The sequence below is a fragment of the Sturnira hondurensis genome, unplaced genomic scaffold, assembly GCF_014824575.4.
Source record: "Sturnira hondurensis isolate 20B ecotype Veracruz unplaced genomic scaffold, ASM1482457v3 Scaffold0004136, whole genome shotgun sequence".
NCBI lineage: Eukaryota > Metazoa > Chordata > Mammalia > Chiroptera > Phyllostomidae > Sturnira > Sturnira hondurensis.
The window spans coordinates 23,010,387-23,073,619 of NW_028076767.1; the positions used below are offsets into that span (position 1 = coordinate 23,010,387).

The 63,233-nt window shown below is 52.6% G+C and overlaps 1 protein-coding gene across 1 annotated transcript; it reads right to left on the reverse strand.

Annotated features, from left to right (window-relative positions):
- Positions 1 to 8,329: 8,329 nt before the first annotated feature.
- On the reverse strand, positions 8,330 to 41,606 carry KIAA1755 (KIAA1755 ortholog). Its single transcript, XM_037044042.1, has 14 exons — positions 41,369 to 41,606; positions 30,636 to 30,833; positions 26,563 to 27,913; positions 25,871 to 26,068; positions 24,373 to 24,496; positions 22,981 to 23,074; positions 22,005 to 22,091; positions 20,574 to 20,690; positions 18,794 to 18,892; positions 17,750 to 17,898; positions 15,529 to 15,667; positions 14,141 to 14,263; positions 13,411 to 13,632; positions 8,330 to 9,524 (listed from the first exon to the last, which is right to left on the reverse strand). The coding sequence occupies exons 1-14, from the start codon at positions 41,369 to 41,371 to the stop codon at positions 8,820 to 8,822; spliced, it is 3,609 nt and encodes a 1,202-aa protein (XP_036899937.1). The 5' UTR covers positions 41,372 to 41,606; the 3' UTR covers positions 8,330 to 8,819.
- Between the last annotated feature and the right edge of the window lie 21,627 nt (positions 41,607 to 63,233).

Genomic DNA, 63,233 nt, shown 5'->3' on the forward strand with positions numbered 1-63,233 from the left:
TGGAGAAACAAAAGTGAGCCAGCAGCTTTCCCCTGCAGACTTCAGCTGAGCAGAAAGTCCCCGAGACTCATCCTCGCATCCCAGAGGCCCTGAGGCTGCTCTGGCCTCAGCCCCCCTCCTGACCCTTGTTCCTCAACAGTGAGAAGGACTCCAGACCTGCCCATCCCCTCCCCCCACACCCAGGAAGACGCTGTTCTTCAGTGAAAGGCACCAGCTGGGCAGGGTGACCATGTAATTTATTGCCCAAGCTGAAACCGTTTGGGAAGCTTTTAATACTTATGTGGGATCATCAGGTGTTCGCTGAGACACCCCTAAGCAAATGGGGATGTCTGGTCACCCAACAATGGGTTGTTGCTTAACTCAAGTGCTCAGAAGGATGAATGTCAGACACTGAGCCAGCAGCCACAGACTAAGGCCAAGGAGTTCTGGGGAAGTAGGATGAGTACTTTTGAGAACTCCTCAAGCCATGGGCACCCCTGGGGGATTCAAATCAATGTGTAGGGGTTCGGAGCACAGACTCTGAAATGACACTGCCTGGGTTCACACCCTGGTTCTTCCTCCTACGGCTGTGTGAGCTCAGGCCTGTTACCTAACCTCTCTGTTTCTCAGTTTTCTCATTCATAAAACTGACAGACCCCTCTTAGGACTACCGTGAGGATGAAACGCAGTAACTCAGGTAAATTATCCACAACCATGCTGGCACAGAATACATGCTCAGTAAACAAGAGGTTGTTGTTATTTTGTGTTTGTTTTAATGTTATTAACTAATGATGCCACGTGCTGAGAGGGGCAGACCCGAAGACCTCACATACAGCCCTGCCCTTGGGTTGTACGCAGTCCTGTGGGAATAAAGGCCAGGTTAAGGGAGTGAGTGCTGGGCATGAAGGACACACCGAGGGCCGTGGAGCTCAAAGATGTAGAAGGGCTTTCTGTCTTAGTGGGTAGGAGGGGCATCAGGGCGGGCTTCTTGAAGGAGGTGGCCTATGGGCAGAGTTATCCAAGCCTTTGGAACATTAAGGTCATAGCTTGTGCTTCTAAAGAGCCTTCCCATGTCCCCTTTTCTGGGTACGAGTACCAAAAAGAAAGTCTAAAAAGTTTGGCTTTTTGTCTTTATGACCAACTTCCGTGTTCTCTTTGAGATGTCAAATACCAAATACTTTGCCCTCCAAAGTTCCTTTTGGGGTCTTTGAGCTCCTAATTCATCTGCCTAATGTTTTGTCCCAGCTGCTGGGAGCATAAGTCTCTAGAGCTTGCTGAAGCAGGAAAGGAGGAGACAGGGCCAGACGTGAGCAGGGCAGCCTGACCTGATGTGGGGGGTGGGGAGGGCGGCTGCTGCCTCTGGGCCTCTCAAGTCTGGCTGTGTGCCCATCAGCTTTAGTCCTTCCCTACCGAGGACTACTTTGGGGCTTTCTATGGACTCTGCACTTGAAGTTATACATGCTCAGCTCTGGAGCTGCCTAGCAACTCTGATTTGCAAACCCAAATCTGGAGAAAAGAATCTTATTGGTGAACTGGGGTCACATGTCCATGTCTTCATCCAACAGGCCTGTGACATAGCATAAGCAGAGAAATATTGGGTGGGGACCTTGGCCATTCCCTCTTGGCGAGGGAGAAGGCTTTCCAGGAGGGCGCAGCGTGGGCAAACGCTGAGAGGCGGGCAATCTGAGGCTTTGTGTGGAGAACCCTGAGTGGCTAAGTTTATGTCAACCCTCCTTTGGCTGCTTCAGGGGTACAGACACAGCCCACAAAAGGGGAGTCGCAAGTGAATCAGAAGAACCGGAGCCCAGACCCCCTTTTCTCTTCCAGCCCAGGCGTGAGTCTCTGCGCGTAGGAGGACTGGGGGTAGGGGAGCAGGGAGGATGAAACCAAGAAATAACAGCCTCCACAGAAGCCATAATGACATTTTAACTTGAAAACTGCAAGAAGACGGCTGTGGAGGCACATGCAAATTTCCATGCAGATGAGATGTAAATGAGCCTGCCTGCTCTCGCCTGGCACACCTGGATGTGGCTCAGTGGGAAATCCTAACGGGCCCTGCCAGGCTGTGTGATTGATTATCAAAGCCAGCTGGGATGACAACTGCGTGCCCCTCCTGGGAGTCGGGAGAGACGTGTCTGTCGCCAGAGCACCCTCTGACGGGAGGTCCTGAGGCATGGCTCTCTCTAGTTCAGGAATGGCAAGTTTGGGGCACATCTATTAGCTCTATCCCTGCTGGCTGCCATGGCAGACATGATTAATCAATCAGAATGTTTTCTTACTGAGTCAACCAGGTGCTCTAGGCAGTTCCTACATATCAATCAAAGTTGACATTCATTCATCCATTCATTCATCCATCCATTCATCTAACAAATTTTGCTGAGTTTCTTCCCTGTGCCAAGGATGCATCAAAACAGGCAGGTTCAATCCCTGCTCTTGAGAAACTCACAGCTTAGTAGGCGATAGAAGCATTAAAATACCACATAATGGCAACTGAGATCCATGCCACTGAAGTACGTGGTTTTTCTAAAAGGGAGCTTCGACTCATTCAGAGCGGCCAGGAAAGGCTGACCCGGTTACTGGAATCAGAAGGATAAGGAAGGAAAAGGGGGGAGGGGGAGAGAACATTCCAGGCCTTGAGACAATGAAGAGCTTGCAAGCAGACATTGGCAATGCTACACCCAAATTTCCCATGATAATTTTTTGTTTCTTTGTATCCCTACTCTGGCGTTAAAAAAAAAAAAGCTTTAATGGCAGAGTTCACGTCCCATACAATTCACCCACTTAAAGCGTACAGTTCCGTACTTTTTTAAAGTATTCGCAGATCCTTGTAACCGCCATAGTCACTTCTGACACATTTTCATGACCTGGGAAAGAAGTTCTCTACCCTCAAGGTATATATATACCCTCCCCCCCGCCCTCAGCTCTGAACAACTGCCAACCTGCTCTCCGTCCCCACGGTTAGCCTGTTCTGGACACTTTATATGAATGAAATCATATACTATGTAATCTTTCATGACTGGCTTCCTTCACTTAGCCTAAAGTGTACCTGGTTCATCCACATTGTGTATGTATCAGGACTTTAAAAAGATGTTTTATTGTGGTAAAATATACATAATATAAAAATTTCCATTTTAACTATTCTTAAGTGTGTCATTCAGTGCCATTAATTACATTCACAATGTGTAATCATCCTCACTATCTATTTCCTCGCTTTTTCATCACCCCAGAGAGACACTGTACCCATTAAACAATGATTCCCCATTCTGCCCTCCTCTCAGGTCCTGAGAACCTCTGGCCAATTTGATGTCTCTGTGAATTTGACTTCTGGATATTTCGTATAACAGAATCTTGCAATACTGATTGCTTTCGTCTGTCTTAATTCACTTAGCATCACATTTTTGAAAATCATTCATAACTGTAGCATGCATCAGAATCTCATTCCTTTTTGTGGAATATTACTCCATAAAAGGACTAATATTACATAAAATGGATACTATTCCATTTTATGTAAATACCACATTTAGTTATCCATTTACCTGCTTTTTATATCACTTTAATTAATTAATTAATTTCCTTTCAGAGAAGTGGGGAAGGGAGGGGGAAAAAAGAGGGAGAGAAACATCGATGTGTGAAAGACCCATTCATCGGTTGCCTGTCGCATGCCCCGCAGCTGGGGACATGGCCCACAACCCAGGCATGTTCCCTGACTGGGAATCAAACTGGCAACCCTTAGGTTCACAGGTAAGCGCTCAATCCACTGAGCCACACCAGCCAGGGCTAGTCATCCATTCATCTGTTGATGGGCGCTTGGGTTATCGCCGCCTTGCAGCTATTGTGAATGACGCTTCTATGAGAAACGGTGGGCCATGCTCCCTGCTTGCACTTCTCTGGGGTACGTGCCTAGGAGTGGAATTGTGGGTTCACTGTGTGTCGACCTCAAACAGTGACATGATTTTACATTCCCACCAACAACGTACAAGGCTTCCACCTTCTCTCTGTCCTCACCAACATTTGTTATCTTCTGCTTTTTTGGTTATAGCCACCCTAGTAGGTGGGAGGTGGTTCCTCGCTGTGGTTTGATTTGCATTTCCCGAATGAGTAATTACATGGAGCAGTTTTTCATGTGCTTGCTGGCCATTCGTATATCTTCTTTGGAGAAATGTCTATTCTCATTCTTTACCACTTTTTAATAGGGTGTTTCTCTTTTTGTTGTTGATTTGTAGGAGTTCCTTATATATTCTAGCTGCTGAACTCTTATCATATATATGGTTTGCAAATACTTCCTCCCATCCCGTAGGTTGTCTTTTTACTTTCCTGATAATTGTCCTATAAGGAACAAAAGTTTTTCCCGTTGATGAAGTTAATTGGCCAATTCGGACTTTTGCGGCGTGTGCGCTTGGTGCCACACTACGCGGTTTACGTTTTGCAGAGGCCCCTCTGGTTTCGGTGGGGAGGACAGGAGAGAGGGGCCCAGGGGGCTGCCGGAAGACCATCAAGGGTACTGTGGTCGCTGCCCAAAGAGGACGGAGGCTGGGATGACGTGAGGAAGGTGGAGGGGGAGAAAAATGGCAGATTAGAGAGAGATGGGGTGGGGCGGGGGAGTCGGTTTAGAGGCTCTGGGGGAATTCGGGGAGAATCTGCCAGTTTCTGGCCTGGGCCCTGAGAGAGATGGTCGGCGAACAGAGAGGGAGGCAGGAAGAGAAGCGCAGGTTAGGAGTTCCCCATGGAAGACACACACCAGTTTGCCATCCCTGGTCTGGCCCACGCTCTCCATTTCACAGATGGGGAAAGTGAGGTCCCGGGAAACACGGTGGTTCTCCCCAGGGTCACCCAACACGCCCAAGACTGAGGGCAGTGGCACTCTGGGAGCCCAGCCACCCAGCTGGGGCACTTACTCTCCATGGCCCCATGTGTTCTGGCCTCAAAGAGCTATTTTTCAGCTGAGAGAGGGTGGGGTTTCAGGCCAGATGAGACTGTCCTGGGCTGGCAGCCAGTTCACAGCCCCCAGAGAACAGAACAGCTCTGTTTCCTGAGGGCAGCCTGTGCCTTGACCCCAGCCAGCTGCCCTGTCTGGGTCTGGTGTGGGCAACTTGAGGGCAGAAGGGTGTGGGGTGCCCGCCTCTGAGTGGCTGACGGGAGGCTCCCCCACTCTGCTGGGTTTGACATGGACTAGGTCCAGGTTCTGGAGGTTTCCTTTCTTCTTGCCTTTTCTTGCCATGTAACCCTGGGCAAGTCTCCTCCCCTCTCCAGGCCTTGTCATCTTTAAAATGAGGACATCCTGGAGTATGACTTTTGTGCCTCTCAAAGCTGTAGTGAGTCTCAGGTGAGTGAATGGATGGACGAAAAAAGTGCTTCGAAAACTGTAAAGTGCTTAAATTTCTATTTGGGTCCAGGCCTGCTTGTGGCCCACGCCACTGCCTGGTGGACGCCTAAGGCCACCGTTCTGGAGAACAAAGGAGGCCGGGTACAGAGCTTGGGAACCCAGCACTCCTATTAACCTAGCCCAGCAGGCCTGACCAGCCCATTGGACAGAGGGGAAAACTGAGGAACAGCCATCTGCTCAGAGTTGTTAAGGCTGTTAAGCCTGGATTCAAAGGCAATGCTCTCTGAGTCCAAAGACGAAAAAGGTCCTCATCTGCCCCATGTCCCCATTGGGCAGACAGAGTCAGTTGCTGAGAGTGCCAGGGAAGGGAAGCAACATGCCTGCGATCACACAGGGGGTCAGCCACCAGGCAGAAGTGGCACTTGAGGTCCCTGACTCCCAGGCCATGCTGCTCCCACCACCCGTGCCCACCAGCTCCCAGACTTACACGGGGGCTCCCATCACAGTGGGATATTCGTTGTCACTGGCAGACTTGGGGTTCCTTGTCAGCCCATCTTCCCACCAGGACGGGCTGCAAACTTTCTCAAAAATTCCATGGAACTTTCTAAAAAAATCCACAGGCACTGCGCCTCCGCATCCTCAGGGCAGCCTCTCCCTGACAGCCGAGGCTTCACTGACGCAGAGCTGTGTTGACAATAGCGGGGAATCTTGGAGGCGGAGGACACCCCCACCCCTGATGTGGGTAGGTTGGGGCAAAAGTCAATAAATCAGGTCTCTGTGGCCTTCAGGAGACGCCCGGGGATCCAGAGAACAAATGAGGAGATCTACATGATTCGAAAACGGACAAACTCTCTGGAAATTTATTGGTGGCCTGTGGAAAAAATTTCTTCCTTGATTTGCCAGGTAATAGAAGCAGAGGCTGGCTGAACTGGTCCCCAGCTATAATACTAGATACCATTTATTGAGCACTTACTATGTTCCAGGCACCTTTTCAAGGGCTTTCCATATATTAACTCCTTTACTACTTACAGCAAAGCTTTGAGGTCTGATTATTCTCCTTTTCCAGCAAGGGAAGCAAGGCACAGAGAGGTAGCATAACTTGGCCACGCGTCACAGCTTGTGAGTGGTGGGAGCCCAATCCATCCAACTCCGGAGCCAAGTGACTGACCACTGGACCACACTGCCATGTGTGCTACAGGAGACTGGATATGAGTGCTGCCCAGAGGACAGAGCCCAGGCCAGCCAAGGCCCCTGGGTACAGGGCAGTGGCCAGCACAGCAGGACTGCTGAGGGGACAAAGCTTGTGGCCACTGCAGACCAGCACTCAGCCCAGGCTTGTCCCAGGGTGAGATAGAAGCATCCATGACATCAGGTCCCAGCTCTGCCGCTCCTGGTGCCAGGTGCTGCCAGACCTCTCTGAGTCTCCGTTTGTTCCTTATTAAAACAGGGAAAAACCGGCACTGGCTTCGGAGGACCGTGGTGAGAAATTCAGCGAGTGCTGTGAAGCTGTTAAAGGGCTTAGCAGCGAGCTAGGCACAAAGACAGTGCAGATAAATGTCAGCTATTAGTGTTATTATTATTCATTACTTTTGTTATGACTCACTACTGTATATCATGTTTGCACTTCCTCTGCCCCAGGGGATGCAGTGAGTAGACAACTTGTTCTTTTCGGAGACAGAGGGATGCACAAGATGGCTTTGGGGACCCCTCCCTGTCAGGGATTCTTGGATCACCCATCCCATTTCCTGCCCCCCACCCCACCCATTCCTGGCAGTAGCTACAGTCTCTCTGAAGTCAGTTTCCAGCTTTGAACCCCAGGTGCCCTGGCTCCCTGCCTGTGGTCCCCACTGGCTGGATGCTGTTGCTATAGCAACAGCATTTTAAGAGCCTTTGGCCCCCCTCTGAGGCGACAGGCGTAGATGGAGATGGGCTGATCCAATGTCTCCTACATTCCCAGACCTGTCTGGATGGAAGGCAGGAGAGTGGAATGTAAGAATCAGAGCTGGTTCGGGGTGGGGGGCTGGCCCAGCCCCCAGCCCCTCGAGTTTCCAGACAGCAGCCCCCACTGCATTGTGTCATGTGACAAAGAGCCCAGCAGTTGGTGGCAAATGCAGATTCCAGCCACCGATGGCCCCAAGAGTCTGATTTTAATGATCTGGGGTGGGACCCCCTAGGAAGCTGCCTTAGATCTACTCTGCTACTGGTTCTAAGGCAGGCAAGCCGCAAACCACACTTGACGAAATCTTGAGTCTTCGAAGATTCCAGAAGTCACTCTGAGCACTGAGGTTTGTGTGTGGCCCTCCCTGCTGAGAAAACTGCTGAGAGGCCCCGTGTGTCCTCCTGGGCCTGCTCCAGTCCTGCCTCCCTGTCCCTCCACAGCCTCATCTGGGGGAGGACGTGTGCCCCACCCTCCTCCAAGCCCGGAAAATTCCAGGGCTGGGCTGCCGGAAGGCCCATCTGGTAATGCCTCCTGGGACAGAGGCCAGCCCACGCTCCCTCAGGGCAATGACATTCAGGGGAGGCACTGGTGGGCGTGGGTGGGGGAGGAGGGTAGTGAACGACTATCTTTTACTCCAGGTCTGAGGTGTCAAGGCCCCGCCCTTTGTCCCCAGCCCACCAGCACCACCTGCTGGAGGGGATCTTGCTCCCACCCTTGTCCCTCCCTCACCACCGCAGAACCCATGATTCTGGGCACCAGAGGGTGTGCCTAAAAAAGGTGAAGCCTGGGGGCGGGGTGTCGGCTGAGAGCAGGGTCTGAGGAGACCTGGTGGGAGGGGAGAGGACGGAAGACATCAGGGGATTGAGGGTTCTCTCTGGAGTGCAAAGACCGGACTGGGGACCCGTGAATTTGAGAGGGGGTGCACGGCCCACGATGGGCAGGGTTGCCGAAGGGAGAGTAGAGCCGCGCAGACATTCCCTTCTCCTCCCACTACCCCCACTGCTGCTGCCCTTCCCTGGACACCAAGTGGCCTCCAGCAGGTGAGGGGTTCTCTTTGCCCAAGGCCAATGGCACAATGAATTTGCTTGACAACACCCCTTTTATTCCTTCCCCAGAATCACCCGCTGTGCTTCCCCCAGTGGTTCCCGGGATTACTGTCCAACACACGTGCACTGAGACCCTTGTCTCGGGGTCTGTTTCAATGGGGCCCTATGGCCAGAAGCCACTCCCGAAACCTCTGCTCATAGTTCTGTCCGTGGGCAGTAATGCTCCTTGTGTCCCAGGGCAAAGCTGTGTACCCCTGAACCCCAGCTGGGCGTGTGGCCTGCTTAAGGCTGAGCCCTCTGGATGGGTCTGTACTGAGGGGAGGGAGCCAACCCCACACTCCCCGCACCCTGTCCTTACTGCCTGACAGTCGCATCCTCCCAGAGTTTCTTGGTGCCCATTCTCGTCCCCTGAGCACAGGCCACGCCCATGGAGTGCGAGTCTCAGTGTCTCAGGAGACACACTCTGATGGGCTCAGTCCCTGTGACCCAGCCCAGCACCCCCGGAGCCTGGTGCAGGTGTGGGCGTTCCCCATTAGAGGGAGGCAGGGGGACTTGTCTGAGGTGAGTCCTCTAGAGATGTCTGTGAGTCTGTCCCCTCGGAGGAGGAGCTGCCACCAGTGGTATGCAGGATCTGACCCTGCCTGGGAAGCCGCTGCCAGGAGAAGAGGGGGGCAAGAAAACCCTCAGGGCCATGGTCCAGGGGCTCATGCGGGCCCTTGCCTTCTTCATCAGCCTCTCCGGCCTGGCCAGCATCCTGGGGCAGAGGGCCTGCCTGGAGGGTTCTGTTCTGCCCCTCGCTGGGGGCCCAAGGAGGCCAACGGGATTTCGGTGAATGCCCCAGGCCCAGGGAGTCCTGGGAGGGCAGGTCCTGCCTTCCCTTGGAAGTGACTTTTCCATTCACACCCTGGCCCTTGGCGGCTGTCCCCCGCAGTTCCAGGTGTGCCAAGTGGGCCGTGGGACCCAGCGGGCATGGGCAGTGGGCCAGGGCCTTCTTCAGGAGGGCCTGGATCTCCCCGTGTCTCACCCGGGCCTCCTCCCACAGGCCTCGGCCCAGGCCTTCCCTGCTCAGGGAGGCTGCCTGCAGCCCCATGGCCGAGAGCTTCTCTGCAGGGAACTCGGTCGACAGTCGCTGCAGGTAGCGGTGGAGGCGGCGCTGGTCCCCAGGGCTGGCCTTCTGGGCCTTGCCCAGCTTGAGCTGGGTCATCAGGTCCTGACAGTCCATGTGGAACCAGGTCATCTGGGAGACAAGAGGAGAAGGAGGTGGGGTTCAAGCCAGGAGAGGCACCTGGGCGCTCCGTGAGGACAAGGTGGGTTTCTCTGCGCCAAGAGAGAGCTCGGAGAATAAGCATTGCTGGGCTAAACTAACAATTTGCCGCCAGCCTGTGAGGGCTGTGATTTTCTCCGGGGACAGTGATGACAGAGGTTTCCCCCTCTTTCCCCAGGTATGCACACCTGCCACCGGGAAACGGCCCCCAGCACCCTCGGGCACCTCGGGCGTGATCTAGCTCACCTGAGCCAGCAGGGACTTCTGCCTAACTGGGGCTCATGTCCCCTTCTGTGAAATAGGAAGTTGTACAAGGTGATCACAAAGCATTTTTGAGAGCTAAATATTCGGATTCTTGGACTGCGTGAACCCTTTCTGGGGAGCACTGAGGGAGGAGTCTGCTCCAGCTCCATGTGTCTCATGTCTGCTCACACTCAGCTTCACTGACCACCCATTTGACAGAGGAAGAAACTGAGGCTCAGAAAAGTGAAATCACGTGAGCAGGTCACGCTTCAGGTCAGGGACGAGCTGGGATTTGAACCCAGAGAGTACCTTCCACGCATCTCCTTGTGCAGGAGGAAAGGGCCCAGGCAGGGCCAGAGAGGCCATCAGCCAGTTCAGGCCCCGCTGCCGCCTCATGCCAGCCCCTCCGCCCCGTGTTGGGGCTCTTCCAGTCCCCACTTCACCCCCCAAATGTCTGCAGGCTGCAAAGGAGCCAACACATTCCCAGCGGCTTGTGAAAAACATAATCTTTCTCTCCATTAATTTAGAAGCCGACAGCGAGCTGTTAGGCTGTGGGGATTGGAGAACCATTTTCTCCGAAGAAACCATCTTTCCGTGGATTAAGGGAACTTGTCTTTAGATAAATGGCTTCATATTCGCGGAAGCACACGGAGCTCATGGCCGGGAAAGGGCCCCATAAATCTCCGTGAGCGGCTCGGTCACATTATTATTATTTAGTGCCAAGGCTGCCGCACACCAGCTCTCCACCCAGGGCTGGCCCCGCACTGGGCTGTCCTGTCTGTCTGTCTGTCTGTCTAGGACTCCATCTTTGAGGCTGAGCTGGACAGAGATGGGCAACACCTCAGAAATCATCTTGTCCCAACAACCTTTGTTGCGAAGGTTAAAATTCGGGGCCAGACAGCGAGAGGTGGCCTCGGTAGGACTCCAGGTCAGGTGGCCGCCACCCGTACGATTCCAAGTCCTGGGTCAGATCCACATCCCCACGCGCACCCACAGCCTCCCTCCCTCCCTCCCTCCCTCCAGCCGCCATCTGCAGTGTTCCCCAGGCCCCTCTGGGCGCTGGCCTTGTGCCAAACACTGTGGACAGGACCAGGATGCAGTCAGACCCACTACTGCCTCGGGAGGTCACCTCACAGGTGACAGACAGGAGATAAGCAGGTGAGGAAGCAGCAGGGTACGTTCATATCCCAGGGGCCCCAGGAAGCAATACCCACAGGGCAATGACAGAGAAAGGGGGGCTAGGTGGTCAGGAAGGGCCCCTGTGAGGAGGGGACATGTGAGCTGAGCACTGAAGAAAGAGGAGAGGCCAGTCGGCTGTGGGGAAGAGATTCCCGGCTGAGGGAACAGCCAGTGCAAAGCCTCAGAGCTGCAGCAATGTTGGTTTCTCCAGGGCAAGTCAATGGGGTCAACATCGGCTAAAATTGCCGAGCAAGGGAGAAGCTTCCAGAGCTCCTTAATCCATGAGGCTACTAATGATAACACTAATATTGGTGTGAAAAATCATAATTCCAAATTTCAGCAAAGCCCAGGGTGGGGGTTACTTACATTTAATTCTCTTGGCAATTTAATTCTACCTGGCAAGTATGGCACTAGAGTAGAATCACCTGGGTTTGAATCTCAGCTCTGCCACTTCCTGGCTGTGTGACCCTGGGTGAGTTCTCTGACCTCTCTGTGCTTCCTATGCACCCAACCGGCATAATCTTAGTACCTGCTTCGTAGGGTTAGTGTGACAGTAAAACGAGGTGTAAAATGACTGGAACAGGGCACATAATCAGAACTACCGCAGCACTGGTTATTATTGTCATCATCATCGTCACCATTGACAAGGAGCAGAGTGGGGAGACCGTCTTTGAGGCCACACAACCCACGCAGGCCGGCCTACGCTGCCTGGCTCTCTGACGTCTGTACAGGCGGGAGTGGGAGACTCCTCTGCTGTCACGGCCCACATCTGCCCTCCTTGCCTGCTCCCAGGGAGACAGAGTGGGCTCCCAGCACCCTTGGCGTGATTGCCCGGAGTCCCTCCCACTACCCTCCAAAGCATCCCAAGTTTTCTGTCCCCACTGTGTCCCGTTGGATGGGCTAGCCTGACACCTGGGAGGCTGGGGTCAGGGTCTTCCTTCTCACACTCTGTCCTCAGGGGTGAGGGGTAGCTGAGGGCACTGGGTCTGGGCCAGAGAGGTGGGGGGGTCTGGTTCCAACTGGGCCACAGCTCCCCCAGGCTGCTCCCTTGGCCCCCTAGTCCTCAGTTTCCCCATGAGAAAATGGGAGGTTTAGGAGAGTCAAGGGGCTCTTAAGTCGAATCCTGCTTGACCATCAGCTCTCTGGGGGGCCTTGAGCCAGGTACTTCCCTCTTGGGGCCTCAGTGTGCTCATCTGTAAGATGGTAACAATGTTGGTACCCCTCCCTCATAAAGATATGGTGCCAATTCAACCGGGCAAGGTATGTGAAGCACTTATAGCAGGCTCTTCCGTGGAGCACACAGCTGATATGTAGGCTACCCTCATAATTATCGCCTAATCTTCATCACCATTGTGCTGGCTCGGACGTGGCCAGTTGGTTGCCATTCCCCACCTTCCTGCCTTCCTTTGGAGAAGAACACAGGGCATGAATGTATCTGCATTCAAACTCCAGCTCTTCTTTCCTCCAGCTATGTGGCCTCTGGCAAGGCCCTTCCCCTCTCTGGGCCTCAGTTTCCTCATCCATAAAATGGGCTGGTCGACCTTGCACATTGGGTTGCCAAGAAATGATAGATGCAAAGAAATGGTGTTCCTCTTGCCTCCCACCCCAGTACTCCGTGCTTGCCCCCGCCCCCACCACTCCACCACTGCAGCCCTGCCCTCTTCTCCTCCCTCCTGGCCAAACTCTGGGTTCCCAGCTAGGACTGAGGCCTCTGTTCTGAGCATGCCACTCTCAGCCAGGGTGGCATGCCACCCTCCCACTCCTGCTCTAGCCATCTGTGCAGGCAAGGGGACGCATGGGGAAGGGCACTACAATGGTGCTGTGGGCACGCTGTGTGACCTTGGCTAAGTGGCAGCCCTTCTCTGATGCTGTTTCTCCAAATCTGAATCAAAGGGGTGAGACATGATTGAGGTTGCCTACAGAGATCTATGTGTGGAGAGAAAGCCTATGGCTTTGATTAAAATCTCAGAAACTGCCTGAGCTGGTGTAGCTCAGTGGATTGTGCACGGGCCTGGGAGTCAAAGGGTCGCTGGTTCGATTCCTGGTCAGGGCACGTGCCTTGGGTTGTGGGTCACGTCCCCAGTAGGCGGTGTGTGAGCGGCAACCACACATTAATGTTTCTCTCTTTTACCCTCCTTTCCTCCTCTGTCTAAAAATAAATAATAGTAAAAAAACTTAGAAATCCCAATGTTTAAGAAGCAGGTCATATCTGAAGGTCACTGGGAAGATGCCTGGTATAGTAGGTCAAGCTGGGGTCAGGGATCAGCTGGGGTCAAGCTGGCTTTAGGAGGGTGACTCAACCTCTCCGACTATCTTCCTTCTGGAAAATGGAAGTGATGCTTTCCCCCAGCCCCCAGGACTGTGGAATGAATCACACGCAGAGCCCAGCGCCGTGTCTGACCTGCTCCCTGCTTCCCGGCCAGCGGGGCCTGCTCACCTTCTTGCAGAAGTGGTACAGCTGGAGCAGCGTCTCCAGGTCTGTGCGTTGCCTCTCAGCAGCCATGTAGAAGTGGGTCAGCTTAGCCTGGAAGGTCCGCTGCGCGGAGGCAAAGGCTGCCAGCTCTGGGAACTCCGCCCCTCCTGCCTCCCCGGCCCCTCCAGCGGCAGCTTCCACCTGCGCCGCCTGCTTGGCCAGCTCCAGGCCTCGCCGGTACTGGGCCTGAGTGGGGAAGGAGAGGCATCTGCTCAGCTCCTGCCTTAGCTGAGGCCTCCCCCAGTCAGAAACCTCCCACTGTTCTGCTGCTGAGTTATGAGACTTCCTGAGCCTCAGTTTCCTCATCGATACAATGGGGACCCATACCTCTGCAGGGGCAGTTTACTTCGCCTAGCGGGGACTCTGCTTAGTGTCACCTTTTTCTGGAAAACATCCCCGACCCCAAAGTCTTATATCCCTACAGTTTTCTCTTTCTGTCTGTTTTCCTCCTGCCTCCATTCCCCACTGTCCTGGGGGATTCTGAGATAGGTCCCCTTTGGACTTGGTGGTCCCTGAAGACTTCCTGGAGGAGGCAGCATCTATGCTGAACCCATTATGATCCAAGCTGGCCTCCTCACTGTCTCTGGAAGTTTTCTTGCACTTTCCCACCCCCACCCCTTTGCCCTAGCCATGCCCCCCCCCCCACTGCCCTCTCCACGTGCTCCAGTCCTGCTCCTCAGATTTAGGAACCCACTGCAGCCTGCAGGAAGAATTCCTCAAATTCGACGTGGGCTTTCTCCACTGTCTCCAAGCTTCCGTCCTTGGGGGTCAGTGCTTGCAGGCTCCGGCTTCCTTCCTGTTCCATCCAGTTGCTGACCTGGGACAGGGAAGGAGGTTTGGACACGAGGGGCTGCTGGGGAGACGCCCGTTGGCCAGCTCCCCAACCTCCCTGGAGGCTGAGGTCTCCTTGCCCTGAGCCACTCAGTTGCTGGGCCTGTGCTCATTGACCTGGACTGGAACTTTTCAAACTCTGGGGAGAAGAAGCAACTTTGGGGGTTGGGGGGATGTGCACTGTCATGGTCTTCAAATATTCAAAGGGAAGAAGACTTTTGAGTGGAATCCCGGAGCACACCTGGCCTGGCCAGTGTCCTGCACAGAGCAGGGCACACTTGTCTGAATGATGTCGGCGGGTGGCAAATTTCAGCTTACCCTAACCACTGAGTGCCACTCAATCATAAAAGGGTCAGCCTGGGGAGTGATGAGCTCCCCATCTCTGGGGGAGTGCAAACAGTGCTGGAGAAAAGGCTGCCTGCTGTAGAGGAAGGTGCATGGGCCTGCTATGAGCTTACTGTGAGAACTGGGTGAGGCACTTGCCCTTTCTGGGCCTCAGTTTACTCAGTGCAAAGTGGGACAGACATGAGGATTCAGTGAAGGACAGAGCAGATAACGTGGCTCTGGACCTCACAAGCAGAAGTTTCCTTATTCTGGGGCATCTTAAAGAACGTGCGTTCACTTACTCTATTCTTGTAAAGCCAGAGCAGCAGGCACTAACATTAGCCCCCATTTAACAGAGGGGGAAACTGAGGCACTGAGTAGTAAAGTAACTTGTCTGGGATTACATTGCCAGTAAGTGCCAGGCCAGAATTAGAACCCAGAGAGCACACTGTACTCCATGGCCCTGAGCTCAAAGGGATGCATTGTTTAAGCACCTGAGGTCAGATAAAGTGGTGACAGGTGTGGGCTCCAAGATCAGACCCTCCAGGTGTGTGACCACAGGCAGGGGACGTGGTGCCTCCCAGAATCAAGGGAAATGCTAGCCCCTCCCCCACATCACTGGTAAGCCCCCACAGGGCTGGGTTAGAAAGCAATGATGCAGGCAAAGGCTCTGGCCCAGGGCTTGGCACATGGCTGGTGGGCAATAAGTGCAGCTTTCAGGGTTAGGTCTTCACAATTAAGCTCTTGTGGATAGTCACGTCATGTGCCACGCCCCAGCGATGTCTGCCTAGCCCTCGAACGGCCAAAGCCCCAGGTTCTTACACCAGAGCAAGCGCCTGGCTGTGGCAGCGCCTGGAGCAGGGCCTTCCCTGCGGAGGACGGACAGGCAGCAGCCCCCACGTCTCCCAGGCCAGCCTCCCCTTTCACCTGGTGGATGGCAGCTTCCAGGCGGCCCAGGCGGACGCGGAGCTCCAGCCTCCCCAGGAGGTGATTGGATGCGGTGACCAGGACATGCAGCTGCTCATCCAAGAGGCTGTAGAGGGCGGTGGCTTCAGCCAGATGGCTCCTGGGAGGGAGAGGAAGGTGAGAGAAGGCCCAGATGCAGCCCCTCCCCAGTACTGCTGCCCGGCATAGGCCTCTCCCCGCAACTCCCAGGGATCCCTGGGACCCTGACCTGGGTATTCTAGCTGCCAACTTGCTGTGTGATCGTGGGCAGGTCTTTAAGCTCTCTGGACTACAGAGAGCCTTGGTCTTCCAGGGGACTGGAAGGACCAGCAGACACAGTGGGACTTACCTAGCAAGGTATGAACTGAGCCAGACAGATCTGGATTCAAATTCCAGCCCGCTGCCTCCTTGTCCTAGGACCTTGTGCAAATTTCTCAGCCTTTCTGTGTCTGTTTTTTCACCTTGCCAAAGTGGAAATAACAGAACCCACTTCCGACTGCTCGCAAGGATTAAATCATCTAACGCCTTGGCTCTCAACCCTGGCTACACATTAGAATCCGCCCTGGGAGCTTTAAAAGTCTCAATGCCCAGGCCCACGCCCGGCCAACTGAGTCAGGTCTGAGGGCAGCCTGGACCCTCGTGCTCCCTAAACCTCCAGAGGAGATGCTGGGGTTGGGGAGGGCCGCCAAGGCTGAGAACCAGTCCTCTCTCACTGAAAACACTTAACGCAGGGCTCTCTGGGCACTCAGATTTGGTGGCGCTTGTTATTTCTACTGCAGTGAGTAGCTGCAACAACCCCTCCACCCCCGCCTCCATTTTACAGATGGGAAAACTGGGGTCCAGAGAGAACAACTGATTCTCAGGCATGGCAGTCTGAACTGGAACCCAGTCCACGGCTTTTTCTTGTGATGGTATTTTTAAACAGTCAAAGCCAGCAAGACAGGTGTGATGATCGTGGATGGGATCTAAAGGTGGTAACACGTGGGTAAAGGGAAGGATTGCGGGGCTTTCTTGACACCCCTCAAATCCCATCCTACTGTCCTCTGCCCTGGGGCGGGGGGGTGCGCAGAGAGGGAATCTTACTTCAGAAGGAAAAGGAAAAGAAGGGGTGGAAGGAGAGCCTGCTTGTCTGGAGGGAGTCTTGCACTGGGCCTCCCTATCCGACTGCCGCTCCCCACCAGTCACTCCCTTCCAGGTGAGGGCCCAGGGTGTGCGAACGAGATGGAAAACGCCAGCTTGCCTGGCGGAGGGAGTGTGGGGAGGAAGGGGCGGTAGGTGGGAGCTACCAGGCCCATCTGCAGAACAAACACCCAGAGCCGATCACGTGGGACGACAGCGCCCCCTGGTGGAGATTCCAGTGGCCAAATGGACTAGAAGTGCCTGGCGCCCAGCCAGCGAGGTGGGGACATTGTGGGACTCACAGAGCCAGCGGCACCAGGCCATGTGAGGAGCAGGGAGACGACTCCATACCTGGTACCAGGGCCCATGCTGGCCCAGTGCTCATACCACCATGACTCTGCCTGTGGGCACTGCGTTCAAGTTTCTGGGCCAGGCTGCCTGGGTTCATTCAAGTCCTGGCCCCACTACGTCCCAGCTGTGTGACCCCGGGCAGGTCAACCTCTTTCTGAGCCTCAGGCTCCTCCATTGTTAAAAGAGGATAGGACCAGCTGGGTGGTAGTGTCCTCAGGAGTGGGAATTAAACAAGTTACTATTTGTAAAGCCCTTAAAACAATGTTGTGTCCATCCTAAGTGCTGTTTCAGAGCTGGTTAAATAAATAAATTGTTGGAAGCTTATGTACACTTTGGAACGTGTGTGCTCTAGCAGAGATAAAATATGTCCAGTGACTGACTGCTTTTATTAATGATTTGCCCCTCCCACCCCTACATTTAAGAAAATTGGTACTTCCCAGGAATGTTTATTCTTTATTCTGTGGCTCTGAGGTTTTCCTGGCCAGGCTCAGCTCTCGGTGTCTGGGTCAGAGAAAGCACTTGGTCCCTGAGTGTGACCAGAGTCAGGCAGGGCTGTCCCTCCACCCCAGTCTGAAGATGCCTGGGGCTGAAGGAGGGTAGCAGAGAAGAGACACGACACAGACCCTGCAAACACCCCCATCCTGGGCATCTGCAGAGCCCACTCTATGCGTCCCCAGCTCCAAACTCTAAGAAACAGGGTGGAGTGGGGGAGGAAAAGACAGGGTGTCAGTACCTGACGTCCGGGTTGAAGTCTAGCCTGCTGGCCATCTGCCGCAGCCTGGCCAGGGTGGCTCCACCTTCCCGCTGGAGGCCCAGCAGACCTGGGTCCCTCAGCACGGCCTCCATCAGCTCCTTGGACTTGTTCAGACACCTGGAGGCCTCCTGCCAGTGGAGGAAGGTGGCCTGAGATCCAATCCCCACTCTCCCCCTACAACCTTCCAGGGCTCCCCACACCCAGATCGTGTCTGATTCACCCAGTTTGGCATTCAAGATCCTACAGAAAGTCTATCCTTTCTAAATCTAAAACATTTCCTCAAGCCACTCCTCTCATCACCATGGCAACCTCACTGGTCCCAGTGCCTTCATCTCTTGCTGGGACACCCATCCTAGCCTCCTCACTGGTCTTCCTGCTATACTTCAGCTCCCCCTTCAGTCTATTCTCTACATGGCAGCAGGAAGGGCCCCAAAGTGCAATCTACCCTCTGCTTAAAACTCTCCAGTAGCTTCCCTGCCCACTTAGGAGATCCCAACCCAGCTCCTCTTTGACACAGCCCCTGCTGGATCCAGAAGATCTTCTAGTTTTCTCCTCACCCTTCTCCCCCAGCTCATTCTGTTCCATGCTGGCCTCCATGCTATTCCGGAACATACTAAACATAATCCCACCTCAGGGCCTTTGCACATGCTGGCCCTTCTCCTGGAGCCCAGTCCCCCTCCTATTCCCGTGCAGGCTCCTTTTCACCCTTCAGGCCTGAATTTAAGTACCATCTCTTCAGTGAGTGGCATTTGGCACAATTTGTAACTACAGGTCCATTTCTTTGTTCACTTTTTAACAACGACATCTACCACTGTACCACGAACCCCACGAGGGCAGGGACAAGTCAGCTTGCCCCATGCTGCGTCCCTGGGTACACACAGTTAGTACCCAATAAATATTAGTCAAGCGACTAAATGAAAAACAGGGGTGATTGTGCCCACCCTGACTGTCCCCCTCATCGAGCCCTTGGTCTGTAAAATCTGGGGTATGGCGTGACTTTCCCAGCCCATGCTCCTTGCTCACCTGTGCCCCTCCAGGGGGGTCACCCTTCTCAAACTCCTTGATGGACGCTTGTAGCAAGCAGGAGGCCTGGCGGAGGTTGGCAAGGAAAGGGTCCGACTTCTGCAGAACAGAGACCGTAGTGGGGTTGTCAGCCTGGGCCAGTGAGGAGGGCGCCTCCCCCACCCAGGAGGACACATCGGGGGCTTCAGGTGGTGGTGCTCAAGCTGCCGCTGCATCAGAATCACCTGGAGAGCCGGTCAATGTCCATGCTGCTGGGCCCCACCTCTGTGTGTCTGACCTAGCTCCTCTGAGGCGGGGCCTGGGAATGTAAATTTGTACCAACTTCCCAGGTGATGCTGACGCTGCTGGTCCAGGGACCCCACTTTGAGAACCACTGTCGCTGGGGATGAGAGAGGCAGGAGGAGGGCCAGAGCTACCCCCGGGCCAGTGGAGATACCTGGGGGGAAGGGGGAAGGTGGGGAAGAAAGAGGGGAGGGGGAGGGATGACACTTCAGTCCTGCTCCACCACTTCCTCGCTGTGAGGCCTTGGGCAAGTTACTTAACCTCTCTGTGCTTCCACTTCTTCCTCTGCAAAATGGGGCCACAGTGGCTCTGGCCTTATAGGCTGGCGTGAGGACCAAAGAGTGTTCGTCTTCCTCATTACCAGTTTTATATTCTGGGTCTATAGGTAAGACTTCATTTAAAGGGAAGGTTTTAAAACAGAAATGTGGCTCAAGAGTCACTGGATTGATCAGAGAAGGGAACCGGGGCCCAGGGGACGGGGAGGAGAAGAGATTCCCAGTGCCCTTCGGTGCCACCAGAATTTTGAACACACGGCCTATTTTTAAAGCAAACGTGATTCTAAAAAGAAGAGAATCACAGTGTAGACTGTGAGTACAGACCGGTGGTGCTCAGTGGGGGGTTCTCAGTGCCCTTCGGTTGCCCCCTAGGGGACACGGGCGACGTCCGGAGACGTTTTGGTGGTCGTGGGCAGAGTGGGCAGAGCCCAGAGGGGCTGCTGATCCTGCTACAACGCACGAAGCAGCTCCTGACGGCGACAAACGATCCAGCCCGACCTGTGAATGTGCTGAGGAGGGGGCAGCCCTGGTCTGGAGGAAGCCCTGGCGGACCCTGACAGGCTCGGTTTCAGTGTGGTTTAGGCTGGTAATCTCGAGGACTGTTGTGTGAGCCGCCCCAGCCTGCGTGTGCTCACGGGTTACCTTGGTTGTGAAACGCCCCCTCGAAGTGTGGCGGTGAGTGGGGAGGAGGGACTGAGGTCACACAGGAAAGGAGCCCAGCTCTGGGCTCCTGGAACGCTTTCTAACGTTCCCTCTTACGAGAGGAAACCTGTCTGCCTCTCCCACCAGACCCCGAGCTCCTGAGCCGTGTGGGTCCACAGAGCAGATGTCTGTATTTATTTTGTTTTCAGTTGACATCAACACAGCTCATAGCACATGCCAGACAGATCCTAAGATCTCTACCCCCATTAACTCAATTACTGCTCACAATAGCCTCCTAAGGAGGTACAATAATTACACCCTATCCATTTTATAGATGAAGAAAAGGGCTCAGAGAAGGTACATAACTTACCCAAGGTCACACAGCAGAGCTGGGATTGGAACCCAGGCGGTCAGACCCCAGAGCCTGAGCTCTCAATCACGCCACTCTGCCCCTTCATTATAAATGTTTGTTGAAGGACTAGCTTTGAACCTGACAGTGTGGATGGATCTGTGGGGCAGGATAGCAAAGGGAGGAAGAGAAGGAGTAAGGGTGCAGGGCCGAAGGCTGTGATGGTAGACACCTGGAAGAATTGCACCCACTCGCTGTGGCAGTAGGGGAAGGAGCCTTCCAGGGCTGCGGGCAGCTGGCTGGGGTCCACGTGGTGGCTGAGGGCCTTTAAGGAGGTCAGCACCTCTACCTGCAGACAAAGAAGAGAGTCAGGAAGATCAGGCACTCCGTGTGGGGACAGACAATCGACAAGGTCATGTCCAGACCCCGGTCTCAGCACTGGTCCACCTCCCACAGGTGAGTCTGGCCCTGGACTCAAGAGTTGCTTTCTGGGCAACTTGTTTTCTCTGGGAATCCTGGAGAGTCCAAATTCGGAGCCAGGCCCGGGTGAGGAATAGCAAAGAAACAGCGCCTGCACTACCACTCGCCTAGCCTGTGCCCAAGGCAGACATCAAGAATCAATCACAGCATGCGCACCCTCTGAGCTCGGCTCTTTCCCAGCCCAGCTCTCAGGCAGTAGCACAAACTGATTGAAGCAGGCCCTTGTCATGTAATTTCTTTATAATCCTTGCCCCATTTTCTGGTGACCCATTCCCGTGCTGCTGTCTCTTCCTTGAGGCTGTCGAGAAACGTCACCAAATCCTAACAGTTTCCCCTAAGACATGGAGAAGGGACTAGGTGACTGCCTCTCCCAGGCAGAGAATTTTGAGGTTTGTACTACAAACAGCTCCAGACGCCTAAGCTTGGGACTGGGCGGATTAGTGGTTTGGGGGGACCCACTGGTCATCCCTGGTACTCAACGTGCGGTCCACGGACCAGCAGCTTCAGCACCAGTCATGAGCATGCTAGAAATGCAGGTTCCCAGGCGCCACTGGAACTTGCACTTTGACAAGATCCCCCAGTGACTCGTAAGCACCTTAAAGCTTGAAAAACCTATCTCCAGCTCCCAATGTGCCTCGTCCCTAACCAAGAGTGAGGAGCCCTTTAAAATCCCTCCCTGGAACCGGGCAGAGCACCGAGTGCTCACACTTGGGATCGTGGAACAAGGCACTAAGTAGAGGAAGCAGCCGGCTCTGTCCCGCACAGTCCCAAGTCAGCGCTGCATCTGAGCTGGAGATGCTGAGAGAAGCTAGGGAGACAAACACAGGGCGAGCAGGAGGAAAAGGCCCCTTCGCCTCTGGCTTGCCATGTGGCCTTGGGCCTCAGTTTCCTCTTCTGAAAAGAAAGGGGGCAGGGTTGGCTAAATGAAACTTTTCAAAAAGGTCTCACCCCATGTGCAGCTGCCGACCACGCCACGGAGCCCACTGGGCGTTGCTAGGATTTCCAGAGGGAAGTCCTTCTGTGACTTGGGGCCGCAGGGTCGTGGCATCCAGGCCTTAAGTTATTGGCCTTCGCTACATTATTTCAGGGCCTCTCCTCACCCGGGACTTCTGCAGTTCATCTCCCAGCTCAGCGCAATCCCGACCACTCCTCTCTGCCCTGGCCGACACCATCTGCCCCTCACCTGGATGCCAGGTAAAGTCTCCAGCGGAAGAGCAGTCCCCTTCTCCCCCAGGAAGAGGACGGCATGGATGGAGGCTGGGTCCAGAGCCTGTAAGAAAAAAGCATTTCAGAGCATCTCTGCCCAGGTCTGCACTAAGCCCCTGGGCCTCCCCAACAAGGTGAAAGCAAATAGGCCCCAGGGCTGGGGAGGGCAGCTCCCCGAGGCTGGGGTGGTGTGGTATGTGTGGGGGGCGAGCCATTGGACATCAAGAGAGCAGGGGGCCCAAGCTCTGTTGCAAACGTCCCAGATAACCTGCCCCCTCTGGGCCTCAGTTTCCCCATCTATACAATGAGGAGGAGGAGGAGATCGGACTATGAGGTAAGCATAAGCCAAATGTCCAGTTACTCTGCTGCGAGTACCAGCTAGTCAGGAATCTCTTCCCGCCCCCAGTCTCAATTCGTGAGGTTCATGTGACCTAGGTCTAAGCCAATCGGCGTGTCGCATTTGCCTGGTCACAGAGATTGGCCAATGGGTGGACACCTCAGCCAAGTGGCGTTAGGGAGACACAAAGAAACTTCTGCTGAAACTTCTGGGGGGAAAAAAATCTCTCGCTCCTTCCTACTAGACTTGATTGAAAGACCATGTGAATTCAGAGCTTTTGGGAGCCAGAATGCCACCAAGACAGGGGCCTGGGTGAAAAGGGCACCCTCCCAGGAGAACGGGGCCAGAAATGGAGCGAGAAGAACCAGATCTTGGTGACAATATTTGAGTCCTCGAATCGAGCCACACCTGCCGTTGGATTTCACTCCTGGACTTCGGAGTCACTTGCACCAACGAGCAGTCTTTCTCTTTAAGCCTGTTTCGCCTGGGGCTTCTGCTCACTGCGAGAGGGAGCCCCTGCCTGGGGGCCTGGACCCGGCCCTGAACCCCCTGGGCTCTGTGAATATCCACAGGCCCCTGGTTCTTGCTAGGTTGATGCCGCCTGTCTCCCACTCACCTGGGTGGCCTTCAGGGCTTTGACCAGACCAGCAGGTAAAGGTTGCTTCCTGGCATCAATCACGACTGCCAGCCCCTTGGTTTTATCTTCTGGCCTGTGGGTGGTGAACAGAACTGGCAGTGTTGCTGCATAAACCAGGCCCTCTAGGGGAAAGGAGCTACTGGGAGGTGTGGGAAACTGGCTGTTAGAAGCCTTGATTAACTAATGGGCTCTTCATCCTGCAAGAGTAAGATCCAGTGCCCCTCCCTCCGGGAAGCCCTCCCTGATTCTTCTCCAGAGTGTATTGCTCTCTCTTCAGTGCCCCCACAGTACCTCACACAGCTCTCTCACACCCTGATAATCAGGATACAGCTGCAGTGGGTAAGTCATCCAGCATTCACCCACTCCTTTTGTATGGGCAGAACTCTCATTGGTTCAAGAATCCAACTTCCTCCATATGACCATGCCCCACCCTGTCCACAAGGGCTAGTTTCTGATTGGTTGAGGCGGGGATCTCATTTCTGTAGCCAATGAATGATTGGTTTAGATAGGGCTGATGCTGACGTATTTCTGGTCAATGAGACATGAGAAATTTGTAGGGGAACTTCTGGGAAGGAAGTCTCTCCTTTAAAAAGTTCTTACAAAGAGCTGTAAGGCAGACACATTGAACGATGAATTTCTTTATCAGATAAGACATTTTGAATTGGACTTTGTTACTTGCAGCCAAAACACCCTAACCGACTCACATTGCGCTTTTCAGCGATCACCTTAGATTTCCCAAACTGGCCAACTTGTCAGAACTTGTTAAAATACTGATCCTTCACACCCACCCATACCCCACTCCCACCCCCCAGACATCTGGCCATAAGGGATGGGGCCAGGGAGTCTGTGGGCTTCCAAGAGCCCTCAGCCATTCTGACAATCAAGCAGATTGGGAAAATAAACCCACTGCCATCAAACCTTACAAGGAGTCAGTTCACAGACAAGACCAGAGGTGGCCAGCGTGGGATAGAGCTGCAGCGCTGCCGACGTATCTGGTCACCTATCTGGTCACCTATCTGGTCACCGTATCTGCGCCAATTGTTTCGTTTCCCTAGAGTCCATTCCCCATCTGTAAATGGGGATAATACTAGTTTCCGCCTCATGGGACTGCACTGATGAATTCATTACTGTAAAGCACTCAGTGACCACGCAGAATAGAAGGGATGTAAGTGTCTGCTATTATTATTATTATCATCCTCTGAGGGGAAACTAAGCCACAGAGCAGCGACTGGGCAGTGAGAAGAGGCTCTCAGAGCTGACACCAGGGCTCTGCTTGTCCCCCACCTCATGCCCCTCTGGGAGAGCAGTTTGTCCTGGGCTATGGGCTCAGAGGTTGGAGGGATGGAGTGGCCAGCCAGCCCCGCCTCTTACCTGGGGACAGTGCACAGGTAGCAAAGCAGCTTGGTGACCTCTGAGGCCCTATACCATGGAGCCTCCCAGGCCCCCTGGGTGGCTGACAGCAGAAGCAGGGGCCTCCCCACCCTGTCTCGACCACCTGGAGGAGAGAGGGCACGTGTGCTCGGTGAGAAATCTGATGTTGCCTTTTCCGCTGGGACCTGCTCTGTGGCCTCAGGCCTTTGCCCACTGGGTCTCTCTGCCTGAAATGCCCTTTCTCCCCACCCTCACCCTTCCCGTTAACTCTGAACTCTGATTCATCTGTCAAGATCCTGCTCAAAAGCCACTTGCTCAGAAAGCTATCCCTGAACTCCTCCTCTGTGCAGAGGCAGCCTCTCTCTCCTCTGGACTCTGCCCGTCCTGCGCACCTTGCGAGGTAAAGCTCATGGAATGGGCTCTGGGGCCACACAAACACTGTCCTTCTGTGGCCCTGTGTGGCCCCGTGATCACAAGGGGTTTTTCTACACTGAGTTATAATAACCTGTTGAATTTTCTCCACCACTCGGTTTCCTGAGAGCAGAGAACACAGCAGACTTGTTTCCTGCTGAATCCGCAGTGCTAAGTTCGGGGCCTGGGGCACAGCAGGTGTTCAATAAGTATTCATTGCAAAGATGAATGAATAGTAAGCCTAAATGATAATGCCCTCTGTGTTGGGTGCTGTTAATACCCTACCCAGACCCCCTCATCGGGCCAGAACACCCATCCCCACAGCCATAAGTATTGGCTGTAATTGGCTTACAGATGTCCTCTCCTCTGAAGAATTGCTCTCAGCTGAGCTGGATCTTGGGCTCACCCTGCATCCCAACCCAGGATTAGCCTGGGCTGGGACCAACAGACCCAGGCACCTTAAGGCAGAACCAGCTCTGTGGGATCAGGCCACACTCTTGCTTAGCTCCTCCCTGACCCTGCCCTTCTTCCCTACCTGCCTTCTCCTGAGAGCGGCCGCCAATAAAAGAAATCACTTTCCCAAGGATCTCCGTTTCTGGCTCAGTTTCTAGGGAACCTGACCTAAGACACTCATCCTGCCTTCCTCACTGAAAGCAGAATGTATGTGCAAAGGTGTGTATGTTTTTGGATGGGTGGGTGGGTGAGTGGGCAGGTGGATGTATGTATGTACATACATATGTATGTATGTATGTTTTCATGGATACCTAGAAATTGCTTTTATATAGGCTTGGGCAAAAGTAGGTTTACAGTTGTGAATACATGAAACAGAGTCTATTCTTGTATTATTAATTAATTACTGTATTATTTTGCATATGAACAACTATAATCTATAATACTTCTGCCCAACCCTGTATAATCTAACTTCTTCCTTGGAAAGATAAGAAACCTGACCGTCAGGAAGGCTCAGTCCTGAACACAAGCATCCAGAACTTTCCCTGTCTCCCTCCAGGCTCACCGGTATCTGAGAATGCTCAGGGACCCCACCCCTACTCCAAACTCCCTCCCCTGCCCCTCCAATCCCGAGGACCTGGCAGGCACGCTATCCTGGAGTGGATGATCTCCGGACTCAGAGCCCCAATTCCCGGCTCAGGCCCTGGCGGTTCCTCCTCCAGAGCGGGTCCTCTCTCCGGAGGACCTGTAGAAGCTTCTGGGAAGTCAGCCTTTTCTCCAGTCGGGGGGCCTGAGTCAGCGGCTGGGCCAGATGTTTTGGTCTGAGTTGTTCCAGCTGGGAAAAGCAACAACAAAAGGGTGTTAAGCAGAAGATGAATTTTCCGGGGCTGGGGGCTGGGGAATGTCCTTCTGACTAATAATAGCTTACAACTACTGATCTGCGACCATGTGTCAAGCATTGTGCTAAGCTCCGTACTTCTGGCGTCTCTCTGAACCTCAGAACAACTCTGTGAGGCATGTAAAACCTCCATCACTCAGAGAGGGAGACCTGAACTTGGAAAGGTTAAGTCCTTGACCAAGGTCACCCAGCCAGCATGTGGTGAACCTGGGGTGTGGACTCATGCCACCAGGACACAGTCACAACACCTTGCTCAGTTCCAGAACCAAATGACTTCAAGCCTCTTGACACGCCACTCCATCTGTTGAACTGCTGAGAGTGATCAGCCCAGATGGGTCTTTGTCCCCGACAGCCCGCACCACCCTGTCACTTGGTCCCACCTAGAGAACATTTCCCCCACCCAGCCAAGCAAGTGCAAGTGGGCTCCTTACCTTTCCCCAAGCACTTGGCTTGGTTGGGTTTGTGAGAGTAGAGTGAACACAAGACCTTCCAGGGCCCGTCGTGCTGGAGCGAGGCTTTCTCTGGGGGTGTAGGGGCTTGCCTCTGCCCCTTCAAGAATGATAACTTGAGGCCAAGAGTAGGGGATCTGGAAGAGGGGGTGCTTCGACCAGGACCAGTCACGGGCTTGGGAGACCTCCAGTTTCCCTGTCTGGTCCTCTCTCCCGTTTTGGTTTCAAGGGCTGGAGCCGCAGGAGGAGAAGCTGGGCACAACCGGGGAGAGGACGTCTGTTTTGGTCCAGGCCTGGGCGGGACCACATTCTCTGCATTTCCCAGAGGTTCCTGTGTCTTGGAGGCAGCTGGCTCTTCTGAGACATCTGTCCTGAGGCCGGCGGCACCATGCAGTGGATCCCCAAGGACGTTGAGGTAGGGCTCTTGGGGCTGGTGTTCTGAGCTGTGGGAGGGGGCTTCATGGTTGACCTTTCTCCTCAAGCCCCAAACGCAGGGCCCCTCGTCCAGGCTTGCTGGCCTTGCACAAGCACATTTCCCCAGAGAAGGTCCCCCACTGGCCCCCGAGAGAGGCAGCATCATTTGAGAGAAAGCCATTTCTTTAGTCCCAGGTAGATCCTCCAGTGTCCCAATAGGACACCCGTGGGATGTGTCCACCTCCTTACTCAGAGACTCGCCTCTGCTCTCTTGGGAAAAGCCCAGGAGAGCCACATAATCTCCCTCTACGTCCTGGTTGGCCACATCGTCCACCCCAAAGGCCACCTCTGTGGGCCTGGCTTGCTCCACCTTGATGAGTCCTGGGTATTTAATCCCACATGCCCTGCCCTTATCCTTGGCCAAGCTCTGTCCAGGAAGCACCTGGCTTCCTGGGGACCTGGCCTGGTGCAGCCCTTTAAGGCCACTCAAATCGAGTGCCTCCAATTGAAGGGACCCCGAGGCCGGGGAGAGGACAGTCACTGCTTGGGATTTGTCATCCACAAACTCCGGGCTGGTTATCTTGGCCCAAGGCATAGGGCTAACCCCCTGTTCTGAAGCTACCAGGCAGTTGTATAGGGGACTTCCCTCAAAGTCACTGTTGAAGGTCTCCAGCCACTCTTGGGTGAAAAGTATCGGGTAGGATGACACGGGAACAGGCTTCGTGTCCACTGTGCTGAGGTCCAAGGTGAGGCACTTGACCCTGATGCAGACAGACTGCTCCTCCTGGGACTCAACCTGAAGGTAGAAGTCACCCTGGCGCAGTAAGAGGGGGTTGAGGGGGGCCAGGTGGACCACGACCTTGTCCTGTAGGCACAGCGGCCAGCCCTGATGCAGGAAGAGGCAGTGTGAGTAGGGGGCCTGCGGAGAGACGAGGAGGGTATCAGAGAGTCCAAAAACCCCACCGGCAGGTCTCCTCCCTCCCGGCCCCAAGAAGGAATGGTGAACAGGCTCATGTGAGGAAGAGAGGTGCCCAGGACGTGGCATCTAAGGAGGCATGTCTCACAGCCCAGAGAGTGAGCGCCTCGGCCACATTGCACCTTTGGTGCCCCTTGCCTCACCCTGGTCCCGGCCCTGACCTTAAAAACACTTGCTAGCCTGCTAGCCCACTAGCCCAAGGGGGACAAGCTTGAATTCCAGGCACTGGTTAGCAAGCACCTTTCCCAGGAGGGCCATTCTGCTGACGCACACTCCCTCCTCCTCCCTGTCCGTCCAGAGTCCCCTCGCCCTGGCTCCAGCCAGGGCCCCCACTTTGGGGAGACACAGGTTCCACGGTCTGGGTGGCAGAGGCATGCAGATCACTCAGCCCCTTTAAGCTTCCTTATTCTCTATCTGCAAATGGGAATAATGACACGGATTCGCATTGTCAGGCTGGTGCGAGAAGTACTGGCAATGACATGCGCCTGGATATAACGCCTGTGTAGAAAAGACAGGTGTTCTATAAATATCAATTCCTTTGACAACACTCTATGGAAAAATATGGGGATTTTCGATTGAAAAAATAAAGAGGTCATTTACTGCTTTCACATCATTCTCTAATTTCTAAGTAGAGAAATTACAAAGTGAAGTAGAAACAACCCTGAGTAAAAGTCAGGAAATCTGACTCTGCCTCACTATTCTGGGCTCGAGTGCTTATTATTTATTTGTTTGTGTGTGTGTTTGCCATTAGTGGTAACAACATAGCAGGAGAGACAAAACCTTAACAAAAGTTTTTTAAATGTTACATGCCAGCAAATTCTCGGTATGGGCGGGCACAGCAAGTTGCTCTGGAGCGGGCCTGGACCCGGAGATTGGGCTTAGCCGAGCCCCTTTACAGGGCTGCGCGGGACCAGTGTTCAACAGTGACGCCATGTGGCCACGACAGAAAGAACACTCCACCGGCCTGACGATAGCTTATTCTCCACCTGGCTTTTGGAAGCGGGTCTGATTCCTGCAGATTGAGTAAATCCCGGACAATCTTGTATGATTTGGATGCGTTTGTGGGAGGCACTGCTTCCTGCTAACTAAGCAGGTGTCTCCTGGAATTGTTAGTTGGGGAAATAATGAGATTTGACCATACTCGTACCCCAACTTGATAAACTAGTTCATGTCAGTTACACTGTAGATCTGGCTGTCCACCTGGATAAGAACTTGGGGTTCCCGTGGCCCTGAAGCCATACTGTTAATTCCACCCTACTACCCACCCACTTCTCAGAGGTGACACTAATTCACCTATAATTACAGTGAAAGCAAAGTTAATTGCTTTTAAGTGAAAATAAAAAAATGGAAAGGTTGCAACCCTTGTCCCTGGGGGAAATAGAGAAGAGGATGGTGCAAAGGCAGTTTTAATGGCCAAACAAAGGAACTGGGTGGTTTTGAGCATGTCAGGGAGGAGAAAGAGGCGGAGGGAGGATGCGCGTGAAATCATGCAACGGGCATACGTGGAGCTTGGCTGTAAATGTTTCAAAGAGGCTTCCTTCCGTACAATAACAATGCATGCCAGGCACTGGCTGAGCATGTTAAGTGAATGTGCCAGGCACTGTGCTAAGCACGTTAAATGAATGATCTCAGTTTCCTCTGGTCCCAACCATCTCTAATTCTGGTGCCTTAAGCCTGGACTTTTGACTGCCGCAGTGCATTTCCTTCTACCACTGAAATGATGCCCACGGTCCCCATCCTTACATTTTGCTCTGATATGTTATGTCCCTGACAGGCATCAGCAATTCAGGAAAGACTGGTGGGGCCTAAGACCCTCTCAGTGATTCTTGAGGCTGGGTGGCAGGAGGATGGGCATTATTACAGCTGGGCAGGGCACAGACGGCAACCCGGTGAAGGGTGTGGTCAAGTTCCAGCAGGAGGCATCTGAGGATTGGGTCTCCAGAGGTCTCTCCCTACCCTTTTCTTGAAAGTCTCCACTCTCTGACCATAGAAGTAGGCATATGACCCAAGGCTGGCCAATCCTGGTACTCCACTCCTCTGGCTGCTGTGATGGGCCCAGGGGTGGACATAGGACCCAAGGGTCCTGTCCAGTCAGGATCCTTCCTTGCAATGTTTCTATCTGCAGCTGATGGGGAAAAGTTAGTTTCCTCTTCAGAGTAGAATTTGATCCCAGAACTGTCTTGGGCTCCAGCCTTGTGGGAACACCCAGCCGGTAAGAATGATGCTGACAAGCAAGGACAAACAGATATAGAGACACACAGGGTCCTTACGGGGATTGCTCAGTGGATAAATTTAGGTCTGAGGCCAGACCACCCCGTCCCCGTCCGAGTAAGGACCCATCATTTGTAGTCATTGCGTCCTGCTTAAAACACTTTTATTTCCTTTTGCCTCAGGAGACACCTCCCTGAGATCTGGGTTTGAAGGGGTCTGGGAAGAAAGGCCTCAAGGACTCCAGGGAATGTCTGGAATATTCTCTAGCCTGGTGATGCACACAGTGCCAGCCTCGGGGCAGGCTCTGGAGCCAGGGAACCCACAAGGACGCCCTTCATCGTGCCTTTCACCCTGTTAGTGAAAGTGCAGACGTGAAAGACTCTTCCTAGTTGTCGGAGAGTAAAGGGCTGCGTGACCTTCCCACTCCATTTGGAGAGCATCCCTTCCGACTTACACAGGCTGCTTCACGAACTTGCTCGCACAGGCGCTTGGCAGGGATCAGGAAATCCAAGAGGAAGCTCAGCCCATCCCCCTGGAAGTCAGAGTCCAGGAGACGGAACACCTGCCCCAGGACAGTGGGTGCTGTGGCCTCGAAAGGCGGGTAGAGGCCTGCCAGGGCATTCTGAATGGCTGTGTCCAGGGATGCGGGGTCCTGTGGGGAACAGGAGAAGAAGATGAAAAGTGACAGTAGCAGTAACAATGAGGGTGGTGGCCACTTCCTGTGACCTTCCAGGTCCCATGTGATTAAGGCTCTGCTAACTCTCTGAGCTCCTCTCCTGCTCCTTCCCCTCACTCACCTCCTCTAGCCACATTGGCTTTCTTTCCTGTTCCTTCAACGGTTTTAGGCCCTGGGCACAATCCCACCACAGGGCCTTTGCACTGGCTGTTCCTTCTGCCTACAATACTCTTCCTCAAGATATCATCATTCCCTCACTTCCTGTAGGTCTTGGCTCAAATGTCATTCTGGGGTTTGAGGTGGAGAGGAAAATGAAGGAAGGTATCTAGGTCAGGGCTAGAGGGTCAGGGGAGGTCAGCATCCCCAAATCTCACCACCTGGCTGACCCGCAGACCTGCAGCTACCAGCAACGCTGATCCTAGACCAGACAAGCCCAAGTCAGCATGAAGTGCCTGGGTGATAATGAGTGGCAGCTGTTTTCACCACCGAATTTTGGGGGCAGTTTGTTACATGGCAGTAACTGACCGATACAAGTCAATATAAGTGATCTGTGAGCTCCAGACTCATCTAGCCAGCTGCTTTCTGGATACTTCCCCTAGATGCCTATCAGACACAGGCCACCAACAGATCAGACCCAAGCCAGTACCTCCCTAACCCTCCTCCTCCCCCCATGTCCATATGTCAGTCATGGCCCCACCATGCCATTGGCTGCTAGGCCAAGAAATCTGCTCCTAATGCTGCCCCCTCCTCCCACCTCCCCTGCCCACAAACAACCCCCAGCCATGTCCTATGCAGTCTTCTTGCCTCTGACAGCTCATGAACATACTCGCTCTGCTCTGTTCTGTTCCCTGTCCCTACCTGACCCAGGTCCCCACATCTGTCCCACTGAATCACCTCCTCGTGGCTTCTGACCTCTAGCCAGCCTCACTTCCGGCCACTCTCCACCAGCACCCCAGAGTAACCTTTCCCAAATGCAGACCCGACCCCCTCCATCTCCTGCCCAAAACCTGAAAGGCTCCCTACTGCCTTCAGAAAGTGTCAGCCTCTGGGTACCCAGGCCCCCCGTGACCTCACCACTCTGCACCTCTCCAGTCTCACCCCAGCCCCACTGCCCCTCTCATGCTTCTGCCATGACACACGCATTCTCTCGCTCAGCTCTGGGCCTTTGCACAAGCCATTCTTTCCCCCAGGATGCCTTCCATTTTCATGCCCTCTTCATCTGGCCAGCTCCTTCTCATTCTTCAAGATGCAAGCCAGCCCTCATCGCTTCCCTCTCCCCACCCCCCTGGGTCATGTGTCCCCTTTTCTGGGCTTCAGAGGTGTCCCGGTCAGAGCAATTACCACACTAATTGCTGTCTCCCCCAGTGGACCCCAGGCTCCCCGAGGACAGGAATGGTAAGCAGAATAACGGTCCCCAGCAACGCCCATACCCTAATCTCTGGAACCCGAGAACCTGTCACTTTACACCGCAAAGAGGAATGAATGATGCAGATGAAATAAAGGTTGATGGTCAGCTGGCCTAAACCAGGGAGCTTGTCCTGGATCATCCAGGTGAGCTCAGTCCCAGGGGTCCTGAAAAGTGCAAGAAGGTGCAGAAGACACAAGAGCTGGCGGGGGATGCGACTGTGGAAGGAGGATCGGAGGGAGGCGAAGCTGCTGGCTTTGAAAACAGAGGAAGAGCCAAGGCATGTGGTCGGCTCTTAGAGGCTGGAAAACACGAGCAAACATTCTCTCCTGGGGTCTCCAGGAACGAATGCAGCCTGCCAACACCTTGACGTGAGCCCGGCCAGACCCACATTGGACGTCTGCTGTACAGAACTGCAAGATAATTGATTCGCGTTGCTTCAGGTTACTAGGTTTGTGATCATCAGCAGGAATAGAAACTAGCACAGCAGGCACTGGCCCCCATTCCTCTTGGGTCTTCAGTCCCTGGCACAAAATAGGCGCTCAGCAAATGTTGTGGAAAATTGAACAAAATGTCCCTGTCTCTACCACAGCTTTTCCATCTGTAACAGGCAAGTGGGTCGAGGTCAGAGGTTTCCATTCAAATACAATAACAGAACCCGTGGTTAGGATTTTTAACTCTTGGGAAGCGTCATGGAGGCCATTCGGGTTGTCCCAGACTGGCTGCCAGCTCTGAGTTCACCAGTCCCTGAGGAATGGAAAGGAAGAGGAGAACAAATAAGAATCCTCGCTTAGATCATAGAGGCCCCTGGAGACCGGGAAATGAGACAAAGCCCTAGAGGAGGAGGAAGGTGGCATTTCTCAATCCCACCAAGATTCTAATGCCAGAAAGCTACAAAACGGGGGGGGGGGGGGGGGGGGGGGGGGTACGAGCCCAGGACACTTAGACAAATGCCAGTGTCCCCGCGGTGTCTTTAGTACCTGAACAGTGCTGGGCACAGGCCAGCCGCCCACAACTGCTTGTAGAATGAATGAACGGGTGCCCACAGCCCCACTCTGAAGGAAGAGGGGCCGGGCACTGTCATGGTGACACGCTCAGAAGGGACGGTGTACCAGAGGCACCGGATGTGGAGGGAACACTGCCCCGGAAGGGCTCATTTCACACTGTGGTGGTGGTGGGGGGGGTCTGCATTTTGTTAGACTAGTTGGCTCGTCTGGCCTGGTAACCTCTTTCAATGTCTCCCCCCCCCAGTAAGGCTAAACCCCAAGAGTTATCTACACCCCAAACCCCGCGCCCATGCATTCTCAATGATAGCCGTGGGTACAGGGGGTCAGAGGACCATGTCTGACACCCACAAAGACAGACGCGCTGAGCCAGTTTGACTGGCGGCCCTCCCCACTGCACCCAGCTTTTCCTGGGGCACTGGTCCCCTGGGTCTCCTTCACTGCCCCACCTCAGGTGGGTGCCTTCCTTCTCCGGGCCTCTTTCCTTGTGGGCACATGGAGTTGGCCTAAGTTTGTTTCATTTCATTTGGGGAAATGTAGCCATTCCCGGTCACCTTCATGAATTTTAGCCTATCTTAGCATCATCTGTACTATCAGCACTTACTGTTTTCCTTCAAGTCCACTCAACTTTATAAAGGCTTACCTAATTGCATTTTAAAGGGAGACTGTCACCACACTGGTTGTGAGAATGCAGCCAGATTGCCCAAGTTCAAGTTCATGCTCTGCCACTGACTAATTATGGGGCATGGCGAGTTACTCAACGCTTCTCTGCCTCAATTTTCTCTTTGAGAACACTAGAGGTTACAATCTACCTGCCTTACAGAGTCAGGGGAGATTCAGCGGTACAACACATGTAAACTGCCTGGGACTGCCATTTAATAAGTTCTCATTAAGCAAGAGCCTCGCCGTTCTTTTTGTGCTCATGTTATGGTTATTATTATATCACCGCTTTAAATTAAAAAAATCAATACCAACTGGCATAAATAGAATGAAACTCCAAAAATAAACCAGCAATGCACTGGGTGGTTTTCATATTATTTTATTTATTTATGTAAGTATATTTACATTAATTATTACTGTAGCTATAGTGTATGTCTTATATAATTACATGTTTATATAAATAAGATAATAAAACTAAATAATAGATATACATTTCTTACATAAAATGTTTTCTTTCACTGCTCTATTTTTATGAAAAAATAAACAATTTTTTAATAGAAAAAGTAAGTAATGAGAATAAATACTGCCATTAAGTTCTGGAGGCAGCTGGTCACCTCCTAAAGGCTGAACAAACTTTCTCCCTTTCTTCCAGAAAACACATTGCCTCGCCTTCGGAAGGTGTTAAAGGCACCTCGTCATGGAAAGCAGACTCCTGTCCAGGCCTCAGAAGACCGGAGGAAAGTTTAGAAGGGACCGACCCTGTCTCACCATTCAATTCCGTGTGATCTAGTTCCAGTGTGGGGCACCCTGTGTCCCGGCTGCGGTCTGCACCCCAACTTCTGGGAGCAGAGAGCTAAACCACCCCTTCCTCGGGGGGCTTCGGGTTCCCCACCTGTGAATGGGGGTTCTAGTCCCTATTCTGTCTCGCTCAGAGGTTGACCTGCAGATACAAGGAGAGAACAGATGCGGGAGATTTGGGGGGAAGTAAAAGGTGTTGCTGTTACTGTTACTGTTATTCATTGTTATTTTTACCCATCCTGTCAGATAAAGCTCGAGTCCCAGCCTGTGTGTGGAGACACGGTCCCCTCTTGGTCCCTTCCACTCGCCGTCACCCCAAGACAAACAACAGTTCCCAGACACCCAGTGTGCACCAGGCCCTCCACGCATACTCCCTGGCTTCGCCACACAAGGATCTAAGGGGCTAAAGCAGGCGCATCCCACTCTGCAGAGAAAGAAACTGAGGCTGATTTTGCCCAAGTTCCCAGCGAGCAGACAGAGCCAGAATCCAACCCGAGTCTGGATCGGCCATGTCTGCTCTCTTCTCGGGTCCCATTGTGCCTGGTCTGTCTTGGGGCCACCCGCAGCTACCAGCCTGGGTGGGGGGTCTGTCTTGTGCCGTTTTTCAAGTGGGGCCTAAAAAAGCTGTTTACCTCTCACAGACCAAGGCTCGCAGGCTGGGACGCCCTTGGCTTTCACAGATTGGCTCAACTGCCGGCACACCCGGTAACCATTTAAGGGGCGGCCAGCCACCAGAAAGCATGTTCCAAGTTAACAGGACTCCGAGCTCTCGGCCAGAGCATTACCTGCTACAGGCCTGAACCCCGGGGGCTCGTAAGCTGTCCAAGTGTTGGGGGAAGCACGCTGTGAAGGGGGCCAGGCGGCTGCAGGAAGGAAAGCTGGCGACTCTCCATTTACAATCAACCTGGCAGCCCAGGCCGGGACCGCAGGAACCCAAACACCGTCGGCCAGACGTGGGCCCCTCAGAATGATTTCCGTGAAACTTAATCGACGCCTTTCCATTCCTTCCCCGTGAGGGCAGCCCGGCTGTCCCTTTAACTGCTTCTCGGCAGGAGCCCAGGCAGGGGACAGCGTGAAAACTGGAAAGGAAGAAGTGGGACCCGCCGGAGCCAGTGTGCAGCCAGGGCCCCTCCCCTACACCCCAGGGCCTGTGAAGGAGGCCCCTGGAGGCCAGTGGAACCTGGCCCCCACAGCCGGCACCTCATACGATGCTCACGGACCCTCTGCACCAACGCAGGGACCTTGGAGGGTGCCAAAGGACGCAGGGCAGTAGATGGAACTGTCCCCAGCCGTTCCATCTGGGCCCTCGAAGAGAGAAGAGTAAGGTTTCGTGTACTTCCTTCTCCTTGTCTTTGTAATGAGCCGCCATTATTATTGTAATCCTGAGTATTACCTTCTATAGTAAAATAGACAAATAGGATGTGCACAGGTGGGCACATTCTCACCTGCATTGTACATACATCCTGTAGCTACTCCCCTGGTCAAAACACAGGGTTTCCACCGCCCCAGAAAGAAGCCCCCTCCCAGACAGCCTCCCCCTCCCCTCGACTCCCAGAGTAACGACTCTTCTGATGATTGGCATTTTTAAAAAGAGAAATCCCCACACAGTCCGCTCTCCCCCGTGGAAAACCGTGGGGGAGCCAAGAGACCATCAGAGAGTGTTGTTAACTGTGGTTCCCCCTGAGGGCCCTGAGGGGCAGGGGCCTCGAAAGGCACGTTTTCATTTTCTTTGTAGCTTTGCTGGATTTTCCAAACACTCTGTAACTGGCTCGTAGAGCTTTTATAATCAAGGGGCGGCAGGGGGTGGGGGGGGCGGCGGGAATCAAAGTGTGATTGTGTGTGTTTGTAATGCTGGTTCTCTATTTAAATGGTCTCACCAGATGTGGTTAGTCGGGCCTTCTGAGATGCTGGCTGGACTTTTCTTAAAGGTCCAGATTTATCATCTGCTCCAACAGGCCAAATTTCAGGATCACCTGGCATCCGCACCTCCTTGCTGGGGACTGAGAACCCCGAGGTCGGTAGGGTGTTAGGGTGGCCCTCAGCTGCCTGTCCCCACCACGGCCGAGGTGCTGGGGGAAATTGGAGGTGAGTCCTGGACCCACTGGGCGACACTGGCGTGGCGTCGGTTTCCCCATGTGCAGAATGGGGGCACTGGGTTTCTCCATCCCCAAGGGCCCTTCCAGCAAGACCATTCTAGAATTCCAGGTATAATTTAGCCCAGGGAGAGTCTAAACCAGCAGGGGCCTGTCTTCCACAGGTGATGTGGAAGACAAAGTGAGCCAGGTGTGAGAAAACAACCCCCACTGGCCCCTGGCAGTCACCCTCGGTGCCCGGGAGGCAACAGGGAGCGATGGGGCCTGTGGCAAATGCCCTGTCTCATTAACTTGGGATGAGTGTTGCCTTCACCTATGACCTACTGGTATTTTGGTGAAACCTCCCAATTTTTTTAAAGCTGGCTGAAGCGAACATATCTGTGAGCCACATGCAGTCCTCAGTAGGAATCAGGCTGTGGCCACCGGCCTCAACCACCTGGAACACTCCTTCCACTTCTCCAGGCTGGAGGTTCTAAAGCCAGCATTCTGTCGTGCTGGCTGCCAGAAAGTCCTTGCCCACGTCCAACTAAAACTTCTCCTGCTTTCAATCCTTATTTTTGTGTGGGTGGAGGTATGAGTGAGAATTGGCTCTTTATTTAAAAAAGAACTTTTCAGAAACTGGAAAAAAACATTCCAGTTGCTGCGAACTGAGAAGCAAGTGGGTATTCGAGTCCAGCTCTGTCGTGCCTCATCGGTGCAACCTTGAGCAGGTCACTGTCCCTCTCTGAGCCTTAGTTCTGTGTTTGTTCCTTTCGCTCCTGGCCCCTCTGCCCCTTCCCGAGGGTTCACCGTGTCCCACCCACTTACAACAATTACAACCGCAGAGCCACTTCTTACTGAGCAAGACTTCTATGTCAAGCCTTACACTAAACGCTTTCCGTATATTACGTGATTTCATCTTCCCAACAAGTCGGCTGAATGGGTGTTTTTATCCTCCTGTTACAGGTTCAGAAACTGAGCCCAAGGTGCTACTGTTAGGAAGTGGTAGAGTTGGGGCGTGCACCCGTGCAGCTACCTGTCGGCGCTGCTGCCTCCTCCCCAGGCTCCCAGCCTCGCCCTTGGCCACCACGGTGGCCTTTGGGACCCTCCGCTGCTCAGCCACCTTGAGTGGCTCCTCATTGCCACTCAGCCTGGCCTTGGTGGCCCATCGGCCTGCCCTTCCTTCTTCCTCTAGCACACTCGACACTCCAGCCGGCGCTGCCCAGTCACCCACACGCTGCGTCGCTGAGTTTCCCTGGCTGCCCACATATCTTCCCTATTGTTTACTGACTACTGTTTAGTATTGACTCCCCATGTCACTTTTTTGTCAGTTCGTTTTCAACTCAGACAAACGTATTTGTATTTATTATCACGTGTGTTCTACTTCGATTATTTCCTGACATGCTACACAATACGATGAAAAGTTGTACGATACAAAATGTTCTTCCAAGTGCCTTCTAAAGTCTCTGCTCTGAGGGGCTGTGCTTAGTGAATCAGTAAGTCAGACCGAGAAAGACAAATCCCGTATGATTTCACTTAAGGACAAGCAAAACGGTTCTTTGCCAAAGAACGAAATAAACAAACAAACAAAATAGGAACAGACTTCCAGATACAGAGGACAAAAGGATGGCTGCCAGACGGGAAGGGGGCCGGGTGAAAAAGGTGAAGGGATTAAGCGGTGCAAATTGGCAGTTAGAAAACCGTCAGCGGGACGTAAAGTGCAACGTAGGGCATACTGTGATCACCGCGCGTGGGGGCCAGGCTGGCACTGGAAATGCCACGCAGGGCACTTTGTCAAGTACACGGTGGTCTAACCACTACGCTGTACACCCGAGACAAATTCAAAATCATCTCGAACGTAAACTATCATGGAAAAATAAAATGAAAGTAAATAGCGTGCAAAACTAAGCAATAAAATAAAGTCTGCCTTCCCACGACCCCTGGTGGACGCCCCACCTTGGGAAGCATTGGGGTCGCCGCCCCCCGGAACAGGTGAGCTCCCTCCCACACTTCAGAGCCCTGTTCCACCTGCCCCTCTTCTCTTCTCACGACACCTGTGCTTCCAGGCGAAGGGAGGGATGCCCACTGCCCATCACACAGCCCAGAATTGTCAGTGGGTGGCTTACCGCCCAGGGCCTACGCATCTCTCCCCCAGGGCCTTATACAGGGCCTGGTGCACAGCAGGCCCTCCAAGGGGCCTGCCAGGGAGCAGGTACAATACTTCTGCAGTGTTAAATGAACTGCGTTGGATTGAACCAGTTTTTCTCAGAGTATGGGAGGGGATCACGGGTGCCCCTCAATTTGGGGAGGACATGAACTCCACATGAAACCACAGTAGAGAAGTTTTCCCCATTCTTTTCTGGGCCTCTCGATGACACTAAAGAGAAAGTCTCAGTTCATCGACAGTACATCTCAGACACCTCTCAACACTCGGTCATTACTCCTTTCAACGGAAAGAAAGCTGTGCTCGGGTTTGGAGTCGTCCACAGCCAGCCTCACCCAGCCAGGGTTTGATAACACGGATTATCAAATATGTTGTACATATTGTCACATATTACTTTCTGTGGATGACAAGGAATACTGATTTTTCATGGTCATGATATAGAATTCCCAGTTTAAATATATGTTTACACTTATAAAGTTTATTGTATATAAACATACGAAGTAAGTAATAAAGTAGTAGAATTTATTATTTCCTATATCCAGTAAGTGGATGTGCAAAAACTGTTCTGATGATACTGAAATTACAGAAATTGGAGACTGGATACACCTTAAGACCCTTCTCCACAAGAGACTCTGACGTTGGGCTGCCTCAGAACACTAGAAAGCCATTAATCCAATCGTTTCCCCAAAATAACACCTGTGGCAGGTTCTTGAAGGAGAGATATGTGGCTAGAGTGATAGTCAGGAAAATCGGGAGAGGCTTTCCAGGGCTCCACCCAGCAGCACAGCATGTGCAAGGGCCCTGTGGCAGGAGGAGACGTGAAGCATCAGAGCCTCTGAACCGAGGTCGGAGTGTCTGGAGTATAGAGGTGAGGCCAGAGAGGGGGCCAGGGACAACAGTAGGAGAGAAATCTGTCCATCACTCCCATTCGTCAAAGAGTTGCTCACTCAGTTTGGGCACCCAGAGCCTGACCCTTGATCTCAGGGTCTAGGGCTCAGCAAGGTGTTTCTGGATTCTCAAAATAATAACTAAGTTAGTTCCAAAACCAGGCAAGGTGTGGCAAACACCTTGACAACTGAGTGCAGGCTTGGAATTCATGCTGTTCTCACTCCGACTTCTGGGTAGGGTAACCTCAGGCAACCACTTAGGCTTCCAGACCCTCAGGTCCTCGTCCATGGGGTGGGAATACCAGCAGGTGCACTCAGAGTTGGTGAGTTACACTAGCTCCCGCAGGAGAGCTAAACTGTCTGGGGCAGGGTCTCATGGTGATGGTGCGAGGTGAACAACATTAGCTCACCACGGTTATTGTCAAAGGCTCCAACAACCAAGGGTGCATGCACCTGCACCGCTGGGGTGTGAATTTAGGAGCCCGGTGTGCAATATGTCTATGGCGTGTATGCAGGTGTGTGCCCAAGTTTTAGCGGTATGGGAGAGTGCGTGGACAAGCCTTGCCTGTGTGAGAGGGCACGCATGTTCAGCTGTGTGAATAAGCAGGAGCATGCTTCGGGGTGTATGCATGTGTGGGTGTGTACAGAATTCTTCCGTGTGTGGACATACACAGAGTGAGAACCCACACAAGTTCAACCTGGAAGATCACGGTCGCAGGGTTAAACCCCAGCCAGTCTTCACGACCCTTTTCCCAACCCCCACCACTCCTGTGGATCTGTGTGAATCTGCCTGGGGCCCCTGGGCCCATCTGGAGCTGGGCTGGGATTCTCTTAAAACAGATTTCTCTTTCGTTCTTACACATACACACACACACACACACACACACACACACACACACGTGTGCACCCGACCCAACCTTGAGGTGCCAGCCCAGGAAGTCGAGGTATGTGGGTACTGCCTCCCCCTCCCCCTCCCCCAGGCCTACCTCTCACCCAGTTTCCATGGGAGCACCTCAGCCCAGGGCAACCTGCATATCTGACTTTCCTGCCATGAGTCTAAAATAGCAAAACCACCCCAGATTTGGGTGAGCGACTTGCTCTCCTCTGCTCCTCACCCTCCTTGCCCTGCACTGCCTGACAGCACTCGGATGGGAAAGGGCCTTTAATCCCCGCCCCCACCCCAGCCCTGCGTGGGGACAGGGGGCGTGTCTGAGCTCAGCCGCACGTCTAAACGCAACCCCACTCCAAGTCCAGTCCGAGGCCTCAGAGCTAGGATTCCAGCTCCGATCTGGGCAATGTCGAAGTTTACAGATCTTACTCATCCACTTTACAGACGGAGCGACGGAGGCCCTCCCCACCACCCCACCCCTCCTGGTGGGGCAGCAGGCAGTTACGCACAGAGCCCTGGCGAGGCATTGAAGGCTGTCTCAGCATAAAAGTCTCGGTCTGCGCTCTACAACCCCTCTAGGCTCCCTCCAAAAGAAGACAGAGGGAGGTGGTCCAGGCTTTGGCAGGCGTTACCATGGTTACGGCCTACAAGCTGCAGCAGCGGGTCCTTTCTGGGCGCCAGGTCAGTCCTTCTGAGGATCCGTCTGTCCCGTGCAGCCCTTTCCCCAGCCTAGCACAGGAGCGGGCTGGCCTGGAGCGCCGACCCCAGCCTCCGCTCCGAGGGGTGGCTGGAGAGACAGAGAGAGAGAGACAGGGAGAGGAGGTGCCTGAGAGACCGGCGAAACCGAGACAGCGAAAGACAAGGCAGAGACACAGCAGCGCGGCTGGGCCACCAACTAGGGGCGGCCTCAGGGGCGGGACGGCGCGGGGCGGGGGCTACCCGAGGCCCCGCCCGTGTCTGAGCGCTGTTCCCCGCGTGGGCCGGGTGGCGCGACAGCGGCCTTGTGTGCGCCGGCGCCTTGTCCTCCATCCCGACCGCCCTGCGCGTGATGAGAACCAGGCGCCCCCCTCCCGGCTCCAGGCCTCGCCAGCTGCCAAGGGGAGCTGACGCCTGCTCCGCGGCCTCGTCCTCCCCTCCCCTCCTCTTCTCACGGCGCTCCCAGCTCCACCTCGCAGCGCCGCCCGCTCCAACTGCCCCCATTTGCAGAAGCCATTTTCCAGTGGACGGTTTGGGGCAGTCAGGAACTGTCTTGAGCCTTAGTCTCCCCATCTGTAAAATGGGGTTGATGATGATACGGCGTTGATGATGGTGATGATCATGGCAATGCCTGCCTCTTAGCTGCAGGGGTGACGTGTGTGTCTCCCAGATAAAGACCACCTTTGTGACCCTGGCCCAGCCATTGTTCCTCTGCGTTGGAGGGAGACTAGAAACCACATGATCTCTGATTGGGTGACTTTGGGATCCATCCATATATTTATATTAAACTTGGTGACAAGCACTGAGCCAGAACAAGTCAGAGGCTCAGGGCTCAGATCCTGTACAATCTTTTGGGACAGATGGATGAGAAAATTTACAGAAAGTAAAAAATCACTAAATGTGGTAACTGTTAAGGAAACAGAAAAATGTCGACTTTGGAAACTAAGGAGGTCACCTTAGAGCCGGTGGCCTCACAAGGGCCCAGAATCCTAGATCTGGAAGAGGGAAGGAAAGGGGTGAAGGGTCGGGGAGGAGCGCGTGGGGAGAAACAAAGGTGCAGCCTGTGCAAAGGCCCTGAGGCAGTATTAAGCTTAAAGAAATTGGGAGAAAGCAAAGAACTGAAAAAGGAAGAGTGTGGCGGCAAGGGTCTAAATTCAAAACCCAAGGCTTATTCAAAGTCCGTCTTTCACCGCACATAGGTTAATCAGCCTTTCAGCAGACAGAACTTGAGCTAAGAGCCAGTCTGACTAGCTGCGTAACTTTTAACAAGTGCCTTCATACCCCTGGACCTCCATTTGCCATTGTTAAGTTGGGACTAATAATCCCAACAGTTCGCTATGCCACACAGCCCAGAAGGTCCCTCCATTCTATTTACTAAGCACTCCCATAAAACTTCTCCAGCCTGCAGATTTTGGTGTTTCTATTCCAGACATGAGTTTGGGAGAAAACAGACTCGCAGATTGGTGTCAGGTGCAGAATTCCACCGAGAGTTGAGGGGGCGGTAGCTCAGAGGTTACGAAGTCGCAGCTTTGCAGTGAGACAGAACTGACGTGACAGCTAGTGCTCTGGGTCTGCAGGTGACAGAGAGTAAGTCTGAGATAGTTAAGCAGGGAAACAATGGATTGAGTGGGTATCCGCTGCTCACAGAATCCACCAGAAGGCTGGGGGTCTGTTCTCCGGCAAGCACAGGAGCAGGCAACATGCTCCAGGGGTCTCATCAGCAAGAATGAATTGTAAACCCCTCAAAACTGATGGAATTACATGCAGATGGACAGACACATCAAAGCAGAACTTTCTAGGTGTCAAGTACAATTTCCAAGTGTGTGACTTATGAGTTAACTTCTACTATTGTCCTTGTTCACGAATGGAGAAACTGAGGCACACGGAAGTTACGCAGCTCGCCCTGTGTCAGCTACGTGGTAGACTGTGGAGCTGGGAACTGGACAAGGCTACCCGTTTCCAGAAACTAGGTTATTAACACCTTCCTATGCTACCTGGTTGAATCTCAAGCCTCTTGTCACTCCTTGCTAGTTTCAAAGGCTTTAAAAGAAAGATTCTGCTTGGGTCATGTGCCCAAGGTCCCCTTGCACTAAACATTTCAGTACTAGTTGGCCACCTAAAAGGAAATTAGATTGGGTAAGAAGGGTGGGGATGCTCTGGCTGGAGAGGCTCAGTTGGTGGAGCATTGTCCCACGCACCAAAAGGTTATGAGTTCGATTCCTGGTCAGGGCACACACCTCTGTTGCAGGTTTGATCTCCTGGTAGGGGCATGTACCAGAAGCAACTGATCAATGTTTCTCTCTCATATCATGTTTCTCTCTCCCCCTGACCCCCTGCTTCCTCTCTCTCTGAAATCAATAAATGTCCTTTTGGCTTTTGGCTGAGAGGACGTATAGATGCAACTTTCTTCAGTCGTCCCCAGTCTGGGTTCATCTGACACCAGCCGCCTCCACCGTGCCGCTGAAGTTCGACCCCAACGAGGTCAAGTCATATACCTGAGGTGTGATCGTGGGGGCCATCCGCGTCTGCCCCGGTCCCCAAGATCGGCCCCCTGGGCCTGTCTCCAAAAAAGGTTGGTGATGACATCACCTTAGCAACTGGTGACTGGAAGGGTCTGAGGATGACAGTGAAACTGATCACGGAGGACAGACAGGCCTAGGCTGAGGCAGTGCCTGCAGCCTCTGTCCTGATCATCAAAGCCTTCAAAGAAATGCCACAAGACGGAAAGAAGCAAAAAGACAGTAAGCCCAGTGGAAATACTACTTTTGGTGAGATTATCGACTTTGCCCAACAAATGTAGCACCGATCTTTAGCTAGAGGACTCTCTGGAACCATTGAAGGGATTCCGGGGATGGCCCAGTCTGTGGGCTGCAATGTCCACGGCCGCCCCCTCATGACATCACAGATGACATCAGCAGTGGGACAGGGGAGTGCCTGGCTAGTTAAGAACGACAAAGGAAAATAACTCAATTAAAGATCATTTGACAACCAAAAAATGAATGAATGAATGAATGAATGAACTATATCCTCAGGCGAGGATTAAAAAATAAGAAGAAAGGTGGGAATGGGCAGCCAGTGGTCATTACAGTCTGCCCCTTGGGCCTCTCCACATCCTTTGCACCTTCATGCCTGTTCTTCCAAAAGGACTCTCTGCTGACACAGTACAGCTCCGCATGCACCCAAAAGTGTACACACACACACACACACACACACACACTCTCCCTTGTATGACTTGTGTAGAGGTTCACCTTTCAGAGCTTCAGGTTCGTCCTGTGTAAGACGCAGAGCACAATATTTACTTCCGCGTGGGACTGCAGTGGGGGGTTAAATAAGTTCATGAAGGTAAGGTGCTCTGCCTTGTGTCGGGCACACAGCTGCATTACCATAGCAACACATAAAATGGTGTCGTTTGTGCGAGCGGCCAAGGGTGGTGAAATCAGCCTCCAGATACACAGGTTTAAGTGTTGGATTGGACGTCACTCAGGGACTTTCCAGAGGACTTTCCAAGGCTTGTTCAAGGGTTTATTTCCTCTCTCTTTGGTAAATGAATAACGGAATCCTGCTCCAGTGGCTACACCAGATTTGGGAAGGAGCAGACCCCCTCACCCGTCTTGCGCATGGTGGGGTGGAGAACTCGGGCAGGCGGTGTGGAGATGGGCCCTGCTGCCTGCTTGCTGCGTAGTTTTGCGTAGATCCCTCCCCTCTCAGGGCCGCAGTTTCCTCAGCACAAAATAGATATTGTAATCCTCATGAGATTTTTGTGAAAATCCAATGAAATAATTCATTGAAAGGGCGTATCAGACATCCCCAGCAAATGGCTCTGATAGTGATTCTGACTCTCGGTCACTCTGATGTGCCTGGGACCAGGTGCTGGGACATCGCACCCAGGAACAGCCTCGCTGCGGGGAAGAGCATTGCCTAATTTAAACAGAATATCTCGGGATTCAGAATGCATTCACTCATGCAATAAATATTGGTTGGTTCCTGCTATGAGGGTAGCAAATACTTGGTACATGTGCATGCTTAGCTCTCTCCTACTCACGGTAGACATCATGCATCAAACGTGGAGCTGCCTACTGAACCCGAAGCGGCCTCGGAACCCTCTTCCACACAGAACACAGGCCGCTCTGTCTGAGTGGCCGGAAGAGGTTCTGCGCCGATTCCCAGACCGCGTGGAACGGGGAGAAGCTCCTCAACGGAACCAAAGGAAGGGAGAGGAAAACACAGGGTAAGTTAACGCGTGCCTTTTTCATTGCCTACTTCATAAACACTGGAAAGAAAAAGGATGGGACAGACATGCTTTTATCTCTTAATGGCCTTCCCTTCTTGCGGGGGGAAAAAGAATATTTAAATGAGCTTTCTGATGCCAGATCTGGGGATGGGAGTGGAGGAGACCCGTGAGCACACAGGTACCTCAAATGCTGTCTGCACCCCGCCTCCTGGGATGCCCAAATCTGGTGGCAGGCACAGAGAGATGGAAACAGCCCATGAGAATAGAATCTCTTGGAGCCCCTGAGACTTAAAACTTGCCTTATCCAACTGTCCTAAGTTACATCAAGGAGGTCCACCCAGAGAGGGGTGGCTCACACGGTGTCATACTGCCCAGCCAGGACAACGACCTGTCACACTTTGTCTGCTCCTAAAATTGCTCTGTGGTAGAGAAGCCCAATATAGAGGGGCCTTAGTTCAACTCCCTGCCTGCCCACTAACTCCCTGGAAGGTCAGGGGGGTTGTCTCTATTCTCTGAACTTCGGTCTTCCCCCCCTGCACAATAGAATCACTTATCTCTGCTTTGCTCCCTCCCCTGCCTTCTGTGAGGCAATAGCCAGGAGCATTTGTCATGTCTTGAAAGAGGCAGGAGTCATGAGATGCATTTATTGATTGCCCACTCTATTCCAGGGACAGTGTCCTGGGTGCCGGGGTGCACGGCAGACAGTCCCTGCCCTTGTATAGCTCAAAGTGTGCCAAGGGATCGGATCCTTATAGTGAATGCATTGTGCACAGGATGTACAGTTGTTAAAGGGGGAAAACACTTATTGAAGGAACCCAGTAGATCCTAAAGGTCTGGGAAGGCTGTTCTGAAGTCTTAAGCTGAGATCTGAAAAGAGGAAGAAGTTAGGGAAGAACATTATAGTCAGAGGGAACTGCACAAGCAAAAGGGATGTTCCCTGTGGTAAGGGAGCACATTGGAGGCACAAAAGAGGCAGAGGGAGAGGGACAGGGAGCTGAGAAGAGGCGGGAGAGGTGGGCTAGGCGCTGCAGATCACAGAGAGCTTGGATTTTCTCCTTCGAGCCACGAAAAGCCATGGAGGAAAATAAGGAAGGAGCAATGTAATCACTAGAGGAATCAAAACACTCCCTGAGCTGCTAGGTGGAGGAGACCGTGCAAGGGGGGCTGCAAGGAGACCTGCCAGCAAGGGAGCTGCGGTGGAAGGCTGGAGAAGGGTCTAGCTCCAAGGGCAATGGCAACCAAGGCCAAGGCCCTGGGTAGCTGGAGGCCCCAAGACAGGGGCTGCCAAGGGCTATCTGCCTCCCCCCAGCCCATCCCTTAGCACCTGCCCCTCTGAGGCCTGTAGCCCTGGGGTTCCTCTATCCCTGCCCCCCCCCCCCAGTCCAGCCCTTTCTTGTGATTGTTTGACAGGCTTCATTAATGGCTCATCTAGGATTAGGGTTTTACTGTCTCCCTATCACCCACCCTCTCCGCAACTGCTTCCTTCTACCTGGAGCTCCTCAGGGCCTGCAGACCTTGCCCCTCACCATCTGGGGTGGCAGCCAAGAGCCCTGGCAGCGTCGGGAGAATGTTTAAGTAGGAAGGAGCTGGGACTCTGGCAGCCTCAGGCACCACCCATGCTTTCCTGCCTCTGTGATTTCGCTCATCCCTCCCCCTGCCAGGAGACTGACTCCCTCTCTGCAGGTCCTGTTCATCCTGCCGGGACCACCTTCTCTGGGGGGCCCTGCCTGCACACCTGGTTTGGTAGGGTTTTTTTAAAGATTTTATTTATTTTTAGAGAGAGGGGAAGAAAGGAAGGAAAAGAAGGAGAGAAACACTGATCAGTTGTTTCTTGCACATGTCCTGACTGGGGACCAGACCCATGCAACCCAGACATGAGCCTTGACCAGGAATCCAACTGGCAACCTTTTGCATTGGGGGACAACGCCCAACCAACTGAGCCACGCCGCTCAGGGCTGCAGCTGGTCTTTTCACTCATTCCCTCAGGAGCTCACCTTGTGGGGAAGGAGATATGGGAGAGCACGATGGAGCTGTGGGCACGAATGTGGTCGGGGCCTGAGGACAAAGCTGGTAACAGACCCCAGAGGAGGGGTCAGAGGAGGTGGGATCAGAGGAGGTCCCCCAGAGGAGGGGACATCTGCTCCTGGGTTGGGAAGGTGGACTAGAAGCTCACCAAAGGGAGAAAGGTGGCCAGGGACACAGTGTGTGATTGCAAGTCATCTCTGTCATGTGTGAAAGGGGCCTAGTGCATTGGAAGGGAATGCTCGCGGGCGACACTGAGACATCCGAGTTTGCAAACTGGTAATATGTGGGTCACACACCGCGGGTTCAAAATAAAATGGAGTCAGAGAGGCTTCACATCCGCTTCTGGTGCTGGGCAGCAGCCTCTCCCCTCTTCCAGGGCCGTGGTAACCAGCTCACCAGACTCCACACCCGGTTCAATTCCTGGACCCTGCGGGCATTTGAGTTCACACCTGTTCTAGGTGATTTGTTCAGGGCTCTGCACCAGGAGCTGCTCACCAGGCCAGGCACACAGCAGGCACTCATGAGAGTTGGTTAACTGGGTGGATGAAGAGCGTGGTGATTCTAAAACACGTCCACAAATTCGGAAACTCACCTTTAAAGAACCAAATTGCGGAGGAAGTGACACCATGTGACTTTTGAGACTGGGTCATAAAATACATGTGGCTTCTGCCTTGCTGTCTCTTGGACCTCTTGCTGTGGGGGAATCCAGCCTCTGTGTTGTTGACGCACGTGGAAATACCCATATAGCAAAGAACCGAGGCTTCCTGCCAACTGCAGCCACACGGACAGCCTCCCTGGAAGTGGGCCCTCCAGCCCAGGCAAGTCTTCGGGGGGCCATGCCCAGCTGGCGACTTGACTGCAAACTCATGAGAGACCCTGGCCTAGAACCACCCAGCTAAGCTGCTCCCCAAACCTGATCCCCAGAAACACTGGGAAATGATTGCTGTTGTTTCAGACGCTGAGTTGGAGACAGTTTGTTATGCATCAGTAGAAAACTAACACGGATGGTTGGGTGGGTGGGTGGAGGGATGGACGGATAGATGGGTGGATGTAGAGTGTGTTAGGGAGGGGGGGAGATTCTGTTGGGGAGGGAGTGGGGATCAGATTCCAACTGAGTTTGTCACCCTGAAGAGCTGGTAGGAGTTTGTCATCTGAGAGTGCTGTGATCGTCTCTAAGTTTCAGGTGGACCACTTAGGCAGCCAGGTAGGGGAGGATGGAGTTGACGAGCCATAGGCTGAGAGGTAAGCGAGAATCTGGGTCAGCCATCCTGGGAGACAGGGGCCCCTGCACCTTCGAACCCAGCTTCTTCCAGCAGCAGTCATCCATCAGCCATCCCGCAGCCCTGGCCAGACCTCTGAACTGTGGAGGAGGTCAAGACCTCAGCATTTCTCAGAGGCCAAGTCCTGCTTCTCTCTCAGAGTCTTCTTTGTGCAAAGGAAGGGATTGCTTCCTCAGCTGGGGGTGGGGGGTGTGGCTCAGCATCAGTGGAATTCAGAAACCCAAGGGGGGCAGAAAGTGAGGAGCTGTGACTCTCTGTGAAGACCCCACTGGCCCCCAGGCATGAGGGAGAGCCGCAAACACCAGCCACCCTTTGGGGTGGATCAACCCTGCACGTGGGGTTGTTGGAAACGACCCACGGCCTGCTCTGGGGACCCGTGTGTGAGAAGTCTTCATGCAAATCCCACAGTACTGAAATGCCATTTCTCACCCATTGAACTGGTGAAGGTCCAAAAGCTTGGCAACATGTGGTGAGGCTCCGGGCAAACAGACACTCTTATGCATCTTCGGTGGAAATGTCCGTCGGTCCCAGACAAGCCTCGTAGGAAGGAACCTGGTGATCTCTACCAGAATAACAAACACTGTGCCCTCTCACCCAGGATTTTCACTTCTGGGACTTAACCTAAGGATATAACTCCACAGTGAAAAACACACGCATTGGTCACTCATCAGGGCATTATTCGTGATAGCGAACTGTTGGAATGACCAAGTGTCCATCATAGGTAATGGGACGAATGAGCTATGTGACCAGACGAGGGAAAGTTACGCAGCCGTGAGTACAGGGAGGAAGATCTCCACGAATCTGAATGGAACGACCCACAGCATGTATTGTTAAGCAACAAAACAAAACAGAAGCTAAGTGTAAAGGAATGTACATAGAATGCTACCTTTTACGTAAAAAAATTTTTAACATTTATTTATTTACTCACAGACTTATTTAATTATGCAAAAGAAACCCAGGAAGTATAAATGACAAACTCGTTGAAAATGAGCACGTGTAAGGGGTTAATGGGGATGGAGAAGAGATAAGAGTGAGATTTCCCTGAATATATTTTTATGCAGTTCTGACCCTTTAATCATGGTAAACGTTTTGCATTTTCAAAAATCAAATTAAATAAGGAGATGAAAACCTAAGGTCTAAACTTGAAAACCAAGAGAAAAAAGTGAGCTTCACTGTGCATCAAATTAATATGTACTGGAGACGGTACGAACTCACATTTGGTGTAAGATAGGCGCAGATGTAGATACATAGGTAGGTTGATAGATACGTAGAAATATTTACAGATGTGTGTGTACAGAAGTTAGTATATGCACATATATTTTCTTGTCCCATCTGCTGAGAAGGCTCAGAAGCCATGATATCCCAGTAACAGCAAGCGCACCTACCACACGAGTCCTGGTTTCTGATGCCCTTCTCCAGTAAAAGAAGCCAGGGCTCTTTGGAGAAGTGGCTGATTCTAGGGCTGGAGCAGAAAACACACAAGGCCAGCCTGGGGAGCCTTGGAGCGCCAGAAAGAAAGGAAATGTGAAAACAAACGCACAAAGCCCAGGATGATGGAGAGGGAACACAGGAACCAACCCACGGAGCTTCTGATAACCAAATTTGGAACAATTCGAGCAAGAAAATGAAGTATTACACTGATATACATGAAGAAGTGGGAGAGATCAGGCAAGCCTGCCATGTGGAAGAATTTCAGATAATTCATGTAGGGTCTTCGCCCTCAGGGAGACGGGGCGTCACTCTCTAGTCCTACAGTGTGGTCACACATAGTGATGTCCTTCCAAAGAGCACTGAGTGAAAAGGAGAGTAATGAGTAAGGCTGTGGTGGAGAGCCTGACGAACACTGCGCCTGCCAGGTGGCCAAGGTCAACATCAACAGAGACAGGTCCTGTTGACAGCATGTGTCCCTGACATGTTGTGTGAGAATGGGGTGATTCTCCCCACCTGCCTTGCAGAGGTGCCCAGAGAGGGCGACAGTCTTCTGCAAGGCCACACAGCCTGTCCATGGCAGATTCAGGATTCAAACTCACTTTCTGACCAGGGATCCGCTCCCAAATCCCAGGGTGCCAGGCATGGCAGGCATCGGACAGGCCCCTTTATGGCATGATCAGGGTTGCCACTGTAGGGAAAGCCCTCTCACAGAGAAGGGAAGGGGGGCTCAGGGGGCTGGTGGAATTTCCCTGCATTACCAGAGCTGCACCGCAAAACGTAGGAGGTGGGGCTCCCCAAGCCATCACCCTCATTTATCTCCATTTCTGGGATTCTTGGCACTGAAATGTCTTCTTGCTCATGGGCACAGCACCTTTCCACCATGCACCCATGTCAGGGACTCTGGGGGCCACCCAAGAACACCCGGAGTCTCTTCCTGGGGTCAAAAGTCCTCGGCAGTGTGAAAAAATTGGGCAGATGGCGTTGCGGCGATGGCAACGGGATGGGGGCCAAGGTCGTGCTGCGGCCTCTCCCGCCAGCCGGCTGAGAATTTAGTCCCCGATGAATAGGCTAAATTGTCCTCTGCAGCTGTGCTTGTTTTTCTTCCCCTTTCAGTCTGCAGTCCTGACAGGGGAGGGTGGCGGTCATCTTCTTCCTGCCTGTGTCTCCCGGCCCCCAGGACTGTCTTCCAGGGGCCATCAAGTGCCAGCTTCTCCTCCTGGTTTCTTGTCAAAGCGACTCTCAGGCCCACAGGGTGAGGAGGGGCCTCAGAAGCCACGGTGTCTGGCAGCCGCCACATCGGTGAGACCCATGGGGGTGTGTGACATGCAGACGCGGCCCTCTTTTCCAGGACCAGAACTAGGACCAGAACTTGTATTTTTAATAAACACAGCTGGTTAGGGAGACACCTGGTTACACAGTCTGAGAAAACTGGGGTCCAAAGAGGGAGGAGCACAGGTTTGCTCGGGGTCACAGAGCAAGTTTTATGGCTAGACCCAAGCCAATTCATTCATTCCCTCATTCATTCATAAAAACATTCACTCAGCACTGGTTATACCATTATATTGTTGTTCCGTGCTAACGATGTACCAGAGAAGGTTTGAACACAAGATGTACACAATAAGCCAGCAAGAAAACAGCAAACAGATTCTTCAAAAGCCCAGTCTTTATGGACCACAATTGAGATGTCCAGGATTCTGCAGAGGCCCAGGGAAAGGTACTTAACCGAGGCAAAGAGGCAGTGATCAGGGAAGGCTGCCTGGAGGAGGGGATAACCCCTACAGAATCTTGAAGGAGCCATAGAAAATATCTATGCAAAGGAGGAAGGGTCCTCCAGGGAGGTGGATCAGCATGAGCAAAGGCTTGGAGGTGAGAAGCAGCATGGCGTGTGTGGGCAGCCAAAGCAACTGAAGGTTGCTGGGGGCCAAAATGTTCACTCACTGATTATGTCCGGCGAGTGCTTACTGCATGCCAGATGCTATTCAGGCTCTTGGTTTGGGCACAGCAAACAAAGCCTCTGCCCTCATGACCTTACACTGCAGTGAAAAGGAGAGAAAAACATAAACTGTAAGCAAATAAATGCATAACATGTATGAAGTGATAAGTGCTAAGGAAAAATATAAAGCAGGGTAAGGGGCGAGAGGTTTTCCTCTCATAAAGAGCAACCAGGGAAGGCCTCTTGGTGAAAATGGCCATTAATGGAGCCCTGAAGGGAACAAGAGAGCAAGTCGTGGAGAATCTGGGTGGAGCAGTGAAAATGTCCTGGGGCAGGAGGTCGAGGAGGCCGGCGAACCATTGTCAGGTGCCAATTCAAGGAGGAACTCATGTGACTCGCTGAGAATTTTCTTTTCTTCTTTTTGTGAAGTCTAAGGAGCCAGCAAAAGATCTCCGCAGGGGAGGGGGCATGGTCAAATTTAGATGGCAAAGTTCCTTCTGACTGTGCATAGAGAATGCAGCAGAAAGGAGCAGGAAGACCATGGGCAGGGAGATGTCAGCCTGGACCCTGATGGGAGGGTATGTGGTGATGAGGAGGAGAAAAGAAAGGCTGCACTATTTCTCCAGGATGCCAAATCTGCAGGGCCCCATTGGCTGCTGTTGTCGGGGGACGTGGTACCCCAGACAGGACGGCATCAGGTTACTGGTGGGAGGAAGGGCCATCTCTTGGAGGAAGGCATTTCAGGACAGGCACGACTGAGGAAAAGGCACATTTAGCTTTGACCTCCTGCGCCCGAGGCTCCCATGGGATATCCCTGTCCAGGGAGATGCTGATCTGGGCTCTAGAGAGATCTGAGCTGGAGAGGGGAGTTTGGGAGCTGGCATCATAATGGGGGGCTCAGGAGAGACTAGACCTACCCATCATTCGAGAACATTCATGACATTGAGTGGGAAAGGAAGGGGACCCAGGACAGAAGCTCAGAAAGCCTCTGGGCTTAAGGGGTGGAATAGAAGCCCCCAAGGGAACCAGAGAGAGTTGTCGGAAAAGGCCACCCACCTATGTAAGCATCTGCTGTCCATTTCCTAGAACCTCTCTGGGGGGGGTATGCTTTTCACTGTTTATCCCTTCAACTCTCTTACGTTTCCCTGTTCTAATAAATACACTTTTAAAAAATAACTACCAGGTGACCAAAGGAGGGTCCACTGAGTTCGGAAAGAAGTTCTTTCATTTCTTCTAACAACAAATAGTTTTATGGAGTTCCTACTGTGCGCCAGGCATTGTTCTTGGCACTGAAACAGTGAGCTGAGCGAGGTTCCTGCTGTCTTCAGCTGGATTATTCTGCTAGGGCTGCCATAACAAAATACCACAGCCTGGGCGGCTTAAACAACAGACATTTATTTTCTCACAGCTCTGGAGGCTGGAAGTCTGAGATCAGGGTGTCGGGAGGGTTGGTTCCCCCTGAGGGCTGTTCCCGGCATTGCTGCTCGGCTTGCGAAAGGCCAAGTTCATGTTCACATAGCCCCCTCCCTGTGTACGTGTGTCCAAATTTCCCCCTTTTAATAACAGCACCAGTCATATTGGATTAGGTTCCATGCTAATGGCCTCATTTTAATTTGATGACTTCTGCAAACACCCTATCTCCAAATAAGGTCACGTCCTGAGGTACTGGGGGTTAGAACTTCAACATAGGAGTTTGCAGGGACCACAATTCAAATTGTAATGCCCGCCTTACAGTCTAGTGAGGGTGACAGACAAGGGAATAAGTAAGTATGTAGCGCCTCAGGAGGTGAAGGGTGCTATGGGAGGCGGGGGACAGCAGGACAAGGGGAAGGTGTTGTGCTTACCTATGGGGTGGAAGGTTCCAGAATTGAGTGGGGAAGACAGGAAGTGGGAGTCTGGAGTAGGGAAACAAATGGTTCTTTGAAGAGGTTTGGCTGAGGAGGGGTGGGAGGACATAGCTGGAAGGAGGCCTGAAATCAAAGGCAAGGATTTTATGATGGAGAATTTTGTGAGCTGGGAAGACTCCACAACATTCAGAAAGGAGGAGGGCTCAGATGCTTCTGGAAGCTGAGAGGAAGGGAGGGGAGAGGCAGGTGCACACGCGTGAGTGTTGGGAGGAAGTGGGAAGGAGGAGACCTGCTGAGAGGGGAGATGCAGGGGCTGTAAGAACAGAAAGAGGGAAAAGGCTGAGAAACACAGGAAGCTTGAGGGCGGGGCTCCCCAGGCCTCCCTCCCAATCCACCAGCAGCCCTGCAGCCTCTGTCCTCGCCATTTCCTCCCCATGTCCCCCAGGACCCTCCTGTGAGGTCAACGGGACACTCCCTCCCATCTGCTGTCCACTCAGATGAATGCGCGCTGTGTTCTCTCTGGCACCCTCTCCGAGAGCCTCCCCGCCCCCCCTCACAGGGACCGCACGGCCACGGTCATGGCCATGGTCACGGCAATCCCCATCCGGCTGAAGGGAAGTTCTGCCTCCACATCTGTGCCAATATTTACAATTCTTAAGAAGCCGTGTTTTGTCTTCACATCCATGGGACCCTGCCCCCTCCTTTTGAACACCTGCCAGTGACGCCCCACTGCTCAGAAACCAGAATCCAACGCTGCAGCGTGGCCTCCAAGACGCTGTGTGGTCTGGCTTTGGTAGTGCTTAAATTTTTTTTATTTTGAAATAATTTTAGGTTTGCGTAAAGATTGCAAAAATAGTATAAAGATTTCCAATATACCCCTCACTGGGTTCCCGTAATGTTAACATCATGTATAACCATAGTACGTTGATCAAAACTAAGGAATTAGACCCTGGCTGGTGTAGCTCAGTGGATTGAGTGCGGGCCTGAGAACCACACGATCACAGTTCAATTCCCAGTCAGGGCACATGCCAGTTCCCAGCAGGGGACTCATGAGAGGCAACCATACATTGATGTTTCTCTCCTTCTCTCCTTCCCTTCCCCTCTAAAGATAAATAAATAAAATCTTTTAAAAAAAATAAATTAATTAATTTTTTAAAAACTAAGGAATTAACATCAGTCCAATAATGTGTTACCTTCAGAGTAAATGAAATTGATTGCGGATTTCTTTCATTTTTATTGTGGCTTATGCCGCAGATAGGAAGGCATATTCGTACAGTGTCAAGAATAATGTAAATGCCCTTGAACCCACCCATCAGTTTAATAAATAGAACATGGCCATTACCTTGGCACCCCTGTGCGTCGCTCCCTGATCAGATCCCCTGCTTCAGTGATTGTACCTCCAGATTTTAGTTTATGGAGGTGACTGAGCAAAGACTAGGAGAGCCTAATGCCATTGAAAGAAGGATTTACTACTTCCACTTTCCAACGGAAGGGGGCGCACCTCATCACTTAGGGCCACCCGGAAAGGCAGTGTGGTCGGGAGACCAGGGCAGAGGGGACCACTTCGGCAAGGGTTTAATGGGGTTTCCATGAGAAAGGCCAGTCAGGGCAGGACAAACAGTTTAGGGTTGGCTAGTCTGAGTAATTCCAGTGGGCTCTGGAGTACAGTGGTAGTGTCCAGCTCTGAGAAGAAATATTGGCGTGGTGTGTGAGTTAGATAAATGGGGGCCTCACTGGTTTGATTATAAAACACGTGTTCTTGGCCGAACCCTCTGCCTTCTCTGAGGATTGGTCACAGCTCTGTGTCCGTCAGAGGGCAGCATCTTCAGCTTTAACGAAGGTCAAGGGAAACTGGTTTTGAAATTGTCACGCTCACCGGCTCCCTCTAGACCCTCACCACCCTTTGCTGCCGTCTGACCTTCACATTGTTGCCAATCCAGGGGACCTATAATGATATTTGATAGAGCCTCGCTCCACTTCTCTGACTGATTGATAATGAAATGGAATGTCTGCTCTCACGTTTATGAATGAATCATCTCTGCTTCTTTTAGGAAGTTTTTGTTTGTGCTTTTGCACATTTTTTATTGTGTTCTTTTTTTAAGGATTTCATTTATTTATTTATTTTTAGAGAGAGGGAAAGGGAGAGAAACATTGATGAGAGAGAAAGACACGGATTGGTGGCCTCTTGTACTTGTCCCGACTGGGGACTGAACCCCGGACCCCGGCACGTGGCCTGACGAGAAATCAAACGGATGACCTTTCCCTTCGCAGGGTGATGCCCAACCAACAGAGCCACACCAGTCAGGGCTCGACTGTGTTCTGTACGCGACTCATCTTATTGATTCATAGGTAGTTTTCTATATCATGCAGTCTGTGGTTTCACTGACATGACATTCCGAAAATGGCACATTTGTAAGAAAAGGAAAACATCAGAGGTTGTCGGGGGCTGGGATGGTAGGAGGCGTTGACCACAAAGGGGCCCAAGGGAAGCCTGGGGGCGGGGGTGAAGGACAACATACAGGACATACTGTCCTGTGTGTTGATTATGGTGGTGATTCCGTGGCGACGGGTTTGTCAAACTCAGACACGCACACTAGGAAGGGTGTCGTTTCCTGCAGGCACACGATACCCCAGTGAAAAATGCACACTGTAAAAGGTGCTGCGAGTAGCACCTTTGCAAATTAAAATAAACCAGTGGTGGGGAAGCTATAGAAACATAGGTGGTAAGAACATTTCTGGACATGAAAAAAACATCCAGAGTATCGTCCGATGAGTATCCACGTTACCCAGCTACAGGTGAGGTTTCCACCTCTCTGTGCGTCTGCCGGAAAGACCAGCTGCTGGATAAATACCAGAAGTGGCGTCCATGCATCCCGCTGAGTGGAGGGGCTGCAGCTGATTTGTGTTGTCTTTTGCTCCTGTGTTTGCTAATTTTCCCACACTCTGTCCTGGCTCCTTGGAGCTGCCAGAGCCTGGGCCTGACTCAGGGAGCTGGGAGGAGGCAGCCACGCCACAGCTGGGAAAGCTGCATCCCCCAGAGGAACCCTGGGCCTCGTCCTGTCCATGTTTATTTTCTTCCCTGAGTGGACAAGGCAGGAGACTGGGACAGGGGGCAGAAAATTAGACTTGGAAGCCCCCTCCTGTTGCCACCAGGCAGCCTGGCCATCTCAGAGCCAGGGGACCCCACTTGCTCACCCCTGCCCCCCACTGCCTGGGCTCTTGTAGTTGCATCTAAGGTCAAAGAGGGTGGGCTCTGGTGTCCAAACAGACTGACTCCTGATTAATCACGTATTGGCTGTGTGTCTCTAGGCCAGTTACTCAGGCTCTCTGTGCCTCTGCATCCTCCTCTGTAACAGGGGGATAATGACAGTGCTTACCTCATCAAGATGTTGTATGTGTGTGTATGAGTGTGTGCCCATGTGCTAAGAGCTCAGAATGGTGCCCGGCAAACATTGAAGTGCTCAGTCAGTGTAGGAGGGCTGCTGTGAAAAGCCAGCTGAAAGATGTACAGGCAGACTGGTCCCATCTCAGGGCAGATGGCAGTCATAGGGTCAAACTCCTGACGTCCTCAAAATATTTTTTAAATGACTCTGATTCTTCACACGTGATTTAGTGGATCCTGAAGGGACTTGGCAGTCTACAGAAGTTCTTCCTGGTATTTCCCTCTCTTCAAGTGGCCACTTCCCTCACCATCATTACTATCATCTCTGTGGGTGGCAGTTCTCCTTCAAACTGCAACAAGTGTTTACTGAGCACCTACTATGTGCCAGGAGTTGTATTGGGTACTTAGGGTAGGTCAAGGGAGAAAACAGACAAGAATCCCCATGGTCCACAACCAGATATAGAGCCAGCCCCCAGAGCTAGCCCCGAACCCCCCGTCTTTCCCCCTTTCCCTCTTTCTTCCTGCTTCCCCTTCTTCCTCATTCTGCCACCCAGAACCCAGGAAAACCCTGCCGCCCCCTCCTCAGAGGGCAGAGAGGAGAAAGAGGCTGAGTTGGTACAGCCAGACTCTTCAGTAGGCAGGGCTTGAGCAGACACTGGGCATTCCGGGCATCAACAGCCGTGTTCCATTACAAGTGGGGAGTGCCAGCCCCAGCCTGGCACATAGTAGGAGCTCAGCAATGGCGGCCTCATTTTACAGTGGTCCCCTTGTCCCCAGTTGGATTGGCAGCAACTACCAGGCACAGAGCCCCACTGTCGTCACTCCTTGGGGGGGTGCACAGCACAGGGCAAGGCGCACAGTAGGCTCTTGGTGACCCTCTAGGATGCCCCATGGCCTGATCTCTTTCAGAATCCACCAATGTGCTGGGGAGGCACTTGGTGGTGGGAGCTCTCACCAGCCCAGCCAGGGCTTTTGCAGGGGTTTATATGGGTCACAATGCTTCATCCCTTTTAAAGTCCTACCTGGCCAGTCTCCCTACATGTTAGTCCTCAAGGCGCCTCTGTGAGCTCCTGGGGACAGGCAGTGCGTGTGGTGGCAGGAGGCCGGGGTTGAGACTTGTCCTCTGTTCCACACCTTAGTAGCTGTGAAGTCTGCAGCGTCCCTGACCCTCAGCATCTCTATCTGCAAAAGTACAAATGTCAACCCCCTCCTTGGCGGGAAGGATTAGGCGGGAAGTGGTATGTGGGAGTGTCGTGTAAATGCCTGCCTGGCCTTTCCTCTAGACAGGCAGCCTCCACCTTCAGACATCGGACCCCAGGACTCTGCCTCTTGTGGTTCTTTTTGCTGTGGCCCCTCGGTCCCTCAGAGGCACACGTGCCTGCCCAAGCACACTACACAGACACTTACGGGTATTGTGCTAATCAGGGCTCCTAATTGCAAGCAATAGAAAACAACGGTGGCTGATTTGAGCAGAAAAGGAATTCATGGAAAGGATAAAACTGTGACTTACATACCCACAGGAAGTTCTCCAGGCCTCTACACTGAAGGCAGAGCGAACTTTATTGAAATAAGTGGGAGGCCCAGGCAGCATTGTGCTTTGTATGGACCCAGTGCTCCATAAATGTTATCTAATAATAATAGAAGCACATTTCTCATGTGACACCTCTGCTCAAAATCCTTAACAGTTCTATCTGTCACCAGGGATCTGTGGACCCTCAAGGCGGGGGTGGGGATGGAGGCTCTGAATTCTTTCCAAGGGTCTGCAAACCCCTCAGTCAGGAAGCACCGTCTGGAGGCCATCACACACCCCTAAGTGGGAGGAACAACACTCTCACCCGCACCTGCTTCTCTGCTGTCCAGGCTGTCCTTCCCCCTCCCGTAGGAATCTGGAACTGCTACTCTGATTGGCTGCATTCTAGGACATTGATTGGCCCTTGGTGTCCAGTGGGCGGGAGGCTCTGTGCTGCGGGACCACACATCCAGGTGCCCTTGTTCTGCTCTTGAAATTGTGCCATGTGACCAGGAAGCTAAGCCTAAACTCTCTACCCCTTTCAACCTCGTCAGAGTAAGAAACGTCCAAACCTGTAAGAATTTTATGAGTTTATTTGAGCCGAACTGACAACAATTGCCGGGAAGCAAAATCCCAACGGATTGAGAAAATGCTCCAGCAAATGGGAGTTTTAGCACTTATTTTATGCATCAGAATCAACGGGGAAGCTGTAAGGGGGTTCCATGAAATCCACTGGTGACAGATTAGGGATGTGGGAGAAAGCAAAGGCCGGGAGGGGGACCTCTGGGATTGGATGAAAAGCAAGACAAATAGACACACACTTCTTTTACACAGGTAGGTCGGGACAGTTAACAGTTCACAATTCACACGAGAATCATAACAAAGAGGAGATCCGTGGTCTCAGCTCTGGTGCTGTGGTTGAGTTCTGAGGACCCTGAAAAAAAATAAAATTACTTTGATATTCCAAAGGTATGTCAGCAGGTACGTTATTATAGATTAAAAAAAAAAAAGAGGACAGGCTCAGTTAAGGCAAAGATTGACCTTTGTCAAGAAAAAAAAGTTCCTTTGATATCCCAAAGGTATGTTATCATAGATGCAAAAAAAATTGACTTGGATACAGTAGCACCTCAGTACTCATTGTTAATTTGTTCCCTAACTCCTGATGAGGGCTGACACCAACAGGTCCTGGATGATGAAGCATTTTCTCTCGCGGGGAGGCGTCAGTTCTGCCAAGTGCAATGAGTCCCAAGCAAGTGCCAAGTGCTGAAACGTTGTTTTCTCATCAAAATGCAATGAGTACAGGGTGTGATGAGTTCTGAAGCCGACAAGTACCCAGGTATGATGGTATTTCAAAAGTAATGTTATCATGGATGCAAAAAAAATTACTTTGATATTCCAAAGGTATGTTACCAGGTACATTATTATAGATGGGGTAGGCTGGGGTGGGGGGGAAGCAAAAATCAGGCTCAGTTAAGGCAAAGATTGACTTTTGTTAGGAAAAAATACCGACCTAGGACATAACTACCCACCATGAACTACTTTTAGTTAGAAAGCTTTAGTTTCAGATTACCCCAAGTGGTGATGTTAGGTCTCTGAGTTTGTGAGGCTGCCACACAGGCCTCCCTTGNTACTTTGATATCCCAAAGGTATGTTATCATAGATGCAAAAAAAATTGACTTCGATACAGTAGCACCTCGGTACTCATTGTTAATTTGTTCCCTAACTCCTGACGAGTGCCGACACCAACAGGTCCTGGATGATGAAGCATTTTCTCTCGCGGGGAGGCGTCAGTTCTGCCAAGTGCAATGAGTCCCAAGCAAGTGCCAAGTGCTGAAACGTTGTTTTCTCATCAAAATGCAATGAGTACAGGGTGTGATGAGTTCTGAAGCCGACAAGTACCCAGGTATGATGGTATTTCAATAGTAATGTTATCATGGATGCAAAAAAAATTACTTTGATATTCCAAAGGTTATGTTACCAGGTACGTTATTATAGATGGGGTAGGCTGGGGTGGGGGGGAAGCAAAAAATCAGGCTCAGTTAAGGCAAAGATTGACCTTTGTTAGGAAAAAATACCGACCTAGGACATAACTACCCACCATGAACTACTTTGAGTTAGAAAGCTTTAGTTTCGGATTACCCCAAGTGGTGATGTTAGGTCTCTGAGTTTGTGAGGCTGCCACACAGGCCTCCCTTGAGCTTATCAGGTTTAGTACTCGGCCTTTCTGTCCACACCCTCCACCCAAGCCAGTCATCCCCGGATTTCTCCCCCCACGTGGTCTGCTACAGGCTGGGAGGAGAAGGGGGGGAAGAGGCGGGTGCCAAGCCTGCCCCAGCCTCAGCGATTGGCCACTGGCCCAGGTGACCATGAATATGCACTTTGTTTCTGAGCATGACAGTCTCTGGGCTCAGGTCCCCAGGTGTAGTGGGGACCAGGGGGGCAGGGAACTGGCAGGGCAAGTTTCAGGGTCATTTAGAGGTCCCTCAGCCAAACACTATCAAATGTCACCACACACGCCCCTGGCTCTCCCCATTTCAAATGGCTGTAAACCCGGAGCTAGGAAAACAAAAATTGATTTAAATTTGCATGGCCTTTTTCTCAACCTACTGGTTGCAAACTATTCCCATGGGAAGACCTCCCTACTTAGAAAACTTAGGGGGTCACTGGCCCCCAAGGACAAGACCACATCATGACCCCATGGGCCAGCCCCCGCCACCTCCCCCCTTGCAATCCCACACTGAAGCCCCTGGGAATTCTTATCCACTGCGACTTCGCTTGAGTTGTTTCCCCCACCGGCCTCCCTTCCCTGACCTTCAGCTCAGGGGGTGTCTTTCTCGCGGAGTCCTGGCATTCCATAGTCGTCTCCACCGCGTAACCTGATGGGCAGTGCCCCCTTCCTCATAGTGGAGCCCTCAACATTCCTTGGTCACTTCTCTGTTGTGTGTCCTCGGGCAAGGTCCTTAACTTTGCTGAGCCTCAATGTTCTCCTCTGTGAAATGGACCCACTGAGACCAACTTTCAGAGATGGATGTTGAAAACAGAATGCTAGCGAATGGTTTGACTTCTTTCCTGGAGCGGTTTAAGTCCTCCGGAGATGGGACTGCTGTTACGGATGAGGACCCTGAAGCTCGGAGAGGAGCAAAGCTTTGTCCAAGTTCACAGAGCCACACAGGGCTCAAAGCCAGGACATTCCTCATGCACCTCCCTCTAGTCTAGGTCCGTCTGTGTCCTCAGACTGGGCAGGGCCAGGCAGGGAGCAGTTTGCTCTTTACCAGCAATAGTTCCCTTTGGAACCAACCCTCCGTCCCTGGGGCAGGCTGAGCACACACACCTATTTCCTAACATGACCGAGGGGAAATGGCTCTGCATTTGGGAGGCCCCTGGACGTTTGGCAAGTCCCCGTTGCCTTATACTTCCTGTGATCCTCCCTGGGGCTGGATGAGGCCCAGCCTGCTGGGGCCAAAGCCAAGGTCTTCAGTTTCTAAAGAGAAAGAAGTGAGAGTAACGTGGTCTCCCCATGCCACGCCCATCCCGCCCCCAGCGACTTTCTTTCTGTTCCCCTTTCCCTCAGCCTCAGCTCTCCCCAGACGCTGTTCTTCATGCAAAGCCTGTGCCTCTGGTCTCAGAAGCAGACCTCCTCCTACCAGCTCTGAGGCACAGAGAGGGGGCTGCCCCCAACCCTGCTCGCCCCCCAGGGCCAAGGTCAATTCTTGCGTCTTCTGGAAGCCTGGAAGGATGGCGAGTTCAGGCTGAGCTTGTCCTTCTCAGGCTCCAAATGTTTATTGTTTGGAATTTATGCTCTGGGTTCTGACCTTTCTTTCATTTATTCACTATTAAGTATATCTTGTGATCAACTCTGGGACTGCAATAATAGTAATAATAATAATAATAATAATAATAATAACAATAACACCATAAGGAAGATCTTCCCCTAACTCCAGGCCCAGGAAACGCAAAGGGACCTTTTTATGAGACAGGGCTCTGGGGACAGACACTTTTAGCACAGCAAGGTAGGAGAGACACCCTCTCAAGAGGTTATCTCCACGGTGTAAAATGTCTGGTTGGCATTTAGATGCTACATCTTCAGGCCAGGTCTCTTGAGGACCCAACCCTCTGCTCCCTGCCACCCCAGCACCCACCTCCCCAGTCTGGGATCAGACAA

Coding starts and splice junctions, on each gene's coding strand:
- KIAA1755 (XM_037044042.1), bottom strand. Junction 26,069..26,562: donor AGCCAAGTGCTTGGGGAAAG/GTAAGGAGCCCA, acceptor TGCTTTTCCCAG/CTGGAACAACTCAGACCAAA. Junction 22,092..22,980: donor AAGCCCTGAAGGCCACCCAG/GTGAGTGGGAGA, acceptor TTTTTCTTACAG/GCTCTGGACCCAGCCTCCAT.